This window comes from Pinus tabuliformis, chromosome 5_1 (assembly GCF_031772625.1).
Source record: "Pinus tabuliformis cultivar Carrire ecotype Pingquan chromosome 5_1, CPIR1, whole genome shotgun sequence".
Lineage (NCBI taxonomy): Eukaryota > Viridiplantae > Streptophyta > Pinopsida > Pinales > Pinaceae > Pinus > Pinus tabuliformis.
In genome coordinates, this window is record NC_142305.1 from 336488953 (window position 1) to 336561041 (window position 72089).

Below are 72089 nucleotides of genomic sequence, written 5' to 3' on the forward strand. Positions count from 1 at the left end.
GAAAGAGTCAGTAGTAATACCCTCCCTCTTAACATTTGTGGTGAATGAACTCAATGCTCTCTTACATGCAAAATAACTACTCCAACACAAGGTTATTGCCGATCACCTTGATCTTTGAATAATTTAATTACTCCTCTCACATTTTCCTAGGCTCTCCTGTGAGGAGATAACCTAGAGCTACCAACTTTGATACCAAGAAAGAAAACAAAAATTGTACACCATACAAAACTTATTTTTTCTATTACATCTTGATCACACAATTACATTAAGCATATATAATGCTTATCAGATCTAACAATTTCTAAACTGAGAGATTGGTTGTTGAGAAAATATCTCAACAACCCAACTGCTCAACAAACCAATTCTACCTATTTTCTAAAGTAAGTGTTATTTCCAAGTAATTCTACTGTAGTTTAGTAGGATATTGAACATTTCAATATACTTTTTTTTGTAATTAATATAATCTCAAATGTTTATAGTTTTGGTTCCAATCATTTCTTCAACATTTGAAACAATGTCAAATATTTGATTGAAATGTTTCATAAAGAGAATGGAATAGGCATTTTAGAAGTCCGAGAAACACCCCAAATAAATTTTGTATGTGAATATTGTTGCCCTTATTGAAGATCAACGCTCTTTTTACAACATCACTTCCTGGGGTGGAAGCTTTGAATCATTAAGATTTTCTCTCTTAGATTAGATTATATATATATATATATATATATATATATATATGAAGTTAATATCTAAATGTATTAGTTAACAACTATATAAAAATATTTTATTTAAGACCCACATTGGTTTTCTTTTGATAGGTAAGAGAATTACCCATCATTCTCATTTCAAAAGTGAAACTATAAGATATATATGAAGTCAATATCTAAATGTATTAGTTAACAACTATATAAACTAGATTGTAGTGCCAAGAGTTAAGTAACCACAACAACCTTGAATTTATTGATGTTTACAAAGCTTTTAAGAAAATTGATGAAATATGTCTATTTATTTTTGTTTTTAATATAACTTACAATATTTTAATAAATATATTTTATTTTATTTTAAAATGGACATGTGTGAATTTCATATTCATCTGGAAATTACACATCTTCGCCATACTAAACTTAAGAGTGTCTAGTGATGCAAAAATTTCAACCAACATAAGATGTTTATAAAAAATAATATCCATATTTTCGTAAGTTTTTATAATAATAATATAATTATTAAAAAAATAATTTATAAACCCACTAACAATCCACCATAATTCTTATCCTCTTTAAATCCCCAATAATTCTCATCAATCTTAAATAAACAATTGTACTTCCATCATACTAAACTTAAGAGTATCTCATCATACAAACATACTAAACTTATAAACTTATAAATTTCTCAGGATACAAACATACTAAACTTCTGAATGTCTTATGATGCAAATATTTCAACTAAAATAGCACGTTTATGAAAATTAACATTCATATTCTTATAAATTGTTGTTACAAAAATACATAATCTAGAAACTAAACACAATTTTTATAATAAAAATATAATCGTTTTAGAAAAGTAATTTATTAACAGGCTAACAATCCACCATAATTATTATACTTCCTAAACAACAACTTTACTCACTCAATTCGTTGCTCTTCAATATTCTACATTTTATAACATTTTTTCAGAATTAGAAAATTTCAGGTTGATTTTCTATTTTTTTTCCTCGTGATAGTTGTCATGTCAAAAAATCATTTCCTGTCTCATTGTGAGTAGTTACTTTTCATTGGTATTCCTTGTATATTTTTCCCTTTCCCATCACCTTGGTACGGTGAGAAATTTTGATAAGTTTATAATTCCCCCTGTTACGGGCCCCAATTCAGTGGGCTACATATGTTAACCAATTTCTTCGCATAATCATCACTATTATGACGAAACCAATTGCTTCATATAATCATCACCGTCACTAGAAGTTCTTTCGCTTTATACTCAACTTCGTCCTTATCATCCTGCGTTTAGACTTCCACGTAGAAATTCAACTTTGTATGCTTCATACATGTAGGTTCATCCCAACGTTGTTTATAATACCTCTTATAAATTTTGTCGAGTAAAAAGTACGAAAGAAACGCCCATAGTTTTGTCACGTAGCCATGTTGTAATCAGAGTTCAGAATTTATCCAGGTGAAATTTGTAGCCAGCACAACTAAAGAAGGCTTCACAGGTGACATTGGTAGCCAGTGCCACATAGGCTTTGACTACGTTTCACGGTCCATTAATTAAAAAAGGAACGTAGGGAAACAAACAGGGAATTCGCCAAGTGTGATATCTGTTACTAATTTTAATCCGTTAGAAATGTGAATGAAATATGAGTAATCTTTTGACCAATATGAGAAGCCCATAATTTTCCTGGAATTCTTCGGAAGTTCTCTATTTCGCCGGATTCAACACGTCTATCCATGTCACGTGGCCCACGTTCTCATGTGTAAATGCCGCACACTTTTCTCCGACAGCTTGGACACATCATTGAGTGTTGACTACCGGTGATATAGTTGGCATCCATGTTTTGCAAATAAAGGCAGTTGATACAGTTGGCATTCATGTTATTCATTTGAAAATTCTTGCTTCGCTGCCGACTTCATTTATTAAATAACAAATCTATGTATTGACAATATAGACATGAAAAATAATAAACATTTCTCCCACCATCAAAAATAAATATATTCTTGTCAATTTAAAATTTTATATATAATTTATAAAAATAATTCCTAAATTCCACGGAGGACACGAATAAGCATATAGAGGACACGAATACGCATATAGCTTTCAGTGTCAATGTACTTCCGTTATAAGTAGAAAAAAAAGTATAATCTTAATCGTGGCCCATCGGAAGTGATCATATTTGAAGGGCAGGTTTTAATTTCATTTAAAAGGGTGTACATTCAAGTTGCACTTCCATAATGAAAAGCATAAAAAAAAAAAAAAAATTCAATTGACAACAATAAATTATTTTCAATATTTTTTTTTTCACAAATAGAAAGATATTATTACATCAAAAGCTACATTTGTAAATGCATTACTCTTACATGTGTGATTGAGAAATGTAACCACATAAGATCATATTGCACAGGTATTGAACTCAGCGACATTTGAACCAACTATAGGGACAAAATCACAGTTGGGAAACTGCATATGAGTTTAAACTAAGAACAAAAAATAAACATATAGAAATAATTACATCTTAATGAAATTGAAATAATAATGCCCATGGGGCTTTGGATTGACGGTGAATGGGTGCACTATTAAGGCACTCGTTGCAATAGGTCACTAATTCAAATCCCCACTGGGTGCTTACCTACTAAAGAAAAAGAAATTGAAATAATAATAAAAGTATGAAGAAACAAAAATACTTATATTAATAGTATATGGAAGGTCTCATTTATAAAATTAAAAATAAATTTTTATCAAATTTAATTTTGAAAAACCTCTTTCACAAACTGTTGTACTAGCTGGAATAACAAGAATTTCTTGCCATAGCTGCATTAAGCATGAAAATCCTTCAAACCATTAAATTTCACCTCCACATAGATCCCATGCTCCAAACATATGCTTTTCTGGGTAAGATTTATACATAGTACATATAAATTCATCCACTTCACCCATACATTTAATGTTGTCCACAACAAGCAAGCCTGTAACACTAATTTTTTCACACAAACATGTCAACCATCCTCTTGTTTGAGAGTATCTATCATCCATATCCTCATAATAATTATGAGGACTAAAAAACTTAGCTGCATTGAAAATAGGTAAATCTGTGAACCTTGCATTTAGAGATTCAATCACCTTCATTACAAAACCCTTTCCCAACATAATGCAATCATCTAATGTCCCTGATCTTTGTGACGTTGGAAAACTCTCAAACCTCAATTCATGTACATGTACTATACTTGTGCAATATGCAAACTGAAGAGTTCATTGTTGTGTTTTAAATTAAAAGGGATGATGTGTGCATTGCACCTGCCCCAAATGTGCTTCTTAGAAATCGCTTATGATGCAAGCTAATAGTGACATCCAAAGTTGTTCCAATAGATGTAATGTCAACATGATCCTCTTCAATCTTTTGATACATCTTTTTTAACTCAATAAGCACATCTGCAAGTAAGTGGATGCAAAATTGAACTTGAAATATTGTAGCCATCTCATACATTTTTTTCTCCGCTAACTCCTCGTTTATTAACAAAGTAGGTATGAGCTTAACAAGTCTTTCCATGACTTTTCCTCTAGAAAGCCATCTAATATGATGAATTTGCAACAGTTCTAGCCTTGTGATTTGAAATTACTCCATTAGCTCTTTCAATTCTCCATGTCATTTAGTATATTTCGCTAACCATGAATAGATATTGTTTGAAAACTTATCAATAGCTTGCAACAGTCTTCAAAATAATATGAAGCATCATTTGCTGCTAATGCTTCTTGATGAGCTATACAATGGATATCTACTAAATGAGGGGCATGTCGAAAAAGATTAGTAGATAAACCTTCATGAATACCGCTCATGGATGATGCTTCATCATATCCAAATCCAACTAGGTTTGCCATGGATCGATTCATGTCTACTAAAAGAGATGTCACAACATCATACATAGACTGTGATGTTCCATCCCTAATTTGTAGCAATTGTATGAATTTTGTAGCACATGGACCTCTTCCTTCTTTTGTCAAATATGTAATATAAAGAATAAAATGTTTCACCATAGTCCGATCAGTGCTTTCATCAACTAAAGTGAGTAATATGGACTTTGGAAAATCTCAACTTTTAATTTTTTCCAATATACCTCCTTAGCAGCTTCTAGAAAGTGTTTTCTAGATGGTGTATTTGTATATGCTAAGTATTCATCTGTTAGATGCATGTGAGGAGTGTTTTTATACCTATTCAAGTCACAAATTGTGTTATATACTTCCAAAGCTAAATCATGTATTGCAACAAAATACATGTTCTCAATAATTGATATAATCCTCTCTTTCTAAGCATCAACCATTAGCTCTACATGTTTTGTAATTGGAAGAGTACAATCTTTACTTTCTCCCTCTACAAGTTGCAAATAAAATTTATGAGCCTCTAACGTTGCATGGATATTTAAAGCACTAACTTGAAGGGTAGTGCTTCCATCTTTAGGAAATGGAGTTTCCCTTTTAAATTTTACATACCATGAACATTTTATCCTTTCAATGCCATTAAAATATTTTACAACATAAGCCCATGGAAATCTTAGCTTCCATTTGGACTTGAATGTTCATGTGTACCTCTTGGATGTTGGTTCCTCTTCAAGAAGTTCTGCACTGTCTAATTCATGGTCCTCATCCACATGATCATATACTTCATTTTCAGTGATATGCAGTTGATTAGAGCATTGAGAGATACCAAATGCATCGGAAACTTAAAGTTGTTTCAGATCCTTTTTGGGGCAACCAAGAGGTGCAATTTTATACCTATAATCAACAAAACAAGAAATATAAAAATATAGATTAATATAAAAATACACAATATTCTTTGAAAATAAGATAGTATACAACAAAATTCATATGAAAATTAATAAAAAGCAACAAATAGATCTCACACACATAGGTCTGCTGATCATTGAAAATTAAAATTAGCATTGATTTTCATGGAAGGTTATGCACATTTTCATCACCAAAATGGAATTTCTTCTATAACGAGGAATATCTCAATTTTTTTTCAGTAACTGTAATGTAGAAGGCATCACGATTCACAAGGACAATAATTAAAAGGGGATGCACAAATCACACTGGCAGTTGGTAGTTCGAGTGGGGCAACTCTATGTAGCGTCCGTCATGTATGGATACTTCTTGAGAAGTGTTGACAAATACTTCCAACTAGAGAAGAGCGTGAATATGCTTCCTTTGTCTCAAATGAAGAAACTGATGCTGAGAAGTTGAATTACACCCACCCAGAATTAGAGGCTGGAAATTGGCAAGATAATTTAGTTGTACAAGGTGGTGTGGCTGGATAATAAATAATGAATAAAAATCATGCATGATTATCTCCCAACACTGCTAACGCTAGATGATTGGGATAGCCATGAACATTCACATGCATGGTTCCATGATTGTTATGTATATTAACGGCTATATATGGTTGAGAGTGGAGGTGGGCAACTATAAGTCCACATTTCAATGCTCAACAAGTGCACATTTCAATGTTATGGTTCTAATTACATCATACATAAAATTACAGACATGCCTATGTTTACATTTCAATGTTATGGTTCTAATTACATATCAGATAAAATTACAAACATGAACGAGTGTACATTTCAATGTTATGGTGCTAAACATGCGAGAGCATGACAAGGCATTCATGACTCTATTTTTTATATAGTTATGAGCTATGTCATGTAGTGGAGCCATAAACATGTATGACATTCATGGAATCATAGTACTCCCTATTATAACAATTCTCCTTTTATATGTTGTGCCTAAGATTTTACCAAATTTCTCACTCCAATTTCAAAAGGCATACATTTCCTATACTTGTTAATCATTTAATACATGTTTTAACAAACACATTACACAATCCACAACCAAATATCCCAAATAAGTATTATAAAACACTTTTTTCTAAATCAAAACATCTGGTTTAATTTAAACAAATTGAAATCCGCATCTCAACTTTCATATTAAAAAAATGTGTTAATCAAAGTAAATATTTAAATTTTACATAAAAACATATAAATAATTTGACACATATTTTGGAAATAAATTTATTAAAGTATAATTTATGGAAAGAAAATAATCACCGAGCCAAAGCACATATTGTTCTAATTAACATGATGAGAATATGAATAAAATTATAAAATATACATTTAATTTATTTTTATTAATTTTTTATAATTTATGGAAAGAAAATAATCACCGAGCCACAGCACATATTGTTCTAATTAACATGATGAGAATATGAATAAAATTATAAAATATAGATTTAATTTATTTTTATTAATTTTTTTATAAACCAGGGAAGTTCCTCTCACAATTTCATGTGGTGAGCACATTTCCAAATCAAAACTCCATATATAAGTGATGGGTAGAGAAAAAATATTTTAATTATTTAAAAAATGTATATATAAACAATTAAATTATACAAATAATTTAAAATTATAGAGAATTATGGTTGAATGAATATTGTATAGTTTATCTTTTTCATGTTATGTGAAGTTTAGATGGGGGAATTGGTTTTTAATGGAAGAACAATATATCTATGACTTAGATATTTTTATTAAGATTGTGTGATGTCAAGATATCTTGGAATAATTTATTTTTCTCACATGTGACATTCATAGTCAATTATTCCTTATGAGATTTGAATTTGCGACTTGATGGGAAGTATATTTTGAGTTAATGGAGACTATAATCCACACAAACCAAGTGATTGACACCTCATGCATGATGAACACCATTAAATTTCGATTCAACCATACTTAAGTAACAACATTAATACTCCTTTCTAACTAACTAGGTTTTCCTTGGATGTTGCACAATGAAGATTCCATTGTACTACAACACAATCTGGCCATTATAGACTCATCTTAATCTCATATCTATCAAACGTCAAAAGGGATCATAAGGGATCATATATCTTGAGGTGAAAACCTATTTAAGATCATAAAACGTGTAGAGAGGTTTAGCCCTCAAGAGAAACTTCGTGCCTTTTACTATTATAGATATAGGATTAAGATGGATCTACACTTGTTCTTTCCATTTATGTGTGTATGCTTGTGCCATTTATTTCATGCTAAGCATGAAATATATTACACATTTTCTCCATTTTAAATAACACACAAATACAATATTTAACCCCATATATATATATATATATATATATATATATTAGAGAAACAAAATATAAGATCATTTTACTCTCAGTTATTTTATTTGTACATATAGTTAATATAAAATTATATTACTTAGTATAAATATTTAAATATTAGCTCCATGGGTAGGCGAGTTGGTAATTGCGCTGCGGTGTAGTTCGTTTGTAAAGCGGACCCCGTATAGTGGTGGCTGCCAGAATTGACCTCGTGTTACGCGAGTTGTGAGGTGTCCCAGTTGTCCATTCCCTTGTCAACAAAATAAAAACATTTAAATATTTTATTTATAATCGAAAATAAATTATTTATATATTTTTTCTATATTGAACTATAACTACCTTTCAATTTAATCAAAAAATTTTAATTCTTTAATAAATATTTTAAAGGGTGAACTTCAAATTACCCATGAAAAACACATTAAACATCTCTTATATTAATCTATATAATGTGATTCTAAACACAATAAATATTCAATAATGTGATTCTAAACACAATAAATATTCAAAAGCATCAAACAGTGACTCATAGATAAGACTACGCTCATGCTTAGTTGGTTAACATGCCATTGTTCCAGATCACGATCTAATCAGTAATCAGGGTTATCAAGCGAAAGTAAACATTAAATTAAAGGTAACATAAATCTAGTGTAAATATATGTTAAGAACATATATAATAAATATTTAGAAAAATCGAAAATGGCCAAGTTAATTAACTAGAAAATAGTGCTCCTTGTGGGGATGATAGTAGTCCCATGCAAGAGTCAAATAGAAACTTTGTTGTGTTTTCAAGCTTTCCAACAGAGAAAATTAAGAGCATCAATCGTGATATACCAGGTAAAGCAATGATTCCTCATGTTGACTCATCCAACGATGTTGGGTTATATCCGAGTCTACACCAGCAAATCCACCAAACATATCCTTACTATCTTTCAATAACTTCAAGAAGTTTGCTTAATTCAAATTTTTTGGTCAACAACTAACCATTGATATAACCCTCCTTGTAGTTTTGAGTACAGTTTTTCAGTGGAATACTTTTATGGTGATAGTGAATATGACATGAGAGGTTTTGAGATTAGAGATTGTGAAAATAAATGTTATCATGAACTCATGGAGGGCCTCCATATTATAAGAATATAGATGGGACATTGAGATGCCTTTTTGTAAAATAAAACAGAGGCTTGCGTCATGAGTTGTTCAACACTAACCTCTCAAATACATAGGGGGTATATTCATGCTAGATATGAAAATTTTTCTGGCACTCATGGTTGTTATGTTGAATATTCATGCTAGATATGAAAAATTTTCTGGCACTCATGGTTGTTATGTTGAAAAGTACTTGGTGAGAATTTAGTAGAACAAGAGATCACATTTTGGACTATTGCAGTGGACACAATGGTATGGAAAGGAGCTATTAAAGTTTTACTTTTGGCATTGCAAATATGTGGCGGAGAAATTCTCCTGAATGCTAGGTTCAGAAGACATATTATAATTGATGCTGGTTGAGGTAATATCCTGCCTCCAAGTCACAGAAAGGTGAAAAATGAGAAACTAAGCTTCATTACACAAGCGATCAATACTGTAGAATCTTGCTAGCTTCTTTAACGTCAACGACAAGGGCTACGTCAATACCACATTCGCAGTCACCCCTTATGGCATGGCTATTGAAAATATGTGGGCTTGACAAAGAAGAAAGGCATCTTAAGGCAGATTGGTTTTAAGGATGTTACTGTATCCTTATTGACAACTCTCGAGTCATAAAAAAAATAAAGAGCATTGTCATGGCAAGATCTTTGAAGCAAGGAGATCAAGAACACATCAAAAAGTTTGCACCATAAAGTCAGGAATATAACTACTCCTTGAATGTCATAACACAACTTCCATGGAATTTAAGAGATTATGAAAATGTTTCTAGATGAATTCAATGAACAAGGTTTTATTGGATGACATTATGTCCTTGTGGGGATGACACTAGGGTACCAAGTAAGAAGAATCTGACCGGAGTACAAGGAATCACCGAAAGCTTAGTATGTGAGAGATTTTGGGTTCAATACAACTGTTAAAGTGAGTGAAACGTTGCTTTAATTCCTGGGCGGTGCTTTAATGTCTAGGTTTTCTCAGAAAATGATGACCTGCATTTCATTTTCATGTAAATAACCTAAAGGAAAGCTGTTGATTTACAATGGAGATGGTTTGCAGTTGTGTTATTGTGAACAATGAGATTTGTTCTATGTCCAAAAAAGATCACCATGGGCTCCAGTAGTCCTGGAAAACCTAGGAATTTTTTCCTGAGACAATCTCCTTTTTGTGAGAATTATGAGCGGTTCAATTGTGGCAATGGCCAAGACAAAATGTAAAACAATATCCAGTCCAAAAAAGGCGCATTAAAGGCTTTTCCTGACTGATTAAGCAACAACAGTAGCGAAGTTGAAAAGCAAAAAAGTGCTTTTAATGTCTAGCCCAAGAAGAATCCTCGATGGAGACTTTCCATGAGTGATTCAATAACGGCGATGGCGAAGGGGAAAAGCACAACAATGATTTCAATATCCAGCCCAAGAAAACCCCAGTGGAGGCTTTTCTCGAGCGATTTGACACATCAATTGCGAAGGTGAAAAGCAAAAGGATGCTTGCAATTTTAAGCACAAGAAAACCCTCCTAGATATTTTTACTGAGCAACAGTGGCAAAGCGGAAATGGAAAACAATGTTCTCAGTATCCATTCCAAGAAAGCCCCACCACAACGATAGTGATACCGAAGCCGGAATTGTTGGAATGGTAATTCCAACTGCAGGCGGACAGGGACAGCGATGGCAGCCGACTCAGTCAGCACGCTGCATCCAAAAACCACCGAACGAAACCATAAAACCGTCCAGATCATATCGGCATATCGGCAAGTCGGCATATCGGCGGGTTGGAGCATCGGAGGCAGGCAGTGGCAGCAATATGAAACATCGCCGATAAGCGATCGCCGATATCGCATCGGCAAAGTTGAAGTGAAGGAATTATAAAGGAGCTTTTGTGTTTCCGATAAGCGATCGCCGATATCGCATCGGCACATCGCTATCGGCAATGTCATAGAGTCGGGGTCTTTGACATGAGAAAAGTTGCGATGCGATGCAAATAAAGTCAATGGTTAAAGTACAGGTCAGCAGCAAATAAATTTGACGTGAAGTAAAAGTTCCTTTACCGCCAGTAAATGTCAGTAAAACAGTAAATGCAATTTACTGTGGGTTGGTAAGTTTTGGTGAAGTTTTTAATTTTATTTCAGCGGGAGTATGGGCAAATTTAAAGAATGGTATGGGCAAGTCATCGCCCCATCTTTAATGTTTTTGGTATATGTTTCTAGCGTGTGCTCATTTTTGTAGATGAGTGAATTGCACATGAAATTAAAAATGTGAATGATAACACACAGCAGTGTGTAAAAAGATAGAACCAGGTGATGTAATTTTTGTGTAGGGAAAAACCATGTGTGGTTTTTGCACAGTAGTGCATGAAGAAAAGAAACGAAGTGGAGCGCATGTGTTTTGAGTAAGTTTTTTTATAGGTTGGATTTGCATTGAAATGCAAATGAAAAGAGCGCTCAGGTATTTTTTTTGAGATTGTGAATGTAATGTAAAGATTACTGTATGTGTAAAATATTTTTACAGCAGTATGTGTAAAAATAGTTTTACACCAGCAAATGTAAAAATGGGTTTTACTGCAGTAAACCCAGCACAGTAATTTCTCAGGTGAAAACAGAGTTTTGATGGGTGAAAGTAATTTTGGTGAATCCCTCTCAGCAAAGAGGATGAATGTTGTTTCAGGCTTTATATTTTAAATCAATAGAAATATTTTATGGCTGTGTATTGGTTTGTTCTGAGATAATTTGTTTTAAAAGCTTCCCTGTGCACAAAGGTCCTGGAACAGTGGAAACAGAGCATTGGCTCTGTGGTGTTAGAATGTCTGGTTTTGGTATTTTTCCCATTTAAAAATGCCCAACAGGAATGCAGAACGATGATTCGAATATCTCACCCAAGAATGGACTTTCCCTGAGCGATTCAACAACATCGACGGATGAAATGCCGAACGATGTTTTCAATATCCAACCCACGCAAACCCCAAAACATATCTTCGTCAAGGAGATCTGCAAGGATCTAGCAAGAAGAAGTTCTCATCTTGTGTCTGTTGTGCTTCTATTTACCAGTTACAGATTATTCCTCCTATAACATTTACGAGCGATTCAATAACATCGATGATGAAGATGAAATGTGAAACATTGTTTGCGTCCAATATGCAAGCCAAGAAATGAGATAAGAGTTGCATTATCCCCTGTAAATTACGATCTTTAATTTAATTAAAGGGAGTGGGCCACTAGTTTGTATTAAGAGGCCGCAGAATTCTTGCCAATTCTTGCTCCGTAAAATTCAGAGGGCATTACTGTATTTTTTATTGTAAGAATTCTTCTCAGGGTTTTAATGTAAACAAACCAGAGGCCACGAAATTCTTGCCAATTCTTGCTCTGTAAATTTAGAGGCCATTATGGTATTTTTTATTGTGAGAATCCTTCTCAGGTTTTTAATGTAAAGGTTGTCAATCTGAGTATGGTTGAATACCTGTTGTAAAACTTAATGAACTTTCTTCACACAACTAATACACAACGATGTGAAATTGTTATAAATTTTTGTTATGATTTTAAATTGAACTGGTAAAGTGAAATACTTTTAGATTTTGTTATTAGATTTTTTTTAAAGTTTAAACCTATTAAAAACCAACTGATCTATACTTTATACATATATACTTCCTCAGTATAAAACTATACATATAAACTTTAGTACTCTAAAGTTTTATTTTTAACATTTTTCTTATTTGGATGTTTTTCACACTTTATTGGCTATGCTAGTCATCGGTATTGGAAGAGGCTCTGAATGGTAGGCTGAGAAGACAATAGAATTTATGCTTGTTGCGGTAGTATCCTGCCTCCAAGTCACTAGCACACTTACTAACACTCATATAAGTAACTCACTCAGAAATTGGGAATATGAAAACATACCAGGAATTGGGAATCCGCAAACAAATCAAATCCAGTATGTTAGGAATTCTATTGAATGTGCTCTTCTCCAAGCATAAATCATGATTAAAACTTGCTTGACATGCGTTTGCTGAATGATGAATCTACGCTCCTCTCCAGCTTAAATTGTCGTCAAACCTTTCTTTAGGGGCAACAGTCAGGCACAACCTAGTAAAATTATAGACTTAATACATGGCCCATATTGACATCTAGTCTCTCTCAATCGAAACTGCCAAATGCAATGGTATTAAATGGTAATTGTGACATCATAATTAATGTAAGAACTTCCATCATAAGCACAATTAGAAAAATAAACTCAAAAGGAAACTATTGTTTTTGAAATGGGAGAAAATCGGAAACTGCAGTTTTTGAAATGGGATTTAAGTTTTAACATCAGTTGACAAAGGAAATTCACGTGTTCATCCATTGTAATTTTTTATAGACTGACAGTTGGAAATTGGAATTCCCAAAGTTCCAATGTCAGAAAAGATGAAATTTAAAAAAAGGGTTGACAACTTAACCTCCCTTCTTAAAAAATTTTAAGATATTATTCCAATTCTTTTTTAAATGACAAAATTCAAATTAATTTTTTTTCACTAGTGAAAATTTCATGCTACTTCTCTAACGTGCCAGAGGCCCTTTGAAGGGCTCTGATGTGTTCAAATTTGATCGCTACCCACTGACCGTATAAGTTCTTAGGATGGTTAGACCTTTGAATATAAGAAACGCCCCATTGCGGAAATGAACATGTCCATTGGCCATCATTTGTTTGAACGTGGAGTGTACGGGCGCCCAATAACTCAACAACAAATCATATCTCTGCGTGTTGCAATGGAGGGTCGTACTACCACCATTGGCGCAAGAAACTTTAATCGTCTATCCACCTCTAGATGTGGAATTTCAAATTTCCTCTACCCATCTATCCACCTGGTTCCTCCCCATTCTATTTATTTGGAAATCTCATAGAGTTCGCCATTCAATTGTTGATTTAGGCATCACTTCTCACACCAGATATCAGTTCCTGTGAAGTTCATTTTGTTGTAAAATGGTGCCTCTAACACTGGCATCACTTCTCATGCCATATATCATAGTTGGTGTTGCTTATGCACTAGATAGTGGATGGCAATCTGCACATGCTACATTTTATGGTGGAAGCAATGCATCAGGCACAATGGGTAAGTTCATACCTCCACAAAACTCCAGTCCTGTCGACGTCTCGGTGGGCATAGATATAGGCACAAAACTATTTGCTTTTTAGTTTCAGCTTTAGATTAAGAATTTACTACCATATGTTAGCTAAGCAAACCGATCTTGAAAATAATTTGATAGGTGGTGCCTGCGGATATGGTAATTTGTACAGCCAAAGATATGGAATGAACACTACAGCTTTGAGCATGGTGCTTTTCAACAATGACGCTACTTGTGGAGCCTGCTAAGAAATGAAATGCAACCACCAGTCCGACTCTTAGTGGTGTCTACTGGGCACTGTCACAGTTACTGCTACTAATCTCTGGCCCCCTAATTCTTCTCTTCCCAACGATAATGGAGGATGGTGCAATCCACCTCTCCAACACTTTGACATGGCTCAACCTGCTTTCCAACAAATCACCATATACAGAAGTGGCATCGTTCCAATCATGTTCAGAAGGTAATTAATTGGATTTCAGAGATCTGTGGTTTGTGCGTCTTGAATTTTTGACCGGAGAATCCACAGTAGTAGAATTTTTACACCAACGTTTCAAATCCCAAATGGGATCCATCATCAGGGTAAAGAGAAAGATGATGGATCCCATTTGGGATTTGAAACGTTGGTGTAAAAATTCTACTACTGTGGATTCTCCGGTCAAAAATTCAGGTAATTAATTATTACCCTAATTAGTCTGTCAACACTATATTCCTATTCTTCAATCTTGAAAATTTATTACCAACTTGACTTTAATTGGTATGAAATCCTAAACTGTAAGGTTAATATTTATGTATGTAGAGTACCATGTGTGAGCAAAGGTGGAGTTCGATTCACAATCAATGGGCATTCCTACTTCAATTTGGTAGTCATTACCAATGTAGGAGGTGCAGGGGATGTGGAGGTGGTTTCCATCAAAGGTTCCAACACTAGTTGGCATGAAATGTCCCACAACTGGGGATAAAATTGGCAAAGCAACTCCTATTTGAATGGGAAAACTCTCTCTTTCTAGGTCACCACCAGCAATGGGAGAACCATCACTTCCTATAATGTCACTCCTGCAAATTTGAAATTGAGCCAAACATTTGAAGGACTACAATTTTAACCCATTTTCTTCTTCATCACAACTAACCCTTCCAAGAGTAACACAAAAGCAATAGAGCCGAAGTGATGGGAGAATATCATCATGTTTTAACTTTGTACAATAGGCAGTATTCCATATTGTGATGGGGTTCATTCTTGATTGAGATTTTGATTGTCGAAGGGTTTTGGAACCTGATAAGGTGGTCTCGAGAAAATAATGAAGGGTTGCTAGTGGAGATGGTTTTCTTGGGAAAGCCCTTGACAAGTGGGTGGAGACATGGAAATTCATCAAGGTATGGTGAATAAATTTGGAGGCATCCTAGAACAATTTTGTTTTTTGATCTCGGGATAGGTTTAGGTGAGATCATAGTAGATAAGGATGGAGGTGGTTTTACCTATGGAGTCCTTCATTGATTATGTCATGTTTTATCCCATGATATCCCACATTCATGCTTGGAATATGGCATGAGGGTGATTGGCTGAAAGGAAGATTTGGTTCAACCAAATCTATGGTCAGGCGGTAACCGAAAGTTCCTAACTTGGTTGGATTTTGTATATGTTAATAAGATCTATTTTTCCATTGTAATCGATGAGAACTTGTAATTCTTATTATATTATTATATGGCATATTTTTCATGGTTATTATTCTATTTATATGATGGTTACAAGCATGGCTCTATAATATGTTCTAGCTATGGCTCTTGTTCATGAATTTGTATGCTAATGAATGGTTGATTAATGCATGGGCTAACAATTGTTGGTGCATATACTTGAGAGGGAATTAAACCTTTTTGGAGATTTTCAAATGAAGTTTAGAGGTTTTTGATCAGATATGCATTCATGACTTATAGCTTACATGTCTACCATGTGTTTGATGAGATTTTTGTTTTGTAGTAGGAATGTTCAGGTCAAGATCGTGTTCAAATTTGAATTTTTGCTATTGTTGTCATCTTAATCATGCTTCTAGAAAGTTTCTGGTAGTTTTGGGCTAGGGTCTAGAGGCTAGGTTGAAAAGGTGGCATAGATCCCGGAACCACATGCACAAAATTGGAAGACTTGGGTCATAACCACTAGTAGCTAGGCTTATGATTGTGTTTGGAGACCCATAAATGCATTGACTCCTTGTTGTGGGTGTGGTTTGGGGTTAGGTCAGAGAAAAAATAATTCCAACTTAGGATCTAGTCATCAAAGGTTGTGGACTGACTTTTGGGTGATCTAGTGCTCGTAGGGATATAAATAAGTTGTTATTTTGTAGGCTCCACTTCCATAACTTGAACATGGAGATCGGTTCATGTCAAAGTGACACTCGTATCATGTTTACACTGGAAAGCTTGTAAATTTGGGTAAATGTGGGGAGAGGTGGTTACAACCGAAAAATTAGTAATTAGGGATTTCCACTTTATCAAATACTATAGACTACAGGGATTAAGAAGCTACTTTGTCTCGCAGGGAAATTAATACATTGGGGACATTATATTCTCCCCTTCTCGATATCTCTTATCCCCAAGAAATGATAAATATGGATGCTTCAAAGTCTTCAAATAATTAACATGCTGGTGGGCAACATCATCATAAAATAGATGTTGTTTACACTTGTTAAATCATAAGTGAATTCTAGTAAAAAGATAAATTTGTGTGTTGCTATTGAATTATTTCCAATCTTAGATGATATTCCTTCTCTTGGTATAACGACATTCTTTAGACAAAAGTTTTACATAGCTGATGCCCCCTTTGGTAGTAAGACCTTTACAATAATTTCCACAAGTTCTCCATGCTTTTCCATTATTTCCTCCTCCACTAAGGATGACCTATATTCATCTTTTAGAGTTTTTCCTTCTAAGCATGGTTGTCCACTGAAACATTTCAACTCTATCTAGGTGAAAAAGTCACCAACCTGTGAGATTTTAATGGCAATATATTCCCTTGCAATCATGAATCTATTATCCTTGATAAGAATGATTTCATGGCCTTCATAGTAAGTTCATGACTTTGAGGTGGGATGGAAATCATCTTATTCCTACGGATAAGATCTTCTCTTCCTATAATTTTGGTCACCCTAATATGCTTTGCAATAGAATTGTGAGAATTGGGTGTGGTAAGAAATTCGTAATATAACTTAGAACGTAGTTCAAGGGCATTAGGTCTTCCCAAAAAATTAGTAGCCTTTCTTTCTAAATAGTGAATTTTCAGAAGAAAAAAAAGGAAGAAAAAAAGTGAACTTTTCATGTTTTATGACACTAACGCTTATTATTTTTTTGTTACATACCTTTTTTCACGTCCTTTGAAGTGCTCCTTATAACCAATATGTCCTACCCTTCTTCCCTTTAACTTTTTAGAGGAATCTACTACTACAGTATACTCTACCTTATGGCCCCTATTTTCACTAATAGTCTCTTAAATACACACCATTGTGTTGTCCTTAAACTAAACATGAGTTCCCAGAGTGACTTACATTGGTTTGTCATGTGTAGTTTTAATGAGGTTCTCCTTGAACATAGATTTGGGGCAAAAATATATCTCATCATCATAGAAGATGATATTTTCTTAGAGCTTGTACCTATCATATTGAATGATTCCATATAATACTTTGCAAGAAAATTAATTTTTCAATTACTATACTAAGAGGAGAGCTCTCTAATCTCTCATGATTGTGCATATGTTAGGCCCAATGTCCTCTTTCACAATAAGCTTTATCCCCATATTTTCAATTTCAAATGACTATGTAGTATTTGATTTTAGATGGTCAATACCATCTACACTCGGTGGTAACTACTTTTCATAAATTTAATTCTGTAAGTTTGTCTCTTCCTTGCCCTAGAAAACATGTAATATGTGATGTTATGTTGGATAGCTTGATATTTTTTCTCTATCAAACCTATGTATAGGTTAATGGGAAGGAAATTTTACTGTTCACTTAGTACATAATTTTCAACAATGCAATGTGAACCTTCTCTCTTGTCCACATATATCTCATGGGTTTCAACAAGTCGTCGTGATCCTTCATCATCCTCCAAAGACACCTTGTTATTTTTAGGGACACAATTTGATTCTTCCTTGTTCCCTGTAATTGTCTTATGATTTTCAGAGAGTTGATTTTGCATTTCTTTGTCCTCCTTAAACGACTTGTGATATACAGTAATGAAAACTAATCCTTCCATATATTTTATTGAATGTCCTTGATTATTAAACTCTTGATGTACTACCTAATAATTTTACATGTCTGACACCTGTCAAACTGTAAAAGGAGCATCCTTTCGTAAAAGTACTTTATTAACACTAACATGAAATTCCTGTATCCTAGCAAATTCAAGGGTTTCTTTGACATTTGCGACTCGAGGACCAATTTTTGTTTCACTAGTACTATGTTTAAATGATGTTTTATAGGCGTCATTCTCATGTACATCATTCATATTCACTTTGCCTAATTCAATCTCAAATATCATCTCTAAAGACCTCTCTCGTGCTTGGTTTTCAAGAAATCCATCGATATGCCCTCTTCTAGGTTCTATGTTAGTTAATATCTTAAGGGACCTCTCTTTATCCTATTTACGATGCATGGAATGAATATTCCCACTAAGAGATTCCAATTTAGGAACCATCACTAGAGGCTTATCTTATTCTTGTCTTCAGTTTACGATGATCACATGCATTCTGCTAGAATATATCTCAAATGTTACCTCAAGGGAACTCCGTATTGGTTCTAGTCATTTTGGTCCAAGATCATTTTTTCACTCCATGTTGTTAGCAAGGACCTGCAATTTTGAAAGTCATTTGAATTCTCATTTATGTCAATAGTGGGAAAATTTGCACCAAAAACTTAACTATACAATTCATGTAGCTCCACGCATAGTCCTGTATTTTTAGCTATATCATATTGACTGGATGATTGGTCAATTTGAAATGGAGTTGGTATTGGAGAAGCTAGATTTTGGGTGTAATCCTCATGAATTTTTTTCTACTCTTTGACAATAGGTTTTCTAACATACTCCTCACTAATATCTGTTTGACTTCCTTCATATTCTATGGTAATATTGCTACCCTTAACACCATTACCACTAGGTATGGTTTCACCTTTAGGATTCTGATTCTATTTAGGATGATATATAAATGATGAATATTTTGGGTGTGCCTTCACCCATGCTCATATTCCTTTACTAGTTTCTTGTAAAGCTCTTCAAGCTTCTACCATGTTTTTTCCTACTCCTGCACAAAAAACAACATCCAACTACTTCATCATTAAAAAACCCTCTAGGCTAGTAGGAAAGCCAACTCTCATAAAATTCTCATGTCCTAAGGGGTTTTTTTCTCCTTTAGGGCCCCTATGTTGGATATAATTTATAAGAAATTAGAGTATATACAAAAATGTGTGTTCTTCTATTTGATCATTAAATAGGCATGCATAGGTATAATGCATGAATATAAAGAAAAAATATTCACAGCAAGATTGTTATTCAACATATCATAATGAATTTAGGGTTGACCACCTTATGAACAAACAAGTAGAGAAAAAATAGTTTTACTAAAAATATTAATAAATTAATAGTCTACTGCACAATGATCTATGTTACTACTAATAAGCCCTTGATTCTGTCATTAAATAATCACACATACTATTAATCTATTTCTCTGTGAGCCAACCAACTATCTCACTATTATAGGCTCCTCGTCATCCTTGACCAAGATATCCTAGTATGCCCCAATTGGCTCAGTATAATTTAGTGTATTGGCTATAGAGAGACCTCAAACACTTCCATAGGAGCCTTGACACAAATGTTGCAAGCATGGTGTTGGAATTGATGTCATCAATGGAGCTAGTTGTGTTGGCATTGATGTCAAAAGGTTGGAAGGGATTGTGGACTTGTCATGATCATGAGAGGTTGGTTAATGTGTTACATGTGTTGTAGAGGTTTCTGGAGTTTGTACAAGTGCTAGGAAAGAGGTTGAAGAAGTTGGAAGTAGTTATGAGAATATGAGTTTGAAATTTTCCCTAGTTTACAAAAATAAACCATTAGAATCGCCCAAGAAATTTGGCATTTGAAAATTTAATATTTAGAAATTTTTCATTTAGAAATTTGGTGTTCACAAATGTGGCATTCGAAAATATGGAATTCAAAAATTTGGTATTTCCAAATTGTGCATTCAGAAATTTGGTGTTCACAAATGTGGCATTTGCAAATATGGCATTCAAATATTTGGCATTTGCAAATTTGGGATTCAAAAATATGGTGTTCAAAAATTTTGGAATTCAGAACCTTGGTAATTGCAAATTTGTCATTCACAAATTTGGTGTTTGCAAACTTTTAGCATTCGAAAATTTCATGTGATTAAGTTTGAAACTATTTCTCATTCAATGAAGATAATGGTGGATCCAGTCAAGGAGAATTTTTTTATGTACTAGAACATATCAATGATGTATGAACAAAGATGATTGGTTGTCCATTGCCTGATGTAATTATTGTTTAATCCTACCATTTTTTGTTTTGTTTTGAATGAATGTGTATAATTCACGAATCACTTATTTCTATGGTACATTATTTTTTAATTTACATTGATGTATATTATTTATTTCAATTTTCATTATTCTCACCAATGTAGATGCACTCTTTACACTTCAATTTTATGTTTGTAGATCGAACAAGATCAATAATATGATAGCAAACAATGGAATCAATAAAACATTCGTCCAGGTATCCCAATTCATGGAAGTATCTCAAGCGTTGACAGTAATTCTATCAAAGAATGATGATCTATTTGGATATCAATGCAACCTATCGTATTTTTTGAATTAATTGTCTATGAAAATTAAACATTTTTTGATATAATCATAGACATAGTGTCCCAATTGAAAGCCAAGGGGTTACCAATAACAATCCAATTTTTTATAACAAATAGCCTCTTATTTATATATAATAAAATACATTTTAATTTATTCTATTGTGTTATCCAATGTCGATGTGAAATGGTACACCAATGACTAAATATATGGATGATTAAATATTATAATGAAGAGATGTGAAATATGATAATATATAACAAATTAATATAAACATAAAATACAAATGCACTAATCAAATATTAATTTTTATGAATATATTTATAAGATATATGTCGATTTCTCAATGAAGAATGAATTTAAAAAATACAATAATTCCATATCACAAGTCGATGTCTCCAAAAAAGAGAAAATCTCATACAAAAACATCATAACGGAAAAATGCACCACTAATTTACTTTAAATAAAAGAACTGTGATGTCATCTTTTAGCATAACTCGTGCCTTTTTGGAAAATGAAAACACCAAGGCTTTCATGTCTTCAAGCACTGGTATTTTATTTTAGTTAAAATCTGGTGCATTGTAACTCTTAACGCACTAGTGCTTTCATAGAACTAACATCCCATGGTTCTACAAAATATTATTTCCATTCCTGGTGCACTATTAAAATTAACAGCATTAGACCCTCTATTTAACAAATGCACTCGTATGTTTATGTAAACAAGACGTGTCTGTGCTGCATGTTTAAGAGAGAGGACCAAAACTGCAATTATTTTTTGTATGCCCTGAAGTCATTCCTTCATCAAAGAGATATCAAAGCTTTTTTTTTTATATAAGCACCGACGCAGTGTATGCTTCAAGGTCAGGTGCTCTTTGAGTTGAATGCACCAGGATTTATTTTTTGTAAGCACCAAGGTGGTATACATTTTAGGTTCAGATGATTTTTCTATTAAATGCCTTGGTTCTTTTAATTATGTATGAATCTTGGTGCATTTCTATAAGTAGCTCACTCAGTCTTCTTGTTCCATAAAGGGCACCGAAAAAAAATATCCGCTAAAACCTCCAACCGCCTATATTTTCTCAATTGTGATGAAGTTCCTTTATAAGCTCCGCTAAAAATTCCGTTCCTACAAACAAATGTTTTAGCAGATTTTGTTTTCACAATTTTTTCCAATTTTATGACACTAAAAATCTTTGTTATAAACTTCGCTATAAGGTATTTTCCTTGTAGTATGATAATCTTCTCTCGCTGCAATGGTAGCTAAAAAATCATTGGAATTAATTTTCATTATGAAAGGAGGAGATGATGAATTCAACTATGACCAAACTGCTCTGTTCTAGTCATAATTGGTAAGTAAATCCTGATATTTTCTTGGACATAATGAATTTATGATGTGAATAATATCCATTGTTTCACAATTGGGTTTTATTTTGGTTTCTCAAATTTATTATATGTATATACTATCCTCTCATATTCAACTTATGTTAACTAATCTTCTCATATCTACTTTTATCAATCCCTAAAAGGTTTAGTATCGCTAAATGATTCTAATTTCTTTCTATATTTTAGCATATCTAGTTGCTACCTAGATCATTTACACCCGTTTTATCACCATTATATTTATCTTTGTTGGACTACAACACTTATCTAATGTACTAATATAAATAATATAATAGATGTGTGCATTCTTTCTAATCTATTTGTAATGTAAAATATATTTGATGATATAACACTATGGATATATGTATCTAATTAGTATTCTTAAGAATGTTGTTGTAGAATACATGAATAATATTTTTTCCAACTTCACCATTAGTTGTTGTTGATAGAGGAAATAATTTGATTGTGCATAACGTGTAGAAAAACTAGTAATATGGACATAGGAAACTTTTATGGTGGCACCAACTAACATAATTAACTGTTTCACACCACCCACCCTAACTTCCACACTCGGATGCCCACATACCCATTAAGACTATAAATTTCCCCTAAAGGTGAAAGGATAAACCGAAGGAAAAAGAATTTAGGAAGATCATCTTGAAAAAACAAAATTGCTAAATATAAAAACTCTTATTTCTAACAAAATAAAAATCTATTTTTAATTAGAAATAAATAACACATGACAATATCAGACTGTAATATTGTTAATCTTGTATTATTAATGAAAACTTTCTCCTCTATTTACCAAAGGAAAATGCATTTGTAATTGGGATATAGAGGAATTATCCCTTTTTGATAAACGAAAAATAATATGCGAGAGGTATATGTGTGTGTTCTTTCAAATGATTTCACTAAATACGTTATAACTTATAACCCTAAGTTGGCAAAGAGCCAAATAAAACAATATAACAGATAATGTAAAACCATGCATTACAAAACCACAAAGGTACATGAAAACTATACAAGTATTGTAAAAATACCATGATTGAAATACTATGCAAAAGAAATTTAGTTACTTGAAGAAAGAGTTATGATGTCACTGGTGCACATGATGAATAGTTTGATTTCTGATGTGAGATGATATCCATATCTTGGTGTAACATATTTCCATCTAGTAATTAGTCTCAAACAAGGAATAAAGATAGCCACTAAAAAAAGGTGAAGCCTCCCTAGTTTGTTGTCAATTTTTCTAGAATTTTTGTCTGAAGGAAGCCTGTGGTGGAACCTATGTTGGAATAGGAGATATAGAACAAAAACCATCGAAATTAATTGGAGTGTGGTATATAGAACTATGGCATCTATCAAGAAAAATATGAAAAAGAGGATGAGTTCTCAAAGCAAACTAATATTTCTATACATTGATAAACTTCATAGTCCGAGGTCTACAGGAAACAAGTTGTAATGAATGTCTATATTGCATCCATGAGATCGTGCATCTTCTGTGATGCAACATTCTCATGTAGATGAAAGAAATATCTCACATTCTTAGATATGAAAACATCCACACTCTTCCCCACAATCTTTATGGGCTCACAATATTCCAATTGTGTGTCACAAATCAGATTGTGTTCTACTATCGTCACTAGGAATGGAGGAAGATTCAAATGTCCCACATTTAGAGATAATGGTCCCATTGGATTGGTGATGCAATGATATTTAGTGCTACCCTTTGGCAAAGAAATAATTTAAAATTTATCCACCACTTTGGCACTGGGCATAACTATGTCTAGGGGCATTTCCATTTCTGATATGCTAATTTACTCTCTCACAAGTCCTAGATTTATCATGATTCTACTACAGAGCTAGCAAGGATGTAATCGTTCCGTAGCTAGTGCATGAATGGATACATCATGCACTAGGTTCCCTCCTGCAATTTCTGCCATCATAATACACCATGTGAAATCTCCATGGGAACTCAACCATGGATCTTTACAGTCCCCGCACGCAAGATGATGAAGCCATTCAATGGATTTTGTGGAATCTTCACATGCTACAAGAAGACACTATTTGGGAGTCAACCTGTAATTTACTGAGATGCACAACACCCTAAACTACTTGAGAAGAAAAGAAAGAAATAAGTTAAGTGAGGGAAATTTGCTTTTTTCTAATACAGGAAAAAATTTCAAACATGCAATCGATTGGAATGATGGTTGGCACACCATGCCCAAGGAATATTTCGTACATTATTGAGGCATCCATATTTGAGCTTCAACAATGACACCACATAACATTCCAGGATCATTTCCCTTAGTGGAGAGGGTGACGACAATGATGGCATGGATTTCATTCAACGAATACAACCAATGAGGGTCATTAAGAATTGGATGGCGAGATTGAGCAACTAGACTGTCATCGCGATAAACATAAAAATGAGAAATCAAATCATTAATGAAATTCCTGGTTTAATTCGGTTATAAGCATCCCCTAGACATGTTGACTACATCCATGAGTGCTTCTCATGCATCTGTGGATGGAGAGGCAACCAAATATTTGGAGATAAATATATGGGAATTTGGGCTCATATTTATTTTCTTGAACTTTTTATAGATAGCTTACCTTACCAACATCTCACATGTGAAAATAAATCCAACAGAAGAACTCCTCCTTTCATATTTAGATCTAAAATGGCCCGAGAGACTGCATGAGTTCTTAGTGATTACATTTTAGGCATTGAATAAACCTAGGATCAAGCCATGGGAGTGGTTCTTGGATGGAAAAATATATACAAATAAAGATGAAGAATAGATGGTACCTAAATACCAGTTGTAGTAGCGTAAAGTTTCATCAAAGAAACTGCCATTATCTGTGCAAATCTGGTAGGAGAAAAAAAATCTCATAAGAAAATGCATGGCATCATCAATCAAAATCTAACTATTGTACTTTTCCACATGTTATATAATTATTGGTCAAAGCATTAGGTCCCTATAGCACTAGTGATTACCCCATTACTATTGTAGTTGTATCCCTTATTAATATTGTTGTTCCCTTATTGTCCCCATATTGTTATTACTGTGCCCCATAGAATCCCTGTATTGTTATTTTTATGCCTTTATATTATTATTGTTAGGTCGGCTGGGTTATACTGTGACTCCTTAGACTCCTATATATAGAAAGGAGGTTTTGTCATTTGAATAATCAAAGAATCATTCATTGGTGTAAGGTAAAGGAGGTTTCCCCCTCGAAGAGGCTGAATTCTAAGGCGTTGATCTATCTTTTCTATCTTTTTGTGAGCTGGTTTCATAACAATTGGTACCAGAGCTTTGAATTCCAGAGTTTCGCTGCTCCAAACAAGTCATCGTCGAATTTGTGCTATAAATTTCTTCTGCGGCGTCTCAGACGCTAAAACAAAAACCCATTTGGGTCGAAATCATTCTGAACTACAGGTCTGAATTTAAGAGCTTTTCATGTTATATTTGCATAGATATGATCTAAGGAAGTTGGCATTTTTTGCAGACTCCCAAATTACATTCCAAGCAGGTGACCTGGGGAAAATAGTCATAACTTTTGTTTTGAGCATCAGATTGAAATTTCGTAAGAAGTTCCAGAAAGAGGACAGAATGTAGTTTCCTATGTATATTTTTCAAATATTAAGGTCGAAATAGTGGCACGTGGTACTTCCTACAAGTTCGCTCTTCTAAAAAGGTCTATAATCAGGTCATCTTGGGAGATTATGCATAACTCTACCTTGGAGAATCTAAATTTGATCAGACTAGTTGCATTGGAAAGAGGACATAGAAGGCTACTGCAGTTCACAATTTCAGAACTGGATGATCTTAAATTACAGAGATACATCAGAGGCAATATCAAACCCCTATAAAGTGAAAAAAGGTGTGTAGATTTTTTTAAATTTTTGCTTAAGCTTGGTTTTAAAAATTATTTTGAAGGAATTCAAAGGGCATAGTAGAGCATTATTACCAGTAACTGATGCGTTGAGGAAAGAAAATGCAAACACCTAGTAAGCAACCTGAAAGCTCTAGCATGACTTATGAACGAGAGGAAGAAATGCAACATGATATATCAAAATTACGAGACCAAGTGCAACACATGTCACTCGCACAAAAGGTAACAGAATCTAAGATGGATGTTTTAAAGAAAGATGTAGAAGCTAAGATGAATGAAATGGAATCTAAGATGGACAATTTGAAGATTGATTTGAAGATAGGCATGGCAGATTTGAAGACAGATTTAACAAATTTTCTACAAGAAATACTTTGAGAACAAAAGAAATGTTAATCATGATTTCATAGACTCTAATGTTGGATCGAAGACCCACCATATTCCAAAGATCGATATGAGGAAGCTTGATGGCAAGGATCCCGCAACATGGATATTACAGATGGAGCAATTTTTCGATCTCAAAAATGTGAAAAACACACAAAAGGTACGTATTGTAATGTTATATTTGGAACCAAATCAGTTTGTATGGTATCAATGGCTTTGCTGTCATAAACAAATTATCACTTGGGCAATTTTTACAGAAGAATTGACAGCACATTATGAGGATACAAAAAGCAACACTTTTTTTATCCAATTGATAAGTCTCAAGCAAAAGGGTTCAATAATGGAGCACATTGAGGAGTTGCAAAAATTGAACATAAGGGTAAAAAATATTCCAGAGGAGCATAGGATTGATGTGTTCATAGGGACTTTAAAGGATAATATCCAACATGATGTTCACCTTTGGGAACTTGATTCATTATAGAAAGCATTCAGGTTAGCAAGAAAAATGGAAAGCAAAATTATGGCAACTAGGAAGCATACCACTCACAACTACAAATATGGAAGTGTTGTTGCCCCTAGCCTTCCACAACCTATAAGGTTGACACCACAACAATTGGAAGAAAAAAGAGCAAAAGTTCTTTGCTACAGTTGTGATAACAAGTACACTAAAGGTCATAAGTGTGCTGAGAAGAAATTATTCTATGTAGATTGTGAAGAGGAAGAAGAAAAGGAGAAAAAAAGGTCAAAAGAAGAGGATATACTCTAGGAACAAAGCCTAGATAAAGAGGAAATGAATCCAGCCATATCTTGTAATGCAGTTAGAATTACCACTCCTCAAACCATCAAGATAGAAGGACAAATCAAGAAGAAAAAGGTAATAGTGTTGATTGATTGAGGAAGTACCCACAATTTTATTCATTGTAAGATAGAAAAAGAATTGAATTGCTTCCTATATCTAGCACCAGAGTGTAAAGTGATGGAGTCAAATGGAGGAATGATAAATTGCTCTGGAAAGTGCCATAATATCAAGCTATCCATGGGAGAATATTTATTGACTAGCCCAATGCTTTCCATTCCAATGGGAGGTGTTGATGTTGTACTAGGAGTGCAATGGAGACAATCCTTGGGTACAATAGGTTTTAATTTTCATGAAATTTTCTACGGAAGGAAAGGAAGTTGAATTAAGAGGTATTGCAGGGAACCCGAGAAAAATAATCAGCTCTAACAGTATGACAAAGCTTCTAAAAAAGGGACAAAGAGGTGTAATTGCACAATTATGTTCGCTAGATGTTTCCAAATCGAAATCATCTATTTCTCTAGATCTCCAAAAATTATTGGAAAATAATTTAGAGGTATTTGAGACTCCCAAAGCTCTCCCACCTATTTGTGATCATGATCATGCTATTCATCTAATTACAGGAAGTGTTCCTCCAAACATCAGGCCTTACAAATATCCCTATGCCCAAAAGAGTGAAATTGAATGTATGGTTGCAGAAATGCTAGAGGCAGGTATAATTCAACCTAGTCAAAGTTCTTTCTCTGCTCCAATAGTATTGGTGCACAAGAAGGATGGATCATGGCGCATGTGTCCGGATTATAGGGAGCTCAACAAGCTCACTATTAAAAATAAATTTCCCATTCCTGTCATTGATGAATTACTGGATGAATTGCATGGATCAATTCACTTCACCAAGTTGGATCTTCGTTCAGGATATCATCAAATTAGAATGAAGACTAAATACATTCCAAAAATAGCATTTAAAACTCATGAGGGTCATTATGAATTTTTGGTCATGCCTTTTGTCCTTACCAATGCACCTTCTACATTTCAAGGTTTGATGAATTCCATTTTCAAACCCTTCCTTAGAAAATATGTGTTAGTATTTTTTGATGATATACTAATCTACAACAAGTCTTGGAAGGATCATGTTGAACATGTTGACAAGGTGCTACAACCATTGGAGGAGAAACAATTATATGCAAAAAGATCAAATTTTTTCTTTGGAGTACAAGAGGTGGAATATATGGGTCATATTGTATCTCATGAATGAGTTAAGGTAGAACTTAGCAAAATTAAATCCATTAAGGAATGGAAAATCCCCACATCCATAAAGCATCTGCGAGGATTTCTCGGGTTGACAGGGTATTATCGCAAGTTTGTCAAGAATTATGAGAGAATAGCAGCACCTCTAACAACATTATTGAAGAAAGATGTATTTTCATGGACTCCAGAATCAACAAAGGCCTTCGAAGATCTTAAAGAGGCAATGTGCCAAGCACAGGTCTTAGCTACACCGGACTTCACAAAAACCTTTATTGTGGAATGTGATGCTTCAGGAAATGGAATTGGTGTTGTTTTAATGCAAGATGAAAGACCCATTTCTTTTGAAAGTCATGCAATCAAGGGAAATTTTTTACACAAAGCTATTTATGAGAAGGAAATGTTGGCAATACTACATGCACTTAAGAAATGGCGACCCTACCTAATGGGAAGACACTTCAAGGTAAAAACAGATCGTGATAGCCTTAAATACTTTTTAGAACAAATATTATCCTCTGAAGAGCAACAAAAGTGGGTCACAAAGATGTTGGGTTATGACTTTGAGATCATCTACAAAAAAGGGAAGTAAAATTTGGTGGTAGATGCACTCTCAAGAAAGTATGAGGATGTGGAAGCTTTGTTTTGCGCCATTTCTATTATCCAACTAGATTGGATAAATGAAGCAAGCAAGGAATGGAAGAATGATGAAGAAGTGTGGGCACTTATTCAAAAGTTACAACAAGATTCCAGTACATCTGATACATTTAGCTGGAAAAATGATTCGTTATGGTACAAAGATCGCTTATACCTCTGTAAGAATTCCCATATCAAACAAAATATTCTTATGGAATTGCACACTTCTCCCTTAGGAGGGCACTTAGAATTTTTAAAATCTTACCACAGGGTTAAGAAGGAATTTTTTTGGGATGGCCTTAAATCGGATATTTAAAAGTTTGTGGTGGAATGTTTGGTTTTCCAACAAAATAAAGTTGAAATAATTAAGACCCCGGGTCTATTACAACCTTTATCCATTCCAAGCCAACATTGGGAGGAGGTTTCAATGGATTTTATCACAGGTTTACCCAAGTTTGAGGGAAAGAGTGTCATCATGGTGGTAGTTGACAGACTTACCAAGTATGCACCCTTTTGTGCATTATCGCATCCATTTAAATCCAGTACAGTTTCTACTGCATTTATGGAAACAATTCAAAAGCTACATGGAAACCCAAAGATTATTGTAAGTGACAGAGATTCCATTTTCACTGGAAATTTTTGGACATAATTATTTTGTTGTTTTGGTACTCAGTTAGCTCATAGCTCATCTTATCATCCTCAATTTTATGGGAGAACTAATATAGAAAACAAATGTTTTGAAGGATATCTTCGTTGCTTTGTATCTGATAAACAGACACAATGGGTCAAATGGTTGCCTCTGGCTGAATGGTGGTATAACACTTCCTTCCATACAACAACAAAAATGACCCCATTTATGGCACTTTATGGATATCATCCACCGTCCATCACATCATATTTAAGAGAACATTCTAAGGTTCAAGCAGTGGAACATCAGATCGAGCATCAACAACAAGTCCTCCAACTCTTAAAGGATAACCTCGTGTTGGTGCATAATAGAATGAAACAACAGGCAGATCAACATCGCAGCGAAAGAAGTTTTGATGTAGGTGATTGGGTATTCCTACAGTTACAACCATATAAACAAATGTCCCTCAAGCGAGCTAAGAAGGATTATAAATTATCACCAAAGTATTATGGTCCATACAAGATGTTGCAAAAGATTGGTACTATGGCATACAAATTGGAGCTTCTTGCAGCTTCTCGAGTGCACCCATTTTTCCATGTTTCATGTTTGAAGAAGGTTATAGGCAACAAGCTCCTAGTTCAAACAATATTTCTAGAACTTGACGAGGAAGGAAAAATTATATTGGAATCGGAAGCAGTCATATAAACAAGAACTCGATAGCTACGAAATCAATCAATTTCAGATTATCTCATCAAGTGGAAGAACTTATCTGCTGAAAATTCCACATGGGAGGATGAGAATTTCATACAGAAGCATCTAGAACTACTCAAGCGTTGAGGACAACACTTTTTTGAAGGAGAGGGGCATGTTAGGCCCCTATAATACTAATGATTACCCAATTACTATTATAGTTGTATCCCTTATTAATATTGTTGTGCCCCTATTGTCCCCATATTTTTATTAATGTGCCCCATAGAATCCCTCTATTGTTATTTTTGTGCCTTTATATTATTATTGTTAGGTCAACTGCGTTATATCGTGACTCCTTAGACTCCTATATAGAAAGGAGGTTTTTTCAATTGAATCACCAAAGAATCATTCATTTGTGTAAGGTTAAGGAGGTTTCCCCCTCGAAGAGGCCGAATTCTAAGGCGTTGATATATCTTTTCTATCATTTTGTGAGCTGGTTTCATAACACAAAGGAAGATTAAAAATATCCTCTTTGATTGGTTAGATCTTCCTAGCCAAACCCGTCATAACAACACCTTCGATGTAATTAATCATCCACTTAAATCATGCCACTTATTTCGTGGCTTGCTAAATAATCAAAATTGAATAATTAACATGTGGTGTAGTAAAAAATTTAATAGATGAAATATTTGTATTTGTTTTGGAATATTGGTTTAACATTTTATGAACTACACATTTGTTTATGAAGCATGCAATCTAGAATAACTACTTTAGCTTTCAGATTGGGTATTCTCATCTTTGTTGTTGTTCGTCACCTTCATAATCAGTTATTCATAAGTATTTCTCAGTACCAAAATAAAAAGAGTAAATGATACATTTAACCTAAAAGTATCTAATTTAAGCAATTTGATGGAAAAGGATCCTGGTGTGTTCATCTCTCATGCAATCTAACAAGAACATTATTTATTTTTCAAAAATAATTAACATCATTAATGTTATGTGGTCTACTTCACTGAAGGTTATGTTCTATTGTAGATGATCAGGGTTCCTTTCCGCAATTCCATGCTTCTTATTTTGTTTTTTGTCTTATGTTTTCCCAAAACTAAAACTATTAAGGATAGGTAAATGTACACAAACAAAAAGGATCATAAAACTTTTCTTTGAACCATTCCTTTGGAGCAAGCATTACTTCGATCGGATGAATCATTAATCCTTTTCTAAATATTTAGAAATGTTCCTTCTATCTTCTTCAGATGAATCATTAATTATTTTTGAAATCTTCAGGGAGGTTCCTTTTGTTTTCTTCCCTAGCATAGTTGTAGGACAAGAAATCAAGTTTTGCATGAATTAATCAATTAGGGTTATTGGGTAGGCAATTAATTTCTATCCAATTCATTAATTTTTTTGCTAGATCAATTTAATTAGGGGTGCTTTATCTATTTTATTTTTCTCTATTGTATTTGGGCTACCTTTTCTAGTTTATCTGTTGTTCTAGCTGACTACTACAATTCTCAAAATATTATTCTTAAAATTATCTCTATATTCCTTTGTGAGAAAAAAAACTCAAGATTTCTAGCTAGGAGTGGTGGATATGGTAAGAATTTTATGGACTTTTGTCGAACCTTTTCATATAAAAAAACCTTTGTTGAGGATAGTTGAATGGAATTGGATCTTACCGAAACTCATGTCACGGCATTGGTCAAAATGTATCTATATGGAAAGTAGAGACCTCATCACCTTTTCCAAGATGGTAATAAATTTTTATTTCATCATAGAATTCTCCTCTTATATGATAATGATTTCCTTCGCTCTATTTGCATCGATTAGATAACAATCCTACTTATGACATTACAGTGACCACACATCATGGAGGTTAAAGCATGGCAGAAGAATGGACTGCAACAACCAAACAACTGGAAAGGAATTTATATGAGATCATAGTCTATAACTTAAGACCCAATTACTATTTTCCAAGGATCTATTCCATGGATGGAATCGCATAATTATCTTTATCTGATGCCTCATTGCGATTGTGAAAGTCGACACATAACCTTATCTCACTAGACTTCTTCTTAATAGGGACCAAATTTGAAACCCAAGTAGAATATCTAACCTTGAAAATGATTAGAGCATCCACCAACTTCCTTAATTACATTTGGATTAGGTGCTCAAGCATTGAATGAACCTTACTTAAATTTTGTTGAAACGACTTCAACCCTTCTTTAACGGGAATGACATGTTGGATAATATTAGTATCATATGTATTTAAATCATTGTAAGTCCATGCAAAGACGTCATGGTACTTTTTGAAAAGGGGAATGAATTCTTGTTGTTCTTGTAGTGGACAACATGTACTGAGGTTTACATATTTCAGTTCGTCTTGAGTTCCTATATTGAATTTTTCAGATGAAAACTTCGAGCTTTGATTCTTAGTATTAATTGGTCCTCATAATCAGTTTTGTAGGTCATGTAGCTTTTCCAAGGTCATTACACATTTAGGCATAATATTCCCTTTCATTACATCAATTGCTTCCTGCAAAGCCTTATCATGCTCATCTCCTTTGATTGTCACATCTTTAAACATGTCTACATTAGCCATAAAATGTAGTATTTATTTGTCATCATTGTAAACATGAAAATTAGTTATGTTATTGGGCACATATAGTTTATATATAATTTATATAGAAAAATAATTTTTCAAAAGCGACATTCTAGCTGCATTAGCTAATGTGTCCGTGACAACATTTCTAATTTGAGGAACAAAAAATATATTAAAATATTTGAAATAATTAATAAGTCACCATACCTCCTGTTGGTAGTATTTTAAACTTGGAAAAAAATAGTGGATAGTGTTTCATACCTAGCGAGTAACCACTTTTGTGTCACTAATTACCTTGAGCATCTCTACCTTCTGGTCAATGACTTTCTTTAATCCAAGAAAGAGTGTTTCTTATTCAGTAGTATTGTTTATTCACTCCAACTCCAAATGACTTGATATGATGTACTTTTTGTTATGTGGGTTTACGAGAATGTAATCAGCTCTAGAGCCATCCTGATTTTTTCAACCATCGATGTACAAAATCCAAATATTAGCATCTACTAAACTAGTTCCTATACTATTATTATTATGTACATATATATTACAAGATTCATTACCACCAATTGGAGTACAAGGAAGGAGCTCCAACTGTGTATCTAGTGGGATGGGCAATGGATGTTCTTGATAACAACCATGATCACTTTCCAATAAATAATTTCCAATATTACATCTACAAAACCAATAGGTTCATTATGACACTCAAGTGGTGTCACAATGTATTTTATATAGGGATCACTTTCCACTCAAATATGGTTGTTTTTTCCCTTGTATGGAAGCCATAAGTATGACCAATCTTTAGCAAAATACCCTTGTAACTTACTAGACCTGTCTTTGCTCAAGAGTAAGCCATAGGCTTCAGGAATGTCCACAATTACAATGTTTATATGTTGGTGTACCCTTTGTCTTGATGACAAATGGATAATAACATTCTTGAGTTCAACAATGGTTTGGACGAGTGATTTGTCTAGGTGAATGATTTATGCATCAATTTTCTCCCATTTAGCATCAATTTTCTTAGCAACAAATAATTTCATTACATTCACAGATGCACCCGAATCAACCAAACAATTATGTACGTTGTAACTAAATATTTCAAAAGCTAACAAAAATGGTGGACAAAGAGTGTTAGTATCTAAATATATAGCATTAGCCATATATTCTATTGTAGCAAGAGAATTATCAGAGATTGTTTGAGAGGCAAAAAAGTTTCACGTGACGAAGGCCGTGATAAGGCTTGGATAAGCAGTTCACGTTGGCTTGCTACCTTTGCGAGCCCAAAGATGGTAATGTTGGAACGAGACTTTTTCATGTCCTTAAGGATATTCTAATCGATGCTTTTGTTTCCAGTGGGAAATGTTGTAACGCTTGGAGGTGTACCTCTATTTGAAACTTCCATAGCAATAGAATTTTTTTAATGCTATTAGAAGTGTTCTTAGAAGCAGTAGTATTTCTAAACCTTTTTTTGTTCATTATGAGCAAGATTGGTTGGTGGTGAGATCCCTCTTACCAATTTTTTCCTCATCTCTTGTCATGTCAATTCCTGTTTAAAAACATTCCCTTTGCTCCTTAAACTATAAATACCATGTAAGGGGGGGCTTCACTTTTAGGTGGTCCTTTGGTACTTTTCTTATTAGTATTGAGAATGAAATAAAAAATAATTAACTGAGTTTCCATTACCTATACTTTCCTCAGTCGCGATAGGCTCATTTATTTCCTATTCCTACTTAGACTACTCATCTGCTAGTAAAGTATCAACAATATGGGCAGCCAAAGAAGTCATTTTGTGGTTCCATTGTGGGCATGTTTTCTCTTAATGCCATTCCTCATGGAAGGAGTAGTAGTTTTCCATGCCTATGCTTTCAACATTCAACACAACATTTGAGCTTTGGGCATATCTATCCAACTGAATATTATTATTCCATCTGAATAAGAAATACTTAGGGAGCTTTCTATTGGTAAAGGCCTCACATGATTTTTTCTTTAATTCATATGCTTCATTAGTGAGTGAGTTTAAATATTTATTCAATCTTTCAATAGCAACAAAATCCTATTCTTTAGCCTTATTTGAAGAGGCTTGAGAATCATTTATAGTCTCCTTGGAGTCTTTATATTCTTCATCATTAGTCACATAGTTCCAATGACACGCAAATATTTCTCCCCAATGATTGCTTATGCAAATTTTAAAGTCAGTGTCTCCTTTGAAACCCTTTTAACAAAAACATAAATGTTTGTTAGAAAGGCAACTGTATAATAATATATAGTAATAGAATCATGGGTTTTCTTGTCTCGAGTGAACTTATTCCATATATGGTTAAAATTTTGGTTGAATTCTTTGACTTTCTCCTTTCCCGCTCCTTAATATTTCTAAGCTCTTTTAGCAACATGGCAGGAGTTTGATGATTTACAATTTTTTCCAAAAATAATTTCTTAAACTCCCTCCAACCATGGATTTAATTAAGTGGAAGACTATGATACCATATTGTTGCTCTACCTTCTAAAGTGAAGGAAATATCTTACAATAAACATCATCATATTCTACCTCTAACATTCATAGATGCATGCAGAAATCATCAATATGGTCCTCTACCTTATTCTTCTTGTCAAGATCAAACTTTGGTAACAACTTCTTTCGATGTTTAGGTATTCTATGACGATTATTTGGAAGAGGAAGTGGCCCTTGGGCCATCCAATATAGGTATTGATGAGACATTTCTTTGTCTCTTTACTATTCCTCTGAATTTGATGAGCATTTTCCTTCACCCTTCAAGCCTTTATTAAACTCAAAATCAGTTGTCGGTGGTTTTTTGTCATAAAGAATAAGATCTTCCTCGTACTCTTCATTAATAGGTGGAAGCTACTCTTGCTGGATTGTTTCTTCTGAAGACCCTACTATTCCTCAAGAGTGAAAAAAACCAAATCTTCTACCAATGTTACCAATACACCAGTATGAGTTGTTGGTGATGAGGAAGATTATGAAAAAACGGTAAGTAAACCAATAGCTTTCACAAACCAACATGTCATAGGTTAAATTACCTAGAGTTGAGCATAATAAACTTTGTAAGCTAACTCTAAACAAGGTTGAGAAGACCCTCCTACCTCATGAATAAGAGTTGGGGTGGAACTTGCGTTATCATTGCCTTGTCTAGAAGATGAATGATGTGGATGTGATGATTTATCAGCCATTAAAAAAATGGCATCCCTCCTTCTAGCGCCAAAATGTTGACGGTACTGGAACCCGACCACACAGAGAGGATCCCCCTGATATGAGGTCTAATTGGGACCTCATATCAAGGGGATCCCTTATAAGTTGGCGGGTTCCAACACCGTAAACAAAACCACAACATTTTCAAATCAACATCTCTACTTTAACATAACAATATAAGATTATGATTTTTGCTATAAATTGTTGAGTAATATGAAGAAATAATATGAAGTGGTCAACAAAGTGAAAAAATGTTTCCCAACAAAAAAAAATATGTTAATGATAATAAAGTATCATGTATCATTAAGTTTTACATAAATTAATTTAGTTGATGTTACATGTGCCAAATTCTTTTTATATGAGAGGAAGAAACTAAAGAAAGAAAAACTAAATGTAGTTCATTAAAGTGACTTTAAAATCATTCAATATATTTAATTTTGAATTCATAGAATATATTAATGAGACCATGCAACGAGTTTTCAAATATTAACACATTATGTAATAATATGAAATGCTAAATGATACAACTAAATCATATCCCGATTAGTAATACATTTTATAATATATGAAATGCCAAATAACATAGAAAGGGGTAAAATAACTTGGAAACATTCCCCATTATCCAAACCACAAGCTAGTTGGATGCACTTTTACAAGAATTTAATAAATGATCTAATAGATAGTAATGATTTCTTATATTGATTCAAAATGGTCTTGTATTTTAGTAATTTTATTGTATTTTAGTGGGACTTCAAGATTTCAATATATATATTTTTTTAGTTAACACAATCTCAAATATTTATAGTTTTGTTTCTAATAGAATTTTCAACATTTGAAGCAATCTCAAATATTTGATTCTGAAGAGAGAATGTAATAGGCATTTTAGAAGTCAAAGAAACACCGTAAATGAAGTTTTGTATGTGGATATTGCGTCCCCATCTTGAAGATCAACACTCCTTTTGCAACACACATCATAGGGTGGAGGCTTTCAATAATTGTGTGTATTGAGCATGGAGAGATATAAATATATATGAAGTTAGTATCTAAATAGATTAGTTAACATCTATATTCTTAAATATTTTATTTAAGACTTATGTTGATATGTTTTTAAAAAGTAAAAGAATTACATATCTTTTTCATTTCAAGTAAAAATATAACAATTTTTAAACTTTTAGTTACATTATCTTTTTATAAAAAGTTGATATAAGGCTATTTTTCTTAGTACGAATACCAAAATATTATATTTATAAGATAATTTTGTTTGGTATTAATAATTTTTTAATAACCAATAGCACAATGAAAGTAAATTTATTTATGTTATACATGGTGGGAAGGAGCACAAAAAGAACACTACACTGTCATCAAAGAAGAATATTCTAGAGAAAACTCTGAGTCACAAGAAATCAAGGAAGAAGGAAACAACTCTCAAAGCAAGCAAGGAGAAAGCCCGCCCCAACAAATCAACAGTTATGAGGATTTGAATACTGCAGAAAATAAATCTTCATTTAACAGCAAAGCAGATCTCCTAAACCAAACTTCTCCGACTATAGATCGCGAAGCTAAGGCACCAATGTCCCAAGAACCAGAAGAGATGAAGGAGATGCAAGACAAAGGAAGTTGGAAGACCGTAGAGAAAAGAAAGAAAGCTACAACACCAGTCTCGCCAAGAAAGACGAGGAGCCAGACAAGTAAAAATTAAGAAAATTGTAGGTCCGATAGACCAATTTGGTCTCAGTGGACGTTAACCATCATCATCATATTGCTTTTAAGAAAAAATTATTAAATATATCTATTTAATTTTGTTTTTAATATAATTGACAACATTTTAATAAATATTTTAGTTTTTTTAAGAAAATTTTTATGTAAGTTTTAACTAATATAACATATTTATAAAAAAATACATTCATAAAAAAAATACATTCATATTTTTATAAATTACAATAACAACAATAGATAAAAGAAACTAATCACACTATTTATAATAAAAATATAATCAGTAAAAAAAAATATAACCCCGTGAAAATCCACCATAATTCTTACCCTTCTTAAATATCTCATGCAAACATTTCACCTAGCCTAATATGTTTATAAAAATTAACATCCATATTTTTGTAATTTACAATAACAAAAATGCACCTAGAAACTAAACACAATCTATATATAAATTATATAAATCAGTTAACAATTCACCGAATTCTTATACTCCTTAAATAAAGGACACAATTTTACTCGTTAATTCGTTACTCATCGATATGGTACAATTTATAACATTGTTTTAGCATTAGATTTCATGTTACAACACTTCCTATCTGATTGTTAGTTACTGTCCATTGGTATTCCTTATATATTTCGCTTTCCGATTACCGTAGTACCCCAACCAATTTTGATCCTTTTATAATTCCCTCTGTTACGGGCGCCAATTAGTATGTTAACCCAATCATCACTATTATCACGAAACCGATTTCTTCATCTAATCATCACTATGAAGAAAAGTTCTTTCACTTTCTACTCTGCCTTTAGAATTCCACGTAAAAATTCAACTTTGTACGCTTCATACATACAGGTTCATCACAACTCTTTTTATACCTCTTATAAAGTCTGTCCACATAAAAACTACAAAATTTGCGCCCATAGTTTTGTCACGTACCCATTTTATAAGCAGAGTTCAAAACTTACCAGCACTACATAAGCTTTGACTGCATTTGACGGGTTCATTAATTGAAAAAGAACCGTAGTGAAACAAACACTGAAACCGCCCAGTCTGATTATCTGTTACTAACTCTAATCTGTTAGAAATGTGAATGGAATATAACTAATCTTTTGACCAATATGAGAAGGCCATATTTTTCTTGGAAATCTTCAGAAGTATTCTGTTTCACGGGATCAACTCATCCATCCATGTTATGTGGCCCACGTTCTCTTGTCTAAATGCCACACACACTTCTTCACGGACCACTTGGACACATCATTCAGCGTTGATAACGGTTGATACAGTTGGCAGCCATGTTTTGAAAATAAGGACCAACACACACTTCTTCACGGACCACTTGGACACATCATTCAGCGTTGATAAAGTTGGCAGCCATGTTTTGAAAATAAGAACTGTTGGTACAGTTTGCATCAATGTTTTAGATTTGCAAAAATAATAACATTTCTCCTGCTGTCAAAAATAAATATATTTTTTTCAATTTAGAAATTTATATATAATTTGTATAAATAATTCTTAGATTTCAGCCAGGACAAGAATAAGGATATAGCATCCACCTTTTGGCCTCAATGTACTTATAAGTAGAGAAAGGATAAGCTTGAACGTCGCCCACCGGCCGTGTCGATTACAGCATGGTCAGACCTTTGAATATAAGAAACGCTCCATCGCGGGAACTGAACGTGGCCGCCGGCCACGGTTTGTTTGAACGTCTGGTGTACTTCCACCCAATAACTCAACAGCAAATCATATTTAAACATCTCCGCACGTTCCGATGGATATCGTACTACCGCCGTTTGCGGAAGAAAACTTGATCTCGAATTCTATTTATTTGGAAATCTCACTTCGTCGATCAATTTCTAAGTTTCAGTTAGTTTTACCATGATTCAAAATTTTCACATTAACTTTTTTACTGGATTTCTCTTCTCTATTTTTCCAAATTGTGTATCCCGTTAACTGTTTTATCTTTGTCTTTTGTTGTAGGATTCAAATTTGTGTTTCTTTATTTGATGTTGTAGCGCTTTATCGTTATATTTTTGTTTATCATAATAATATAGAAAATCATTTCAAGTTATCAATGGATGTCTTTTACTTCTTAAAAATTTGCTTATATGTGAAGTACATAATTTGTTTTTTATCATTAATTTTTTGATTATGCATTTGTTGCAATATAAGATTATAATAAAATTTTATCTCTTCAAGACTTTAATATATGAAAATTTTATTGCCATTTTCATTTTCTACATTGTTCATGTTGTCATGGACATTCATTGATCCAACTTATATGTAGACTTCATCAATACATGGTGTTTCAAACCTTCAAATTTTGTGGTTATTTCGTGGTTGCTAACATGTGCACACTCAAAATCAATATTAAATTTATATGAAAAAACATCTTTAGAAAGATATTGGTTTTGTTGATTCTGCAATGAGAGCTTTTCCCTACTGTTCTTCCTTCTCTTCTTTTGTCGGGTCTTTCTATGCTTCTTTAGTTGCATCATAATCTTCATTTTTCATTCTTTACTAAACTTTGTTGTTGCAAACATGTTGTCTTCCACTTGGTTTCTAGATATAGGTGGGCTTATCACACCAAATAATAACATAACAATAAGATGTTTTTGTTGCATCATGAGCAACCACTCATCCCTAGTTAATTGCTCTTTATCAAACTTAACATCAACAATTTCAATTGTTAGATCCAGTGAACCAGTTGCTCTTGCATTAATAACATTATCTATGCAAAATAAACCCCTACAAGTAACACACCATCAACATTAAGATTCATTTTCAAGTGGGATACACCAAACTCTTCATCTTTTTGTAGATTTTGCTACTACAAATTATCTATGCCAAAATCAACCCCTACTAGTAGCACACCATCAACATTAAGATTCATTTTCAAGTGGGATTCACCAAACTCTTCATCTTTTTGTAGATTTTGCTACTACAAATCTATCTTCATTTTCATCTTCAAGAACCAGTACAACAGCTTGTAAAATAGTATTATCTTCAACTTGATTACTCCCCTTACACCAAAAGTACACTCAAGGGTATTCTATGGCTCTTTTGTTATCTTTGCATATATAATGAGGGGAAAAATGATTTTATTTATACATTCCTTTGTGCATTTTAATACCTAGACATTCTTTTTCCTTTTAACTTCCAACTTTTGCAAATAAACATCAAACAACTTTTCTCGTTGTTTTCTCATTTATTTAATCACCTTAAAAAACTTTTCTGGTTGTTTTCTCATTTATTTAATCAACTTACACTTTACAGTGTTCACCCCATGTAAAAGGTTTTTAAAATCAAATAATTTTTTCCTTTCAAACTGAGAAACACATTTTCCTTTTAAGACAGAGTCACCACTTTACTAAGGAATTGTTCTTCACTCCCTAGGAAGTTAATAAAACAAACCAGATCCTTTTTTTTACCTTCCTAATTTTTACAAGATCTTCCCCTCCCGCACTTCTACCATCATAAAAAAAAAATTCTTGTTTGGCGATTTTCCTTCCTTTTGCAAAATATGACCATGCCTTTCTCTATCTTTGCTTCACAAATGGGTTGAACACTACAGGTTCATCGCTCTTTACCCTGTTGTCACTTCCACTTCCAAACAAACTCAAAGCTTCCCTGCCTCTGCCTTCTTTCTCCAGCTGCATGATACTTCACAACCCAACGTCTCTAAATCGACCTGGCTCTTCCTTGGCTCTTGATTAATTCTGTAGAAAGCCCACAAAAAAGGGATTAGAAATTCGACATATGGATGCAATTTAAAGCCAAATTAAGCAAACGTTGTTACAAAAAATAGATGGATGCCTCATAAATCAACCTTCAAATATATGTTAGGTAAACCCTTCGCCCTGAAACATACCAAACTCTAAGAAACAATTTCACTGTTAAAAATAAACGTATAAACATTACAGTGGTTCAAAAAATTAAGACGCCTTGCTTTAAGAGGATAACAGTATTAATACATAGAGCTTCGGCGTAAATCACATAAAGAGAGACATTTGTCGACGCGTTTCGAACCAACCAGTGTGGTTCATCGTCAGGACAAGTTGAAGAAACAGATCCAGCTTAGCATGTTAAATAGTCTGAGCAGAGACTCCAACGGCTAAATCGACCAACGGCTAATTTTGACCTACGAACCCAGGTCAAATTACTATTCATTAATTTAATAATATTATTATTTTTCATATTAATACATAAAATATTTTTAATGGTTAGTTTTTATAATATATATATATATATATCTATATATATATATATATATATATCAATTAAAATCATATAATTAAGGTTAAAAATAAATAAAATAATTTAAATGGTTAGTTGGAAAAGGTCATTTATTTAATTTAATTTAATTATTTGTTATTATATATTAATAATATAAGTAATTTTTTTTTGTTTAATTAAGTTATTTATTAAATATAATTAATATAGTCTTAATATTAATATATTATTAATATTAGTAGTAAAAATATTATTATTAATTTAATATTAATATTAATATTATTATTATTATTATTTATGGAAATAAGTTAAATTAGGTAAAATATATAGATAAATAAAATACTTTTAATAGTTAGTTAAAAAAAAAAAACTTTAATTTAATTAATTTATTTAAATTATTTTGAAGGGTGTCTACTTAGTCCCTTGTTTGTGTGGGACCCCCTACATCGGGGAAACGGGGCGCTCCATCCATCAGAGGATCAACGAACATGCAGCTGACCTAAGACATGGGAGAACCAAGTCTTCAGCGTTAGTAGAGCATGTAGTGAAGACCAAGCATCACATTTGTATTGAGGAGGCTAAGGTTGTTGCCAAAGTTGCCCAGCTCCATCATCGTAAACTCAGGGAAGCTATTGAGATTGAAAGAAGACCTAACAATCTCAATAGAGATGATGGCTGGAAGATCAGTAGATGTTGGATCCCTGCACTTTCATCTTAGTTCCCCCCCGCCTCTTTCATCTTTTTCTCTTTCGTCGTTCCCCTGGAGCCTTCCGGTCTCCTTTAGTTTATCCTTCTTGCTCTGGACTCTTTCTGGTCCTTCTCTTTTTTTTTTCTTTTTTTTTTTGTATGGCTCCTTTTCCTGAGTTGATATTGGTATTTATAATCTTAGCAGATATTTGTTTACTCATTATTATTATTTTTATTTATTTATCTATTTTATATTATTTTTATGTATATTTTTATTTATTTATTTATTAAGGAATATATTTTCGAGTCGTCCCCCTTTTCCCTGATTGATATTGGTACTTATGGTCTTAACAAATATATATTTACGTAGTTTTATTATTAGTTATTTTTTGTTATTACTATTTTTAAAATTTATTTATGTTTTTTATTTTTATTTATTTATTTATTTATTTATTTTTATTTTATTTTATTTTATTTATTTATTTATTTATATATATTTATTAGATAATTTATTTTATTTATTTGTCTAATATATATTATTATTATTATTTTTCGAAACTAATCTTTATATAGTTATTAACGAATATATATTAGTATTATTATCATTTTTATGTATTAGTATTATTATCATTTTAATTTATTTTCTCTTTTACCTAACTTTTATCTTAATAACCGAATATTATTAATTTACTCTATATATATATATATATATATATATATATAAATATTTTAAATTAATTAATTAAATTAAAGTTTTTTGTTTTTTTTTAACTAACCATTAAAGTATTTTATTTATCTATGTATTTCACCTAATTTAACTTATTTCCATAAATAATAATAATAATATTAAATTAATAATAATATTTTGACTACTAATATTAATAATATATTAATATTATTTAATAAATAACTTAATTAAACAAAAAATTACTTATATTATATATAAAATAGCAGGATGTGATGGCACGATCTTAGCTGGGATAGTCGTCATCCTTCTTCTTTATGCTGACGATATTGTTCTTTTGGCAAGGTGCCCATCTGATCTTAATAAGCAACTCGGGCTTCTTAAGGATTTCTGCTCTACCATGGGTATGACTGTTAACACTGACAAAACAAAAGTTATGATTATCAAATCCAAGAAGGACACTTACGCTAATTTTATGTATGACAATAATAACTTGGAGGAAGTGTATTCTTACAAGTACCTAGGAATTGATATTCATCACAAGCTCAACTGGAACCATAGCATTGAGAAAAGGATTAATGGGGGGTGGAAAGCTTACTATGGTCTTGAAAATAATTGTAAAATTGCAAATCTTGTAATGTGGGATAAAAGGAAGTTCCTCTTTGAAACTTTAGTCACTCCTGTTATCTTATATGGATGTGAGGTTTGGGGTTGCAGCATCTCCAGAGAATCATGGAGAAAGATTGAGCAAATCCAGAAGCGTTTTATAACTTATAACCTGAAAATTAAAAGTAATACACCCTATCCTATTCTCCTTATAGAAGCAGGTCTTTCCCCTATTGAGAGCCTAGCTGTGTTTAGCTTTCTGTTTTACAAGCACAAAATCAGTAACATAAACGATCATAGACTTCCTAAGCTAGCTTTAAATTCTAGCCAAAACCACCTAAGGCTCAATCGAGGGTGGCATAAAGACACAAGGACCTGGTTAAACTATTGGGAGATCAACGAAAGTGATGCATTGTAAAACATAAATAACATTAACGATATTGTTTCTTCTAAGTTCAAAGAAAAAATGTGGTGTGAGAAAGACTTAGCGGCTAAAAGAAAATTAAGTTATTATAAGAAGGTCATCAACCCCACCCTAGAAGATCAAAAGTATCTCTCTATTTTAACTAGCTCAAAGAAGAAAATTAATATAGCAAAGATTAGAACGAATTCTCATGAGCTCCATAGTGAAACAGGTCGTTGGGCAGTTCCTAAAACGCCATGGACGGAAAGGATCTGCCATATATGTAAGAATAGGAACATCGAGGATGAAAACCACTTCCTCTTAGAGTGCCCCGCGTATAACCACATTAGATCTCAGTTTCACAATCTTTGTTACAATACTGACCTTCCTAGCATTTTACAATTTCAAAATTATAGTGACCTTGGGAGGCTTCTCTCCAAGCTTTTTGAGTATAGGAATAAAATCTTAAATCAAAATAGATAATTTGTTTCTTTAGGTCCGATAGACCATTATTTGGTCTCAGCGGACGTTAACCATCATCATCATCACCATCATATATATATATATATATATATATATATATATATATATATATTAATTAATTTTTTAAAAACTAACCATTAAAAATATTTATGTATTAATATGAAAAATAATAATATTATTAAATTAATGAATAGTAATTTGACCTGGGTCCGTAGGTCAAAATTAGCGGTTGGTCGATTTAGCCGTTGGAGTCTCTGCTCAGAATATTTAACATGCTAAGCTCGATCTGTTTCTTCAACTTGTCCTGATGATGAACCACACTGGTTGGTTCGAAACGCGTCGACAAATGTCTCTCTTTATGTGATTTACGCCGAAGCTCTATGTATTAATATTATGGATCACAGAAGCCTCAATTCAACAAAGGATAACAGTGGTTCGAAAGCCTTTCAAAACATCCACTAAGTAACCTCGATCTTGAAGAAAACCCCAAAATCCCAAGCCTCCTAAAATACTCTTAAATTTCTTAATATCATTAGGTGGAACATTATGAAAATGACTGAAAACAACCAATATTCTTCGGTTCATAACTTCAGCATATAAACTCCTATAGAGTTAACAAAAACTATTCTTCATTTCATCACTTCTCTCACTACTTCTGTCATCTGCATATCCTTTAGCTCAATCTACGGTGACACAGACTATGCCTCAACGATGTTTCACGATATGGCCTATGGCCTTAGTTCCGCAGGCTGATGACTTTCTTAACAACAACAGTGTTCCAGAATGACTATATTTCTTTTCTTGATTCAATAGGACATAAGCAACCGAAAGTCGACAACAAGAAATTGCAGGAACAACTTTCCCTCAAGATAACACCCAGCAGAGATTTCCAATGATTAGCCTATCATTGATAGCACACCATGCGAATGAGTATTTACAGTAAATTACTTATAGAACTAGGTTGTTTTCCTGAATAATCTGACGCATCTGAGATGAGAGACGATTGAAGTAATTTTTTTAATAACAACTATAAATAAATAATTTCACATATCATGAATTTCTCCAAATTAATGCTCCTAATCTCACATGCCCTTTAACTGCAAGTGTATTAAAAGAATTTAGGTGAGAGACACCTTCTCATCATTGAGGGAATGTAACTTGTAATTAAAAAATACTAAATTTACTGGGGATTTGGGTTTGTATAATTTTTTAAAATTATTTAAAATTTTAATTATTTTGGTGATAAACATACGTATTTAAACTTATATAGAAGCTATTAAATTTATGAGGTATAATAAAATAAAGTAAAACTAATTGAGAAAATAGTTATATGTTATTTTGTAATATTAATTTTTTTTTACATGCTTCATCTCTCACAATAAGCATATAATCATTTTTAATTTGAGAAGGTTGAAATAATGGTCAATAAAATTTTGATATCTATTACTAATATTTTATAAATTCTAAGCATATAATCATTTTTAATTTGAGAAGGTTGAAATAATGGTCAATAAAATTTTGATATCTATTACTAATATTTTATAAATTCTACAAAGTTTAAATGTGTACAGAAACTTAAACCCGTGCTACTTGCTAAACAAATAGTGAACCATTCCACTTGAACTAATTTTTTCTAACATATAATTTTGATCATGAATAATACGACAAATTTATTCCGGAAAGTACAAAAAAGTTTGAAATCTATACCTAATGAAACACACCATCTTCCAAGCACCATATCTACTTTAACATAAAAGTATGATATTTTTATTTTTATAATTATAATCTATATGAAGAAATCAACAAAGTGCAAATTATTTCCTAACAAAAAACATTCTTAACAAAAAACATTAACAAACAAAAAGATGTTAATAATAATAAAGTATTAAGTATTACATAAAAGTTTATAATTTAGTTGATGTTATATGCATGAAATTCTTTTCATAATAGAAGAATAAAATAAACAAATAAAAACTAAATGCATTTCATTAAAATTACTTTCAAATCATTCATAATTTCGTTATTTTTAAATTCATACATATTGACATATGGCCCTCCAGTGAGTTCTCAAATATTAACACATTACTTAATATGAAATGTCAAATGATATCCCCCAATCATCTCCCAAATATTAACACATTTTATAATATATGAAATTCTAAAGAGCATAGAGAAGGGTAAAATAACATGGTAACATTCTTATTCTCCAAACCAAAGGTTAATTGGTTGCTTTTTAAAAATAATTTAATAAATTATCAAACAGATAGTAATGGCCATTGTTTCTTAGATTGATTAAAATGATTTTGTATAATTTTGAATATTTCATTATATTTATTTTTTTGTAATTGACACAATCTTAAATATTTATGGTTTTAGTTTTAATTATTTTTTCAACATTTGAAATAATCTTAGATATTTGATTGAAATGTTTCTTAGAGAAAATGGAATAGACATTTTGGAAGACCAAGATGTTAGAAAATAGAGAATAGATTGTGCACACAACACCAAATCACACTTGATATTTTTATTGATCACCACATGTACAAATATGTAGGGCATAAATTATAGACTTCGACACATCTAGATCATGACTATGACTCATACATTGGAAACAACAACTTCTAGGTTGACTCCTTGTAATTCTTAATGACAACTACATATGACATGGAAGCATTACTTCCAACACGAAAAACACCCCAAATGAATTTTGTATGTGAAGATTATGGCCCCCTCTTGAAGATCAATGCTCATTTTACAACATCGCTTCCTAGGGTGTAACTTTTGAATCATTAGAATTTTCCCTCTTAGATTATATAGCATGGAAATATATATATGACATACATGGAAATAATGATTACATTAGTAAATAGGTAGATTGGTTTGTTGAATGGATTGTGTTGTTGAGATATTTTCTTAACAACAATCTCTAACTTTAAAAATTGTGGATCTCATGAACAATATTTATGTGACTTGTAATTTAGTTTTGAGGCCTATCACTACATGCAGGCCTATGAGAGTGTGCTTCTGTTACGTTGAATAAGATAAGAACCAACATGCAATGCACAAACTCATCTACATGTGGCGTCTTGCCATGGTTTTGAAGCCTAAGATCATGACTGTGATTGAACAAAATTCTAATGTTGTATGGGCTTCTTGTATTACAGTTCGAAGATGATGATAATCCTTTTCAACTAGAGGATAGATCGACGAATCCTTTTAAGCAATTCAGGATTCCATTCCACTGTCTTGAATGACAACATTCTTCTGCTTCCTATAACTATTCAGATAAATAGTCTTTACTAAGTCAATGGATCCAAGGATATTCAGGCAGGTGCTAATAAAATGTAGCAAGCCATAAGAGAAACTGCAGAGTCAGATAAGTTTGTTGTCACTTAGAAGACATAAGATTTTATTGAAGGTGAAGATCAATGTTTTAGATCAAAGGAAGTCGAGTATAGCAAGAGGAGGCAATTTCAATTTAAACTAAACTGAATGTTATGGCGAACTTAGTGTGCCAGATCCTACGTAAGAGTTTAACTACCACAGATGAAATTTATCTCTCGCAATTGGGAGAATTCAAAGCGGTCACTGCATACAGAAGGCGATGGTTTTGCGTGAAAAGGATTCGTTGTTAGCCACATTGTCCCATTTTCTGAGTCTCCGAAGCCATTGTTTTACAAAACTTTGAGTTCGAATTATGATGTAATGTTTCATGATTAAGGGGAGCCACACAATGTTTTTTTAGAAAATAATGTGTGAGTTCATGTTCGTGTATTGGTGTTTTAACTTTACAAGTTGTAAAAATAATGAGTTGTGTGGGTTGAGATGTAGTGGTGTGCAATTATTATTTATTTTATAATTGAGAACTAATTACTCAATAAATTAAAATAGTTTAAATTAGTGGTTTTGAACGTTTTTAGGTGCCTAGAGATCTTCAATTTGATTTTGTGAGTCTGTTATATGTTGATGGGTCTTGTTGTGCTTTGGGCTTGAAGAACATCAGTTACATGTTATTTTATGAGATCCATGTGTGTAGAAAGGTCAGTTGCATAATTGACTGTTGGATCCAGTCCAGTATCGAGATTGTCCTTAGGGAGATCAAGAAGCATCAATTATACAAATTTCGTCAAATATGGTTAAAGAATTTATGTTTTAAATGGATTTCAAGTGACAACTTGAAGATAAGGTGGTGAAGAAAGAGCACTTTTTGCGAGATTCTAGAGTGGATATGAGTGTTGATGAAGAGTAAGACAAATTCGACTATATGTAATTTATGATTCTTGTAATACTCTTTGTAATGATGTAACATACGAATTAAAGGGAGACTTAAGCATTAAAGGGAGACTTGTAAATACTGCTTACATTAGCAAATAGGTAGATTGGTTTGTTTAGTGGATTGTCGTGTAGAGATATTTTCTCAACAACAATCTCTTAGTTTAGAAATTGTTGAATATCATGAGCACTCTTTATGTGGCATGTATTTTAGTTTTGAGGAGTAATAGATGAATAATGTTGTGAGTAATTTGTGCACCATGTCTACTCCTCGGATTTCTTTCTGAAGTTAATATATAAATGTATTAGTTAACATTTACATACAAATATTTTATTTCAGGCCCACGTTGGTATGTTTTTAAAAGGTAAAAGAATTAAACATCTTTGTCATTTCAAAAGTGAAATTATAAGATATTTTTAATCTTTTAATTACATTATCTCTTTATAAAAGGTTGATATAAATTATCTTTCATAATCTAAATATCAAAATATTGTATTTATAGGGGAATTGTGTCTGTTATTAATATTTTTTAGAACTGGATTGTAGTACCAAGAGCTCAATAAGCACAACGAGCATGAATTTATTGATGTTTGATAAGACTTTTAAGAAAATTGATGAAATATGTCTATTTATTTTTGTTTTAAATATAACTTACAAAATTTTATATTGAGAAAGCAATTACACATCTTGGGTCATACTAGACTTAAGAGTGTCTAATGATGCAAAAATATCAACTAACATAACATACAAAATGTGTCCATATTTTTGTAAATTGCCATAACAAAAATACATATAAAAAACAAACACATTTTTTATAATTATAATAAAATTATTAAGAAAAAATAGTTTATAAACTCATTAACCATCCATCATAATTCTTATCCTCCTTAAATCTACCATAATACCTATTGAACTTAAATAAACAACCGTAACTCCATCATACTAGACTTAAGAATATCTCATGATGCAAACATACTAAACTCATGAGTGTCCCATTATGCAGACATTTCAACTAACATAACGCATTTGTAAAAATTAACATCTATATATAAACATTTCAACTTCTTATCACATTTAAATAAACAACTATACCTCCATCATACTAGACTTATGAATATCTCATGATGCATGTAGAATCCTAGGGTAACCACGCCCAGATAGACTCACTCTTAGACATTATTGGCCCATTGATGAACAATCACCACTTGATCTACATCCCAGTGGCTCATTTATAACCTACCTGGGGTAATCATAGAATAGGGGAAGTCATGCTTGCCAAGAGATTGGACCGATTCCTCATTAAATAAGCTCTGCTAGATAAATTGGCTCTGTTCAAACAATGGATTATCTCAGAAGGTATTTCAGATCACTCCCTGGTCTTCTTAAAAAATCTCTATTATCTCTCCCAAGCCAAAAGCTCCATTTAAATTCAATTCAAACTGGCTTAGTGATGAGGTCTATATTCTTCTTATTAAATATATTTGGAAAACAAGACACCCCATCCATGAAAAACCTACGTCTGAATTATTCGCAACTAAGATTCCTTATCTAAAAAAGAAGATGATTGAATATGCCAAGGAAAAGAAAAAGAAGGATGATATCACCCTTAGGATGATTGAAGAGGAATTACCCAGGCTAGAACATCCAGGAGGAGGAGGTTTCGTGTCAGTTGATTCTAAAGTTTGGGTCACTAAACCTGAAGTAGAAAGGCTCAAATTACTCAAGGAAAGTGAAGAGACCTGGAGGCTTAGGAGCAAAGTTGTATGGTTACAAGATGGAGACAACAACATAGATTTATTTCAATAATTTTCTAAAGTTTGAAAGGCCATCAACACTTTACGGTACCTGGAGAATGAGGAATGTCAACCTGTTCAATCATTTAATCATCTTGTGGCTCTAGGAATTTCTCACTTTGGTCAATTATTTAAAGTCCCGCAGGAAGCCTCTCTGGCAGAAATTATTAAAGTAGTCAATCTCTTCTCATGTTTTGTAGATGATGAAGGATTCGAGGTCCTAAACAAGGCTATGACGATGGGTGAACTTGAGGTTGTGCTCAAATGGTTCAAAAAGGATAAGGGCCCTGGCCTGGATGGCTTGTTGATGGAGTTTTATCTGTCCTTCTTCGAATTACTTGGTCATGGTCTTCTTTGAGTAATGAAAGAGTGTAGAACCAATGGATGTATGTATGATGATTTTAACTCCACATTAATTTCCCTCATTCCAAAAACTAATTCACCCCATTCCTTCAATGATTTTAGACCTATCTCCCTCTGTAATTGCATATATAAGATCATTGCCAAAATCATTACTAATCAAATTAAGCCCATCTTATCCCAACACATCTCACAGGAGTAGTTTTCTTTCCTAGACAATCGTCAAATCCACGAAGCCATAGGCATTGCTCAGGAAGGGATATACTCCATAAAAATTAAGAATCTGAAGGGCATGATTCTCAAAATCGACCTTTCAAAGGCTTTTGACAGGACCAATTGGTTATATTTATGGATTCTTTTGACACAATTGGGTTTCCCTATTTCAGTCATTAATTGGATTATGTGTTACATATCATCTGTGTCATATAATGTCCTCATAAATGGATCAGCCTCAAACTTCTTCCATGTTATCTTAGGAAAGGTTACCCCTTATCACCTTTTCTCTTCCTACTAGTAATGTATGGTCTGAGTAGATTATTCACAGAGGAAAACCTACATGGGCGAATCAAAGGTACTAAAATTGTAGACAACTTTGTACCATCCCATCTACTTTTTGTGAATGATGTCGTCATATTATTGAATGGATCTGTCAATGAATCCACTATTTTCAACACTATTCTCAAGTTATTCTGTAAAGCCACAGGTATGGTGAGCAATCATTCGAAATCCACTCTATCAACCTTGGGGTGCTCATAGTATGAAGTTCATTTTGCAAACTAGAGATTCCCTTTCTCACCCCTTGATTTTGATGATGGTCTCAAATACCTGGGATTTCGGCTCAAACCCAATAAATACAAAATTGCTGACTCAACATGGCTTGTGGAAAAAATTGAAAGAAGATTGAATATTTGGCATCATCTATTACTCTCACGGGTATGTCACCCCATCCTAATCAAATCAGTTTTAGAAGTGATTCCTGTTTACTAGATGTCTTTGGCATGGATTCCCAAAGGCATTCTCTCTAGAATCCAACAACTATGTTGTAGATTCCTCTGGAGAGGAAACAAGGAAGGAAATACCTTCGCATGGGTCAAATGGGATCATATTTCCCTGCCAAAGAAATGGGGAGGCTGGGGCATGAAAAACCTAACATGTTTCTCAAAAGCCCTTGCTACAAAATTGGGTTGGCATGTCCTTACATCCAAAAATCTGTGGACTGAGGTGGTCATTAGGAAATATATCAGCCCGCATAATAATATCGACTCGATTAGGAGGATGAACTGGAACATAAATAATATATCCTCGATTTGGCGTGATGTGTTGAACTCAATTGAACACATTCGAGCTAGCCTAGATTGGAGAATTGGCTCAGGTAGTGAGGTCCATATCAGACTGGATCCCTGGTTAGGATGTGGGAATGCACATACCCTTTCACCAGAACTCATCCAATATATGGATAATACTAGTATAGAGACTCTTGACCACATCACCGATCTAGAAAACACATATATTTTTGCCCATGCTTGGAACTCAGCTCTAGATCTGGGCATCCCAACTGCTTGGCATCAAGAATGGGCTAGCTGTATTGACACCCTAGAAGAAGCACACATCAAGATTCTCGATAGGGAAGTGAACTTATTTGGGTTTTATATTATCATGGAAAATACACACGTAAATAGAGATATACCATTATCTATGTTGAACATAAGCCACCCGTATTTGTATGGTGGTGGTGCCCCCTATGGAAACTGAAAGGCTCACCTCGAGATAAGCTCTTCATGTGGTGAATTTTGCGTAATAAATCTCCCACTGGATAATCTTCAGCATCAAGATTTCCAGGGGCCTACCTGGTGTGCCCTCTATAGGAATGTCAAAGAGAGCATCAATTATATTTTCTCCACTGCCCCACGATCACTACATTATGGCAACAAATACATCAATTATTCGCTATTGGCATTATATGGACTAGTCAATCAATTAGATCTACATGGGAAATGTGGTGGAACCAAGCACACCCCTCTAAACTAAAAATTATACATCTGTTGTTATGCTAGAGTATCTGGTTAAGCATAAATAAGCTTATATTTCAAGGGAAACCCCCCAACTGGATGCTCGCTTCTGCACACATTTCTACACTTTACAACATGATTCTAGATGGCGAGCCCAAACATCCTCATAGGATCATCATGGTTGAATCCATTGACAAATCATTCCTGTGGGCTTATTTTGATGGATTTTCACAACAAACAGGTTGTGGCAGTGGTGCTATATTATATCTCAATGAAAAACATTTTTTCTTCATTCATGGGTCTAGGAAGAGGCACAAACAACTTCTCAGAACTTATCAACCTTAGACATATTCTCTCCTTTGCTTTAGAAAAAGGATGCCGACACATTTCGATTTTTGGAAACTCTGAGATTTTCATAAATTGGTTTAATCAACAATCAGTTTGTCACATGCACGCACTTCAGGACCTATTTGATGAAGTATTATTATTAAAATCATAGTTTGACTTTATTTCTTGTCGTCATGTTTATAGGGAGAGGAACTAGCTTTTCTATCTCCTATCTAAGGAGGCAGCGAACCAGCCATGTGGTCACTAGATGATACAAAAGTAGAATGGAAATGGCTTTTATCAGTACTTCCACAGGCCATTTGATGACCAACATTCACAAGGGGCCACTCAACCCTGATTTTGGGGATGAACTATTTTGATAATACTTTTTTACACATATTAGTTTCTATATAACTTCATAGACATGTTATTATTGTATATTTATTCGCAGCATATTCAGTTACAGTTATGTAATAGACAATTCATAGTATGTGGCTTGGCCACTAGTTTTTTGATATATGCTTCATGGAAGCATCTACAACATGTAATTTTCAAATAGATAATGAAAGTTACGATTTTTCCTTGGGAAAATTAAAAAAGTAATTAAAAATAAAATAACATTTAATTAATACATTTATTAATAAATGCATTTAATAAATAGCTATATTATATTAAAATTATTAATTCATTCAGATAATAAATAATAAAATATATATATATATATATATATATATATATATATATATATATATATATATTAACCCAAGGGGTATAATGTATCTAAACAGAAAGATAAATATTATAAACTGTAAAAAAAGCCTTTGTTGTCCATGATTATAAATGTAACCGTCCCGAAATAACAACACATAATTAATTAGATTAATCAAGTAATTTATAATCAACAAGCAATTTATCAACTAGTTAATAGCAATTTCAAAAATATATGGGTACAGAGACAACTTACATGTGGAATGCTAGTTAAATTTTGCTACCTACAACAAAGTCTTGAGAACGACTCTCCACCCAACCGTAGGCTCAGTTGCACAAAATCTTGCTACAACTGGCCACCCCCGAGCCCTCAATCAACGTACTATTGCTAAGGTATCCTTTGTCTCACAACACTATCCTCCCAAGAGGATGGATGATGGAATCATGGAATGATGGAATGCCTCTCATCTTCCTCCCCATCTATTAAATAGAGCAAACATTGGAAAGGGAACCACATGCACACACTCCATGATTCAACATGCAAGTTTACTGCTTTCTTGTTTTATTCTTTTGTTTTTACTTTTTGATAGTTTTACTGATTTTTACTGGTTTTCTTATTTTATTTATTTTGTTTTTACTTTTTGATAGCTTTACTGATTTTTACTATTTTTTTGTTTATTCTTATTTATATTTATTTAGAGCATGTAATTAATCTATTAATTTATTATTATTTATTATTTATTTACTATTACTATTTTTTATTTATTGTTTATTATTTATTTAATATTATATTATGTTATTTATTATTAAGGGATATTACATTTATTTTGCTATTTATTACTTCATGTAACAGTCCCAATACCCTCTGCTGAACTAGTATAACCGGCAGACATCGAAAGTTTCGCAACCCTGGGAAATCCCAAGGAATCTCTGTCCTTTTTCCCACTTTCGGAATCAGCATAAGCTTCCTCGGTCTGTATCGTAGTCCAAGGCTGGCCCCAAGGCTCGCTCCTGACTCAGACCTCATCTACCCCCAAGGCCCCAAGGTAGGCATCCGGTACAATGCTCAATGTCTCCAGGCATCTCGCAAGGTTGGCCCACTCCGTCCACAACTCACTAAGGTGCACAACCCCAGGCATCGAAGTCCTTACACCCCTACCAGACTTCGACATCCCAATACAATACTATGCGCCTAGCCTACAACATCAGGCACTTGGCCTCCTCAAGATGGTCCCATAGCCCTTCAAGAGCTATCCATCAAGAGCTATACAAGACAAAGGAACCACTCGCATATGTAGTGTTGATTGAGTTTGTCCCCAACCGATATAGTGTTATTTATTCTCCCTAGTACGTATGGGCTCGCACGAGATCATCAAATAAACCGGCCCTCTCGGCGCATTTGTGGAGTCCTGTCAATCATCACACCTCAACATGAAACCAATGCATCGGCTATACCATCATAGTATCATAGAATATAATCCACATGCCAAGTCTTTCATGTCATCATGTAACATTCATCATTGTTAATCGCAACATTATGAATAATAACGAACTGCATGCTCATGCATGTCATAAATTTGTACGCAACTATCACATGCTTCACCTCATGAAATACCATCATAAGTTATAACATCAACATATTTGCATCAAAGACATATCATGACTTCACATAATAAATCAACCACATGTCAATAAACATCATATTATAGCATCATAATTCCTATGCCACGTTATGCATATCATATCCATCATGAGTATTCAACATTAAATACCTATCATCACGTAGTAAATGAATATGTCAATATACCTTGACATAACATCATAATGCCTATGCATATCATCATCATCATAAGGATACATCATCACTATTGTAACAACTATATAAATATGAACCACATGTACATGATCACCCTCATACCATCACATCATGAAACATCATCAATATGAGAAACATCTCAATACTTATCAAATATATAATAATACTCTATAAGCATCCTTATCATGATTCATTAGAAAAATCAATTTCATTTACTTTATAAACATTTGACTATGAACTAAGATTATTCAACATCCATCTAGGATCTATGTTATCTCATCAGTGTTATTAGTGTTATGTTTTCATCAACATACCAAATTACTTTTTCAATAATCATTTCCACTTCTTCCACTAGGAATTTGACCATTTACACCATAGGTATAATCATCTAAGTACATCGTTAAATTTCACATGAGCCTCATCATCTTGAGTCTTAATCTCTCATCATATATTCTTCCTTCCCCAAGGAAATTCTGGTGAAATTAATTGTTAAGATATTACTAGTTATACAATCATTATTTAAATTATCTATCTCAAAATTAAAATCCCTTGGTTTTACATCCATTTACCCTTTGGCTTACTAATTCCAATACCTCTATATGCAATTGCATATAAACACTAGGTCATCATGATTTAATTTTATATCATGCTTAATTTACTTGCATGGGGGTTTGCTGATCCATGTTGACTTATACATACATCACTTAACAATTATCATTTTCATCAACAAAAATATTTTCTTATCTCGTCAATTTCCTATCTCAATACCACTTGATTGCTTTATCATAAATTCACCCTTCTTCAAGTTGGACAAGAGACTCTTGCTCATTAATAGTATCTTTATTTTAGATTTTGAAATAGTTGGAAACACTATTACCATCATTGTCCATGAAAAATTTAAATGTGTGTTATTATGTGGAAACAACCTCTTTTAACACTATGGGAGAAAAACTTGATAATTTTCTCTATGTGAAGTCCTACTCATGAATAAATGAGTGCAAATCAATCAAGTACAACCTCTATTAATTGACACTCACTTCTTTTGTCAATATGTACACAATCCTTCTCAAGGTATCCTTATAAAATTTCTAGCAACATTCCTATACTTCACTATTATTATTATTATTTACCATTTAAACCTTTAAACATCTTCCTCATTTATCATCACTGGTCATTATGAAAATTCTCAACTTCATACCTTCACATTTTTAAACTATGTAGATGATCACTATGACCATTAGCAATCATGTTTCTTGGTCCACTCATCAATACCCTTGAAAGAACTTTCTTCTTGATATAATATCCCTTCATTTCCTCCTATCAGATATTCATAGATATATTTTTATTTTTCTCCTAGTCTTAATTTCCTAATATTCCATGTCTACTAGCTTCAAAAATGGAAACTTCTTCACTTCATTCTATTTTATTAAATTGACTTTAATTTCTCACCTCCAATCATTGTGGTTTCTTTCCTCCTCTCTTAACAACATAGCTTTGATATACTTTAGAAATGTTGTTACTATTCCCCAACTTAGGTAATACCCGATAAATAAATTCATTAAGATGGCTACCAAATGTAATCCGCTTATCATTTCCTGTTTTAAGACATCAACATAGTAAAATTGCCTGATCATACATCTTGTTATCCATAATTCATGCATATAGTTAGTCACCTATGGAAACTTTACAATGTGGCTTTCCCATTAGAGGGAAAACTATTGTAGATGTTGTCATGCACACAACTTATCTCCTCCATTTGATCAATTTTTCTATGTTATCATACCTTCTAGGTTCCCTCAAAATGACCTTCATTAGTACCATGATTATTCAACTTCATTAGTTGATTGCCAATGTTTTCTTCTTTATGTGCATCCTCGTTAGATAGACCTTATAGTGATACCTTTAGAGTACCAAGTTATGATTATACCAAACTCTTCCATTATGTTCTAAAATAGGTTACCTCTTCTTACTGATTTCTTACCCTTGTTGTGACACTTCCTCTCAACCACCTTAAGTATCTATCTAGCACCAAGCTAGCCATAATCGCATGAGCTATCATTAGTTATCATCATTAGAAAGTTTGCAAGTTTTTCCTTTCCATTTCTCCTTAGACAACTTTATCCAATATATGCAATTAACCTTGAATCATGAAACCTCATGTAACATTATAGTCAACATCATAACAATTAATTATACTAAACTGAAATCATAGTGTACAATTTAGATGTATCATAAAGTTTAAACAATAAAACATGGTTCAAATGCTCCATAAAATTATTTTTCTTAACTAAGTAAGCAATCAATCTACTCATTAAAATCCATCAATGTAAATTTTGAAGAATGTGATCTACCAGGCATAAGGTAAAGTAGTGTAGAGGCTAAATTAAAAGTAATGTAAAAATCATGAACATATTTCTATGATTGACCATTTCCAATTAAAAAAAATAACAAAATTCGGAACATGCAAGAGTCACAAAAACAAAAGACAACATATTAAAGAAAATAGACAGGGATATAAAGATATTAAAGAAAACCTAACAGTTTCCATAATAAACCCATACTATAATTACAAATCTCATGTAGCTCCAAGCATCCCTTATTAAGCTTCAATTTTTGCCCACCTTATAATTAACTCCAATTTGAGCCATTGACACTGAGTGGATAATGATCAGATAAGATTTTATTGAGCCACCACAACATGCTAGAATTGAACCCTTTGACTTAATAATTTGAAATAAAATGATTATATGCGATGAATGAAACAAACATATAGAACTTCGAATGCTAATTACAGGAACATTCAGTGATAACAATGTCAGCAATCGAAACTACGATTTTTAGGTTGAATAAATTTGATACGCAATCATCATTTCGAACCTCAGAAATCATACTATTGCTGGACTGTATACTTTTAGCGGTGTGTGCACTTTTAAATTTAATGCAAGGTGTATATCAGTTGTTCTCGAATATCTCTTTTATGTATGCTTAGTACTGTGCATGTTATTTTAATCACAATTTGGAAGAGAAACATCTACAATACATTGTCTACCAACTATTTTGATGTAATACCACAGTGAACCAAACAAGTAAACTCAAATTTCTTTGTGGAATTTCTAAGATATTCTCAGTGGGTATCTTATGACTATGACTGATATAAATTAGTATTTTTGGGGCTGAACCATTTTTGGGCACAACATATGTTTCATGCTTTTGATTTAAATACTCTACGTTGTTCCTATGGTCATTGTATAACTGTGTTCAAGTAAATGGCAAGAAAAAAATATACCTACAACAATGCATCTATACGATGTTTGACAAAACATCTCATTAAAAAACTCAACAAAACTCAGAAATTACAGTGCATTTATTGAGCCATTTCCAAGAGGGAATAATACGAATGTAGATTCGAGCCGAGCTCTCTGGAAATGATCTCGTCCAAGAATATCATTTCTTGGATGTGGATATGATAATGGGCCAAAATGATCTGAATATGATTTAACACTGAATGATAAAGATAGGGTATCAAATAATGGTTAAAGTTACATAAAGAGCAAAGTCATTGGAACATTGTAAGTCGGTGCTATTATAAATTGAATGTTTTCTATGTGATTTACTGTGAAAATAGTATTGAGGTATTATCAAAATGAAGTACATATTTTCAAACAACAATAGAACAGAGGAAGCTCTGAAATTAGCATGTTTACTAAATACATGGACAAAATTCAAATAGGGCAGCAGGAAGACAAAGTCACAAATCTAAAACAGAATTGAGATGTATTTTCTTTGAATTTAAAGAAATCACCCAGGAATAAAAAATGGTCCTAATTCAAAATTTGGTTATTTATTTATGTAAACACCAATGCAACCAGATACATAATCCTTTCACAAGCGCTGATGGCAAGTATAATGTTTTAGAAGTCAAATTCTGAGGCAATTTGAAAGTGGTGAAAGTGATTCAAGAATAAAAAAGGCAAAGCTTCCCACTTGCTATCTCAACTCTAAAATCATCATGCAGCTGAAAATTTTCGTACATACATTTTATCAAATAGTCTGTATGCATCCATCTTGATGGGATAATCACGGTGATTTCACTAATCTGAAATAATGTCCAAATATAATCCAAATGAAGATATGCCCAGGGATTTGTTATGATTTGTCAATGTTAATTCCCATACCAAGACTTATGCTACAACTGGCATATTCTTCAGATTTATTAAAATACTCTAAGAAATTCAAAAACTGTTGTGACAAATAGTTATGGAACTATAAGCTTTTAGGCACAGAAAATAAGCATTCCAGCTTACAAATTTGAGTCTAAACCTACATATAAAGTGGGCATTCCAGCCTACAAATTTGAGCCTAGCTATTGAGCAGATGCCTAACTTTACATACTCATGCTGTGGCAATTCATGATGAATTTAGGAGTGACCCCACCCTAAATACTATGTTAATTTCGAGGTTGTTATAGGCTGATTTCAAATTTTTATAGCTGCAGAGATTTTAAAATTGATTTGTTCCTCCACAATAACATGCCAGTATACCATATCAATAGTGCTCAAAAATTTTAGGGAAAATGCCATCCAATGTGGATCGAATCATGTCAGTTGGCGTATTGTTCAATCACAAGAAATGAATGTTTAGGATGTGAAATTCAGTTGTTTACAATGTTCAAAAAATGACTATCATATGTTTAACATCATAGCATGATATCACAGGATTCTCAAGGCAAAATTCATGAGAAAATAAGTTGATAGACAGAAAATATACCTATCTTTCAGAGAATTATACATCGTCAATTATGGGAAGATTATCACCATTCACGAGTTTATTAAGTGAGACCATAACTAGAGAGCAAGAATTCAAAATTTATATCCCACGAGGATGTAGGAAAACATGCACCTCAACTATCCTTCACAAAAAAACCAAATCATTCACAAAAACTCTCGGATAGTGATTCAACCGACCTAAGCAAATTTGGTGGGTGAGGTTAGGCTCAGGAAGCAGAACATCCAGATGAAATCTACATCAATCCACAATATTAATATGTGAAAAGTGTGTTCAACCTGAAAACATCTCTAGGATTGTGAGAATAAGCTATATGACCTTGACTTTTTTTGTTTCTATTCCTTAAACTTAGATGTTGCAGTCCTTTTTGTTCTCTACAACCCATCATCACTGGACTACCTCATAGACTTATGCCTCCAAACTCATTATTCGGAGACAATAACAAAAATTTAAGAAATAACATAAGCAAAGCAAATCGAGAGACATTTCCACCTTTCATATTTGAAGGCGATCTTGATAAATAGTTTGTTCACTTATTTATCTGAGATCCTTCACCATATCAGATTAAAGGATGTGAATCTAGATGCTCAAAACCACTTATCAAATTTTACGAACTTTCGCATCTACTAACTGTATCAACCGATACGAACTTTCACATCTATTAACTGTATCAACCGATGCACATTGGAATAAAATTTTTGTATTTATTTTTTCCAAAAAAATTCAAAATTTTAAAAATAGGAAATTGATGTTTCTATTATTTTATGCTTAACAATATTTATAAATAATATTTTAAAATAATTCCCTAATTTCATTTAGAGCATGTACCAATTCGGGCGATGCTTTCCAACTTTTACCTTCATTCCATTTTTGTAAAGTCCTCTCAGCCTTAAAAATTCACATAAATGGCCATTCATGAAAGGGAAATAGCTAAGTGATTGTCAAATAAAAAATCGAAAGCATGGGTAGCTAAAAGAAAAAGTTTAAGATAATAGAGGTTGGTTGCATTAATGCTACGGCACCATAAATATCGTGTAGGAATATTCTACGCATTCCTTTTTTGTTTTTTTTTTTAATGGATTAATGGTAACTCAGTCGGATTATGTGATGATGGAAGGTTTCCAGCTAACTTGACCTAATATAACACAGAAAAGACGATAATGGTTGGTTGTATTGCTCACTATGTATCTAGAGACAGAGCATCGCCAGTATGAGATATTTCTATCTAGCCACCGTGTAACCAGGTTCCTTCAGTTATCAATCACAAGAGAATTTGCTATTGTGGAATGAGTTGTTCAATGTATAAAATATACTCACGGCCAGTAATTTTTTTTAAAAGAAAGAAGCCACAATCGCTGGACTCGGGGAAAAAAAACAAAAAAAGTTTAATACCCATACCTCTAAAATTTGGGTTTCTATTTTGTAAACAATTAACACGGTATCCAAACTTGATAATGACCCATTATTTTGAACGCTATGTTTTACGCTTTAGCTAACCTTATGACCCTGGCAATCTGAAGATAAACCGTTCATCCTCATTTCCAATGTTTTCATGTCGATAACTGTAACTTATTGTACTCGTAAAACAAAATGTTAGTAAGGGCATATAGCTAGACATAGCTCAAGGATCTTTTCTTTCAGGAAAATACGAGCAAAGAATCTGATGACATTGATTTTGAGATCGCAAAACTCAGGGATCAAACTCAAAATTTGGCAGACTCGGGTTACTCAATGTGCATTCCTCTCGGAGGTATTTTCCCAGTTATTGGTCGTGGTATATTTCTGTTGCAAATATTTCACGGAAGATCTAACCGATTTCAATTGAAGAAAACACATGCAATCCGAGAATGAAATATCAGCGATAAACTAATTCTAATGCAAATCAGACATTTACTCAAACAAACTATTCCAAATCTGTACGATTTGTTGGGTATTTTTACATGGGAAAATACCAAAACCAGACAAACAAACACCACAGAGCCAATGCTCTATTTCTACTATTCCAGGATCTTTGCACAGGGAAGCTATTTAAAAGCAAATATACTCATAACAGAGTATTATACAGCCAAAAAAAACATTTTCTATTACTTTAAAAAAAACTGTTACAAGCTTCCTCCTCTTTTACTGTGAGGGATTTTCCAAAAACAACATTCAACCAAAACTCTGTTTTCACCTGAGAAATTACTGTGCTGGGTTTACTGCTGTAAAACCCCTTTTACATTCACTGCAGTGAAAAACACTTTACTGCTGTAAAATAAAATTTACATATGCATACAAATGCGCTCCACCATTTTCCTTATGCAGTGCTGTGCAAAACCACACATGGTTTTTGGCTACTCCTCCGTTTTACGATGGCCAACACAAAAAAAATTACATCACAAAAAAAACTCACACCCCTGTTCTTGTTTTTCTACACACTGCTGTGTGTTTCCCATTTACCACAAAAATTACATACTCCACTGCTGTAAAAATTACATAATCTTCTGTTTTACAATGGGGGCCAAAAACAATTACATCACCTATTTCATATCTCGCACTGCTGTGTGTTTACAAAAATTTTGCTCCACCGAGCGCAGCCACCACTCTCGCTACCTTCGTCGTGCACAGGCACAATTACACCCATAAAAATGCACCTTGCTACAACCACCTGCGGGCTTACATAATATATATAAAACATATAAAAAAACTTATATCAAAACGTGCCCATAACTATGTTAAATGTATGGGACGTATGCCCATCACAATATTAAAGGCCGCCACCAAAAACTACGTAAAAGCATTAAGACCATAACGTCTCCTCCACGGCGGTCAAACCAAAAGTCTTTTACTCCACGCAAAATTAATTCGCTGCAGGCCCGTGCACCTTCAAGAGATCGACGGCTGACAACACGCAACCAGATCGGACGACTGTGATGAATATCGGAAGGCAGTTTGCTGCCAAACTTTAACGCCCGAGAATATGACTTTTGCTTATGTCATGTGGGTGACACGCGTCGCCTCCATATTATATCGGAGCTCCTTGCCGGAATATTCCGCCGTCGGCAAATCGCTCCGAGAAAATTCTGGTGCTGAATTCCGGTCAATCCACCGCGCTGCTGAGTAGGCATCCGGCGCTGCTCTGGTTTTGGGTGCGTAGTTGAAATTAGATTTCAACACTCCCCTTTAATTTCAACTGCTGGGCATTACACTCATTTTGCTGTGAGTATATTCTCTCACATTACATAGAAGGGAAACTACATTCCATTGCTATGCATTTCAATGCATGTGCTCCATAACAAAAATTTCCAAACTGCTGTTTTGTATTTTGTCTTCCCACTGCTGTGAGGGTCTCCATGCTTTGCATTTTTCTCTTGTCTCGCTGCTGCTCTTTACATTTCAGCGCTGCCATCTTTTCTTCTTTATGCATTTCTGTGCATATTGCATAAACACAAAGCAAAATCATTGTTGATTTCATCACTGCTGCATATTACCTTTTAGAGGGATTAACAAAGATTTCATTTGCAACTGCTGCGCTGCAATACATCCTCCATCAACAAATGACTGTTAATACAGTTTAGCAAACAAAAAAAAAAAATCAAGCTCCCCTTTAGTGTATGCTTGTCTTCTTTTGGCAGACTCTTCTCAAAACAAATTTAGATCCACTGGGGAGTTCAAGGGGTTTTCAGATTGCCTTTCCTTCCTTCTCCATACTTGTGTAACTTTCTTCTTTTGCATGGGTCTAGCTTGTGTAAGATCCCATGTTAAGTTACAATCTCGTGCCATATGCCCAATGTTATGACACTTAAAACATTCTACATTTTTCATGGATGACATTTCATGATTTCTTCTAAAATTGTTTCTTGGAGGTTGTCGAAGACCACAACATTTATCTTTATGAAATGCTCTACAGTCTTTTGCCATATGACCAAAGTTTGAGCAAGCATAACAATAACCATAAAATGAACTTTGGTACCTGGGAGATGGAGGTTTCCTTGATGTACTTCTGAAGCCTTGCTACCTTGAGATCCTTTGATGATCACCATTGCCTCTTGCCTTTTTGCCATCAGCTACATTTCTTCTTGGAGCTGGTTTTCTACTTGGAGTAGGATTTATTCTATTGCAGCCTTCATTTTTCTCCTTGCCTTTGCTGGAACTAGGAGCATCACAATCTCTTTCTTGCTTCTTCACATCTCATTTGCTTAGAGCATCTTCATTCTTGTTTGAGGGTTCACCTACATACCCAAGTCCTGATTTATCAGATGGAGATCTGTGATAGATGAGCATGTCATCCAAAGCTTGAGAGCTCTTCATGATATTGTTCATCCCTTCAACCTTCTTCCTGAGGAGGACAATCTCTTCTTCTAACTTTTCACATTCATTATTTTTCTTTGCTAGTTGTCCCTCAGTTTCTTCCTTGCTGCGAGTAGCTTCAGCTGCTACTATTTTGAGGGAGATAATATCTGTCTTCATTTTGGAGATTTTTTCTTGACTGCTTTCCATTTTCTTTTCAGCTCCTTGTGTCTACTTCCTGGCTTCTTGTAGTTCGGACTTAAGGGAGGAGACCTCTACCTTGTACTGTCCAATCTCTTCTGCGAGTTTGTTCACTATCTTGTGCCTTTGTTCAAGTTGACTTGACAAGGCGTCTTCCTGCTTTTTTGCTATGTTCAACTGATTCGTCATAGACATGACTTCTTCATGATGCTTCCTCTTGCATTGATCCAGCTCCTTCTTGAGCTTGGCAAGCTCTTCATCCCTTTCCTTTACTTGAAGCTTGATGAGTTCAAGCTTCTCATTTTCAGCTTCTATGATGGGTTCTTCTTGACTCATTGTCATGGTCAGTGCTCCCTTTGCATGAAGGTCATGCAGTCTGTCCCATATATCCTTTGCTGATGTATATTTTCCTAGATTCCTCTTCACAGAATCAGGGAGTCCATCCAAGATGGTCTTTGCTGCTTGTGCATCATACTCCATGGATTCTTTATCCTTCTTGCTGTCATCAATCACTGACTCCCAGATTTCAATCCCTTGAGACTGTAAGACAGCCCTCATTTTTATTTCCCACATATCAAAATCTCCATTAAACTTTGAAGCCTCAAATAGAATACTTTCAAATAGATTGCTTTCTATTTTAATAGAAGAGGGAGACACAACCTTAGAAGGTTTGGAGGCTTTCTTCTTTGACCTTGCCATTCTTATCTAGGCTTTAAATACTTGACTGTGTTTTCTTTTAAATCACTGAATGTTCCTTCAATAATAACTCAAAAACTTGAGAAATACCTGAATCCCTTTGGCTAAAACTTCACACTACTGGAGAGGTTTGACTGTTGCAACAACACCTTCCTTCAGCTTCTTTGAGTCTTCAAAGAGCCTGGACTAGCTTCGATACCACTGTTGGGTATTTTTACATGGGAAAATACCAAAACCAGACAAACAAACACCACAGAGCCAATGCTTTGTTTCTACTATTCCAGGATCTTTGCACAGGGAAGCTATTTAAAAGCAAATATACTCATAACAGAGTATTACACAGCCAAAAAAAACATTTTCTATTGCTTTAAAAAAAACTGTTACAAGCTTCATCCTCTTTTACTGTGAGGGATTTTCCAAAAACAACATTCAACCAAAACTCTGTTTTCACCTGAGAAATTACTGTGCTGGGTTTACTGCTGTAAAACCCCTTTTACATTCACTGCAGTGAAAAACACTTTACTGCTGTAAAATAAAATTTACATATGCATACAAATGCGCTCCACCATTTTCCTTATGCACTGCTGTGCAAAACCACACATGGTTTTTCGCTACTCCTCCGTTTTACGATGGCCAACACAAAAAAAATTACATCACAAAAAAAACTCACACCCCTGTTCTTGTTTTTCTACACACTGCTGTGTGTTTCCCATTTACCACAAAAATTACATACTCCACTGCTGTGAAAATTACATAATCTTCTGTTTTACAATGGGGGCCAAAAACAATTACATCACCTGTTTCATATCTCGCACTGTTGTGCGTTTACAAAAATTTTGCTCCACCGAGCACAGCCACCACTCTCGCTACCTTCGTCGTGCACAGGCACAATTACACCCATAAAAATGCACCTTGCTACAACCACCTGCGGGCTTACATAATATATATAAAACATATAAAAAAACTTATATCAAAACGTGCCCATAACTATGTTAAATGTATGGGACATATGCCCATCACAATATTAAAGGCCGCCACCAAAAACTACGTAAAAGCATTAAGACCATAACGTCTCCTCCACGGCGGTCAAACCAAAAGTCTTTTACTCCACGCAAAATTAATTCGCTGCAGGCCCGTGCACCTTCAAGAGATCGACGGCTGACAACACGCAACCAGATCGGACGACTGTGATGAATATCGGAAGGCAGTTTGCTGCCAAACTTTAACGCCCGAGAATATGACTTTTGCTTATGTCATGTGGGTGACACGCGTCACCTCCATATTATATCGGAGCTCCTTGCCGGAATATTCCTCCGTCGGCAAATCGCTCCGAGAAAATTCCGGTGCTGAATTCCGGTCAATCCACCGCGCTGCTAAGTAGGCATCCGGCGCTGCTCTGGTTTTGGGTGCGTAGTTGAAATTATATTTCAACACGATTTGGCCACTGAGACTAAAATATTCCATCATGTGGTTTACATATATATATTTTGCAATTTGTTTACTTAATGCATAAAATCACGATCCGATGCACAAGACCACAGACGAGATATACTAAACCTCCATACCAGGCAAAAACTGCATTACAATCTAAAATTGCACGTTATCATTCATCACAAAAAAAATGTAACAAAATTGGGCCAATAGCTCAGTGGAAATAATATGAAATACAGAAACGTTGTGCACTCGTAAGGGCAGGCATATTGCAGAGGAGCACACGACTAATAACTTGGGAGAACTGCTGCAGCAACGAAAATCTTCCATCTCCAGAATTGAAACAAATGTTGCCAATATATTTTAGGACAGTTTAACTACACCGCCATGCGAACGTTTAGCGATAATCGACCAAATTGTGGACAAAACATGACTTCTAACAACAAAACTAAACTGTAAATAATGACAACATAGGAAACAACGAAATCCATGCGCGTTAAATTCTATCGATACTTGTGTGGAAAGCATGAATAGAAACCCATCTCATTCGTGCCGTGAAATTAAAAAAACAATGATCTGTTAAAATTGTAATTTTAAACAGTGCGGCGGTTTTTTGAAAACAACCCCGGTCTCCCCGCACCGCCTTTGGCAAAAGGCTGTACCCGCAGAGGAGGACCCGACACAATCAAACGTCGCCACGCGTCTCTTGTACAAACACCAAAACCGCTTGCTCCCCGGACAGTAAAGGCCGATTGGTTTGCCCGAGGAGGGTGTGCGAACCACGTTGGATTAGCTGGGCGCGCGATCTCCGCCGTCATTTTCCCAAAGGTGCTGTTCGCCCACGACACATCAAATTTTGTCGTTTTTTCCCGTTGATCGCCGTAGGTGATGAACTTATGGTTTTTAATGCTGTACGTAGATTAGATGGAGGCTTTAACATCGTTATGGGCACATCATTAATATAGTTATGGGCACATGTTCCATATTAGATACGTTATGTTTCTTTTATATTTTTTATATATTGTTATTGTGGTCAACGTGCGGCAGTTTTTTATATATGGGTATTGTGCCTGCGCACAGTGTTTTTATGTAATGGTGTGGTGGCTGCGCAGAGTTGGAATAGAGTTTTTTTTTTTTGGGTGCACAGCAGTGCGAAATATCAAAAGAAAAACAGGGATGTAATGTTTTCCTCTTTCCATTGAAGAACAGAGGACTGTTTATGTAATCTCCACAGCAGTGGAAAATCTGTAAGTGCAACAGAATTTTGTTTTGTAAATCCCTCTCTGCACAGAGGATGAAATATGTATCAGTGTTTTGTTTTAAATCAATAGAAGTGTTTGATGTGACTGTGTAATGGACTGTGTTCTGAGTTAATTTTTTTTTGAGGTTCTCTGTCAAAAGATCCTGGACAGAAGAAACAGAGTATTGTCTCTGTGGTGAATATTTTGTTGGTTTTGGTATTTCTCCATTCAAAAATATCCAACAGTGGTATCAGAGCAGGCTCAGGCTCTTTAAAGAAGTTAAAGAAGCTGAAGGGAGAAAGTTGTTGCTGCAGCAAAACTTCTCAGGCAGACAGAAGACTCAGACAACGAAGGATTCAGGTATTCTTCTTAGCTATCTTGTTTGTTACTGTTGGAACAGTCAGTGTTTTAAATACACAGTCAAGGAATGGCTAGCACCAGCACTGGTATGGGTATGTTTAACACCCAGCTCCCACAGTTTAATGGGAAGAACTATGACTACTGGTCAATAACTATGAAAGCCTTGTTTGCTTCCCAAGACTTATGGGAAATAGTTGAGGAAGGTTTTGAAGAACCAGCAGATGAAACTGAGTTCAATGCATTAACTCAGGGAGAGAAGGATCTGCTGAAGAGCAATAAGAAAAAGGATTCAAAAGCCCGTATGTTGTTGTATCTAGCAGTAGACCAGAGTATATTTCCAAGGTTAGCAGCAGCTAAGACAGCAAATGAAGCATGGCAAACCCTCAAGACAGCCTATCAAGGCATGGAGAGAGTGAAGACAGCAAAACTACAATTGTTGAGGAAGGATTTTGAGAATCTGAACATGAAGGAGTCAGATAACATTGACTCATTCTTCACTCATGTGATTGGTGTAATCACACAAATGAGAACTCATGGAGAAACCATTGAAGATAGAAGGATTGTGGAGAAAATATTGAGGGTCTTACCATCAAGGTTTGATGCCATAGTCACCACCATTGAAGAGACAAAGGATCTCTCAAACTATTCAGTTGATGAGCTACATGCATCACTGATAACACATGAGCAGAGGTTGAGTAAGAATGAAAACTCATCTCTTGAGCAAGCCTTCAAGACCCAGATGTCCTTTGGAAGAGGAAGAGGTCAAGGAAGAGGAAACCGAAGAGGAAGAGGCAGAAGCCAGAACAGAGGTGGAAGGAACAACCCATCAAATGCACAAGGAAGAGGCAGCAATCCAAATCAGAACCAAGGTCAAGGCAGCAGCCAACAAAGAGATCAGTATCAGGCTCAAGGACAAAGGTATGATAAATCTAATGTTCAATGCTATTATTGTAAAAAGTATGGACATTATGCTAGTGATTGTAGAAAGAAACAACATGATATGAACAGCAGACAAAATGCAAATGTTACAAGAGAAAACAGCAGTCAAGAAAATGTCCTGTTAGCTTGTAACATGGCTGAAACACATAGTGAGGACATATGGTTTTTAGACTCAGGTTGCAGCAACCATATGACAGGGAATATAACCCTCTTTTCAGCCTTAAATCAGAATTTGAAATCAGAGGTCACACTAGGAACTGATAGTAAAGTGTATGTTATGGGAAAAGGGGAGGTAAAAATATTTACAAAGCAAGGAGAAAGGAAAACCATAGCAGATGTCTACTATGTCCCCGGAATGAGATGTAATCTATTGAGTGTTGGACAGCTTACCCAAAAGGGTTACAATGTTTACTTTGTAAATGATGTATGCACCATCATGGACATACCACCCAACAAAAGATGCATTGCTGAAGTGAAGATGACAAGGAACAGGATGTTCCCTCTCCGGATCAGGGCAGACATGAAGAACAAAAGGGAAATGGCAGCAGTCACCCAAGAGGCCTTCCAAAGCGTGCCAAAGGATGAGAACTGGTTATGGCACTTGAGATTTGGGCATCTAAATTTTGGAGGTCTAAATCTATTAAGCAGAAAAGGAATGGTAAGAGGATTACCATTGATAGAGAAGCCGGACAGCCTTTGTGAAGGTTGTATATTGGGCAAACAACATAGAGAGAGTTTTCCATCAGGGAAAAGCATAAGGGCAAAGGCACCCTTAGAGATCATCCACTCAGATTTATGTGGACCAATGCAAGCTCCATCATTAGCTGGTAGCCTATATTTCTTGACATTCATTGATGATTTTACAAGAAAGACTTGGATATATTTTCTCAAGAACAAAAGTGAAGTCTTTGAGAAATTCCAAAACTTCAAAGCACTTGTGGAGAACCAAAGCGGGCTGCACATAAAAGTATTGAGAACTGATAGAGGAGGTGAGTATATCTCCAATGAATTCCTAAAGTTTTGTAGAGAAAATGGAATATATAAACAGTTCACAACTCGGTACACCCCACAGCAAAATGGAGTTGCTGAAAGGAAGAACAGAACCATCATGGAGATGGCAAGGAGCATGTTGAAGGCAAAGCATTTGCCAAATGAGTATTGGGCTGAAGCTGTACATTGTGCAGTTTATATATTGAACAGGTGTCCTACAAAGGCAGTCATGAACAAAGTGCCAGAAGAGGCATGGAGTGGGAGAAAGCAAAGAGTCACCCACATGAGAGTTTTTGGATGTGTGGCCTATGCACACATTCCGGATCAGCTAAGGAGGAAGTTGGACAGCAATGGGGAGAAATGCATCTTCATTGGATACAACGATGAATCCAAAGCCTACAGGCTGTACATCCCATCTACCAAGAAGTTCTTTGTTAGCAGATATGTTCAATTCATTGAGGAAGAAGCTTGGGATGGAAGCATAGAGAAAACAGTGAACATTAAAAACTGTTTGCCTCATGATGAAGATGAAGAGGAGGTGGCTGAAATGCATCCCCAAACAACAGCACCAACACAAGAACAGCAAGGTACACCACTGAGGATCAATGAGAGTGCTTCTCCAAGCACACCACAAGGAGGAAATTCAAGTGCATCTTCAAGCACTTGCACACCAAGTGAACGAG

General features: G+C 33.9%; 2 pseudogenes; one reads left to right on the forward strand and one right to left on the reverse strand.

Annotated features, from left to right (window-relative positions):
* Positions 1-13955: 13955 nt before the first annotated feature.
* Positions 13956-15198, forward strand: LOC149164764 (expansin-A8 pseudogene; annotated as a pseudogene).
* An 8573-nt stretch (positions 15199-23771) lies between these two features.
* Positions 23772-39868, reverse strand: LOC149164765 (strigolactones hydrolase CXE15-like; annotated as a pseudogene).
* Between the last annotated feature and the right edge of the window lie 32221 nt (positions 39869-72089).